This window comes from Onychostoma macrolepis, chromosome 03, assembly GCF_012432095.1.
Source record: "Onychostoma macrolepis isolate SWU-2019 chromosome 03, ASM1243209v1, whole genome shotgun sequence".
Classification (NCBI taxonomy): Eukaryota; Metazoa; Chordata; class Actinopteri; order Cypriniformes; family Cyprinidae; genus Onychostoma; species Onychostoma macrolepis.
Genome location: NC_081157.1, coordinates 10,446,602 through 10,518,690, shown reverse-complemented (window position 1 = coordinate 10,518,690; position 72,089 = coordinate 10,446,602). Strand labels below are relative to the sequence as shown.

The window sequence follows — 72,089 nt, the reverse complement described above, 5'->3', positions numbered from 1 at the left end:
TCGATTGGTGTATCTCTACTTTTATATAATAAAAACCTGCTTTAATCTTGTTCTCAACTTCATTCATTTGTTTACTCCATTGTTCTTGTTTACCCCTGTAAAGGTAAATCCGCCTGCTCCCATGAGATTTCTGTCGAGACCTGCAGGATCCCAGTCCCAAAGCAGTCCCCTATTGGGTTTTTATGTTTTGTTTTGTTTTATAAGGGGCTTTGATGACTGCCAGATTGAAAGAATTTGAGACGTGTTCAAAAGAAAAGGGTTAACAATTTATAATATAAGGTTCTGAGATTACAGGTTACAGTAACTAGGATCTAGCATACACGTGGTTGTGTTTGATGCTTTACATGTGTAAATGTTTTTATGTTTGTTGCTATGCGTCAAACCGGGGTTAAACTACATATGTTTCTTTCCGCTTTAGACCTGATGCCACTGAAAGAGGAGAGTCAAGATCTCAATGAAGTGGAAGAAAATAATCAATATGAGAAACCTCATCAGTTCATGACTGGAGAAAAAGATTTTAGTGACTTAAAGATTGAAAAGACATCCTCACAAAACAAACGAACTAGAAACATTAAAGGCCACATGAAAGTTCAAACTGGAAAAAGCCCTTTCACTTGCCAACAGTGTGAAAGAAGTTTCAGTCACAAAAAAACCCTTAACAGGCACATGAAAATTCACACCGGAGCAAAGCCATTCGCCTGCCAACAGTGTGGAAAGAGATTCTCTGATAGAACAAACCTTAACACACACACGAGTGTTCACACTGGAGAGAAACCTTTCACCTGCTCTCAGTGTGGAAAGAGTTTTACACAGAAAAAACATCTTAATGCCCACATGAGTCTTCACACTGGACAGTGCCTCTACACCTGCAAACTGTGTGGAAAAAGTTTCTCACAAAAAGGAAATCTTAAGACTCACATGAGAACTCACACTGGAGAAAAGCCATTCACATGTGATCAGTGTGAAAAGAGTTTCACACACAAAAAAAACCTTAATGTCCACATGCAATATCATATGATCAGATTAAAAGAAAAACTTAACCATTCCATTCACACAAGAGAGAGGGGTTTCATATGTCATCAGTGTAGAAGGAGCTTCGAAGACAGGATATGCCTTAAGAATCATGTAATAACTCATGCTGGAGAGAAGCCTTTCATGTGCGATCACTGTGGAAAGAATTGCGCAAATCAAGCAAACCTTGAGATTCACATAAGAGTTCACAATGGAGAGAAGCCATTCATCTGCACTCAGTGTGGAAAGAGTTTTCCGTACAAAGGAAACCTTAAGATTCACATAAGAGTTCACACTGGAGAGAGGCCTTACAAGTGTCTTCAGTGTGAGAAGAGTTTCATGTATCACTCAGGCTTGAAACATCACTTACAGACTTACGCACACCGCAAGCGTGAGCTTCACGTCAGCGTCACTGCAGCTGCAGACTCCTGAGAGTATTCACACTGGAAGCGTTTGAACAGCGTCACAGCAGCGGCTCCAAAGCTGCATATGTCTTTACAAAGACAGCTATAAATTTGTTTTTAGAAGTTGATTTACAAATCTAAGCCATATGCATTCATTCTGAAGGACATCAGTTCAGTTGAGATCAGTGCAATATTTTTTCTTTTTCCATCATACTTGAAAAGACATACATGTGAGACCCTGTTTGTGTTCCTTGTGAAAGAGGAAAGTTCTAAACACACTGCACAATTTTCAGCTGTTCTAGACGAAAGATTGGCATCGTGAAACAATTGTGGCCAATGAGAAATCGCCAGTGTGTTTCAGGCTTAAAGCAACACAAAATGTATACGTGTGTGTGAAATTAAGCTTATTTTCGTTACAAAGGACATAAACTTATAATGAACTCTACACTGTGTTATTTGATTTCAATGATTAGGTAAACGTTGTCAGTCTGGACTTAAATATGGCAGATGAACCATGGAATATAGTTGAATAAATAATTGAAGGAAAATTTAAGGATTTGTGAGATTTCATTAACTTGTAGAGCCTCTTACTGCATTGTCAACACAAGGAAGACACAGTTGTAATAAAAGTGGTTTTACTAACAAAAAGATAGATGAGTAAATAAAAGCTACTTAAATGAATGGCTAAAGTGATTGATGAGTGCAAATTAGTTGTATGTTCATATGGCAGTTGCATGTTCTCTTATGGAAAGATAAACCTTAAAGACTCTGTACTCACCAGAGTGAATTTGAACCGGATTCACAAATGTTTCGTAAACATCAGATTTGATACAACCTGAATTCCGGAAACGTTGGGACGTATTTTAAATTTGAATAAAATGAAAACTAATAGAATTTCAAATCACATGAGCCAATATTTTATTCACAATAGAACATGGATAACATAATAAATGTGTAAACTGAGAAATTTTACAATTTTATGCACAAAATGAGCTCATTTCAAATTTGATGCCTGCTACAGGTCTCAGAAAAGTTGGGGGGGCATGTTTACCATGGTGTAGCATCTCTTCTTTTCAAAACAGTTTGAAGACGTCTGGGCATCGAGGTTATGAGTTTCTGGAGTTTCAGTGTTGGAATTTGGTCCCATTCTTGCCTGATATAGGATTCCAGCTGCTGAAGAGTTCGTGATCATCTTTGACGTATTTTTCGTTTAATGATGCACCAAATGTTCTCTACAGGTGAAAGATCTAGACTGCAGACAGGCCAATTCAGCACCCGGACTCTTCTACTACGAAGCCATGCTGTTGTAATAATTGCAGTATGTGGTTTTGCATTGTCCTGCTGAAATACACAAGGCCTTTCCTGAAATAGACGTCGTCTGGAGGGGAGCATATGTTGCTTTAAAACCTTTATACCTTTCAGCATTCATAGTGCCTTCCAAAACATGCAAGTTGCCCATACCATATGCACTTATGCACCCCTATACCATCAGAGATGCTGGCTTTTGAACTGAATGCTGATAACACGCTGGAAGTTCCCCCTCCTCTTTAGCCCGGAGGACACAGCGTCCGTGATTTCCAACAAGAATGTCAAATTTGGACTCGTCTGACCATAGAACACTTTTCCACGTTGAAACAGTCCATTTTAAATGAGCCTTGGCCCACAGGACACGACAGCGCTTCTGGACCATGTTCACATATGGCTTCCTTTTTGCATGATAGAGCTTGGCATCTGCAGATGGCACGGTGGATTGTGTTTACCGACAGTGGTTTCTGGAAGTATTCTTGGGCCCATTTAGTAATGTCAATGACAGAATCATGCCGATGAGTCAGTGTCATCTGAGGGCCCGAAGACCATGGGCATCCAACAAAGGTCTTTGGCCTTGTCTCTTAAGCACAGAGATTTCTCCAGTTTCTCTGAATCTTTTGATTATGTTATACACTCTAGATGATGAGATTTGTAAAGCCTTTGCAATTTGACATCGAGGAACATTGTTTTTAAAGTATTCCACAATTTACGCACTCTTTCACAGATTGGAGAGCCTCTGCCCATCTTTACTTCTGAGAGACTCTGCCTCTCTAAGACATCAAGTACGAATATGTGTACCAAACGAATACAGTATTTATTTTTTCAGGAAATATAAATAATAAATGCCGTTTTGACAGTCTTTGATGTGGCATGACAGATCGCTGTATAAACGCCTTGGAGAGCGGCTTCTGGGACGGTTCAGAAATGTGTTGGTTTAAACCCAACACAAGCATTGACTCGAGCGGCCGTGATCAACTCCACCGTAACGCGCCGCAGACTTGTGCAGAGCGGAGCGCGAGTGAACGTGATCATTCCTTTCTCTTTACTACTAGTTTTAAAGTGAGTAAACATGACTGAACATCTCATGCCTCATATGTAATTGCTCAATCAGTAGGTGCGTTTACATGGAGCATTGTAATCGGTTTAAAAGTCCAATCCGAATGAAAATGCTCCATATAAACACCTCAATCGGAATAAAAATGTCTAAACCGACTGAAAATGTAATCAGTTTGAGAGGGGTGGGATAAAACTTTCTATAAACCGAACAAAATTAAAATCCTGCCATGTAAACGCTTTAAACAGATTACTATGCGTCTACGTCATCACGTCAAGAGGTTGGGTTGTCAGAACGTGAACGTGATGTTGGCAACGCAGTACATTCTGTGATTTGGGGACACCGACACTACAGTAGAGACTGGGTAATAGTGGAGGTATAAAGTTAAAATTTCAATTATACAGTTAAAAACACATTAGAATGGAGAACGCTTGCTGTGTTATGAACTATCTGCTCTCATGGCCGGAATGAAAAACGGATCTGAATTTTTTGCTTTTCAGCTTAGAAACAACACAGTGATGATATTGAAAGTATAGCTCAATGAAAATAAACAACTTGACCAAAATTTGCCTTTGTCATTTGTATTTATTAGAGAGTCATAATTTCCAATCTGCTTGAATTTATAAGTGCTCACGCAATAGTGTACGAAAACACGCTTGGACATGTTATGTGATATGTGATCATTCTCCGTGTTCATAAAGCAACGCTCCTTTGATTAATTGTTCAGCAACTCTTGGTAAGGAATCGTTTATTTGTTCCATTTAAGTACAGTAAAACTTTATAATATCAGAGTACAATTCATTTCAGAGCTGCATTACAGAGGTTCGTAGCCTACTGTTATTTTATCCCTTAATGCTTTAAAATGAACAAATTAGGACTAGCGCTCGAATGAACGCAAGGGATTCAAATATTAGCCGTTTATTCTAAGCAAGTGCAAGCAGCTATTAAAAATATTAATGCAAATACAGGCATTTTTTCCTCTGATGATTTGTATTTATTGTCATGTAGGCTACTTAGCGTGTCCCAAAATTTAAAGCACCGGCACATAAACACCATATAGGATTAAATAACGTATCATGTAAACAGTCCACCGAATCTTTCAATCGGAATTATTTTAATCGGAATGACAAAAAAGTGTACATGTAAACGTGGCTAGTGTTTCAACTGCATAAGCGTTTTATGCATAAGCTGAGGTAGATTTTTATCACTAAGAAAATGTAAACTATGACTGAATGTATTTAAAGAGAGAGCAACTTGTTCAGTAAACCACTGTTTATTTGCTGTTCCAAAATCATACCGAACCGTAATGTTAAAACCGAGGTACGTACCGAACAGTCATATTTATACCCTACCGCCTATGAATTACAACTACGTAAATTACGTGTCCAAGAATCAACTGATTACTTAAAACAGCTGATTCATACAGGAACGAAGCATTTGACTGTGTTAAAGGATAAGTCCACTTCCAGAATAAAAATTTCCTGATAATTTACTCACCCCCATGTCATCCAAGATGTTCATGTCTTTCTTTCTTTAGTTGCAAAGAAATGAGTTTTTTTGAGGAAAACATTCCAGGAATTTTCTCCATATAGTGGACCTCAATGATGGCCAACGATTTCAAGGTAAAAAATGCAGCTTCAAAGGGCTCTACACGATCTCAGCTGAGGAATAAGGGTCTTATCTAGCAAAACAATTGGTCATTTTCTGAAAAAAAACAAAAATTGTTATCCACTTTTTAACCACAAATGCTTGGCAATGTGCGTCTTCACACATTACGTAATCCTGTTGGAAAGGTCACGGCCGGTTAGTTCTTTGTCTTTGTACTTCGGTTAAAAACTCCATCTCATTTTCTCCTCTAACTATAAAATCCTCCAGCATTGTTGTTTTACCTTTTGACTTTTTTCACATGTTTGCTTTGTAAACACTGGGTCGGTACTTCTGTCTGACCTTTCTAATATCACCTAATAAAGATGAGCATGTGCATTGCAGAGCTAATGCTAGCCGAGCATTTGTGGTTTAATATAACTTTTTAAAGAAAATGACAGATTGTTTTGCTATATAAGACCCTTTTACCTTGGCTGAGATCATGTAGAGCCCTTTGAAGCTGCATTGAAACTGCATTTTTACATTGAAATCGTTGGCCACCATTGAAGTGCAATATATAGAGAAAATTCCTGAAATGTTTTCCTCAAAAAACTTAATTACATTTTTTAATTAATTTTTATTCTAGAAGCAAACTTATCCTTTAAGGAATGGGTTCTCAAACTTGTTCTTGTTCTTGTTCAAACTTGTTCTTGCCCTGCACAATTTGTATGTCTCCCTTATCAGACAATCAATTCATGTCTTGCAGTCTCTACTAACGAGCTGGTGAGTTGAATCAGGTGTGTTAGATAAGGGAGACATATGCTGCATTTACGCCATGTCGTAATTACCGTAATTCCGAGATGACAACACGTGACGTTCTCGGTGCTGTTCATGTCCTCGTTTCTATAGTGACAGTCAACAAAATAAACCCGCGTGAAAGAATGTTACTGGCAACTGTAAAACACATAACATTACATTTATAACACGGAAAGCATGTGTGGTAAAAATAATTACTGTTTGTTTGTTGTTGTTATTAATGACGCCGATAAATGTGTTATTGCTAACCTAAACAACAGTATGAACATTTACATAATGTTTTTATATTATAGTATCTATATATGTATCTATTTTCCCCTTTTTAGAGCAGTAATAGCTTTCTTTGAAAGTGCCGCCATTTTTCTCTGGTTTCGCATGAGGTGCAGCTGTCACGTGGTACAAGCCGTAGCTCTCAGAAAACTCCCAGTTTGCAAGTTGTAATTACGAGTTCTACGAGCGCTTTTTACAAGTTGGTATCTTCTAATTATGGTAATTACAATATGGCGTGAGAGCACCTAGAGATAAGGGAGAAATACAAAATGAGCAGGGCTATGGGTTCTCCAGGGCAGGTCTGAGAACCACTGCTTTAAGGTGTGAGCCACTGAATCATTCATTCAACTGATTTGTTCAAAAAGCTGATTCACTCAATAAGGAAACTCTGTCCTGTGTGTTGTTCAAAGACGCAAAACGGTACTTTCGTTGGCAAAATTTAGCAAAAACAGGCAATAATGTGTCTAAAAGTCACTTAATGCTAACTTTATTAAAACTTGTATAAAATGAATATTACATTTATTATGCTGATATTTGGAGAAAGTAATTGCAGTCTTCATGTGAATAACATGCTTGCAGCGGCACCACCTCAATCTCAGTCCAGCGTGGGTAAAATAATAATAAAGCCAATTACACGGTGATGTACAATTCATAGATCTTTATTAAATAACTCTTGATCAATTGGCATCAACAGTAGCAGCTATAACACCAGTACAGTTTTCAAGATTTGGGAGACTGTAAAAGGGAAAATTAGCCTCTCCAAAAAAAAAAAAAAAAACACCATAAAATAAGCAGCTATGGCACCACTGCACCAGAAAAACAAATGCAAAAGATACTAAAATTACCAACATTCAAAACATAAAAAGCGAGAAATATAATTAATTAGAAAATAAAAAGAAACTCATTACATATTTAGATATTATAATAAATTGGTGAATAAAATACAATAAAATGACAATGCATGATAATTACCAACCACGTTTGCTACATATTAATAATTTAACTCGTTGCTAATATTTTATCATATTTAAATTAGTTGTTAGTATGATTTAGTGTTGCTAGCATGTTACTAGCATAATTTATCACATTGTTAGCATGTTGCTAGACAAACTTTGATGTAGGCCTGACAAAGCTTTGTCTGAAAGTTCAAAATACTTTTAAAAGTTTTAATTAGGAGCAGTTTGAAAAGCTTTAAGTTTGAACATTTCAAGGCCATGCAGACCTGGTTTTGGATGGTTTCTATCCATTGCCATGTTAATAGTATGCTGGAAAGTGATTCTAGCTAGGTGTTAGAGATTACTAGTGTCATACCACAGAGTAAAGACCATGAGAGGAACTCACAGGTAAGATAATGCAGGTTTATTGACAGGCTCGAGCAGAGTTCAACACAAGCAGGCAACAGGCAAGTAGGTAAATAGATGTGCAGGTTTCTCAAGACTTAGCTGAGTGTAATAGTTCCTTTTCTTTAAATTTTTTCCACAGGGGATTCGATAAAGCAGATGTAGAAGCGGTGCGCAGAAGATGGCAGGTTGGGTAAGGAGTCGGGTGAGTCTTGTAGGGACTTCTGGTAAGTGCTACAATGTTCTTTATAAAACAGGTGATTAACATGTGAGCAGCAATGAAGGTGAGTATCTTGAGCGGATTTGGAACTTAGCTGTAGACTGAGTGATAGAAACGTCACATTCCTCTCTTGGAAGAATCCACCTAACGGATGGGAAAAAGGCTGTGTAGTCCGCAAACTTGCATAGAGTCCAGGTAAGTGATCTAAGGTGAGAATAAGGGGCAAGTCTAACTTGTCTTGAGCATAGACGAGACCAGACGATGTGTGAGTGCTTGGTGCTGGCTTATAAAGGCCCACTGATGAAGCTAATTGGCAGACAGGTGCAGTGATTGTGGACTGTGAGCAGGTGTGAACCAGGGAGGATTCTGGGAAATTTAGTGTTCTGAGGTGAGTGGTCTTGTGACAGGCATGATGACAGAAGCTGATGAATTTGTGACAGTACTTCCCCCTCCTGGAAGGTGCGACCTCGCGCCAAAAGGAGTCCAACAGGGGAGGGAGGGTGGGTGTTCTGGAGCTGTAGCAGGAAACAGACAAGTGAATAGGGCGGTGCTTGCAGGTTAGGACACCTCCAGGGTGGTGCTGGCAACTCGGGGAGCCAGAGAGGCACTGGTCATTCAGGAGGCCATGGAGGCGAGGAGCGAGCTCTGGAGGAGCGGACACTGGAACTGGTGAAGAGGGCTGGGTGAATCTTTCAGGGACTCAAGATACGCAGGAGAGCTGGGCGGGACCAGTGTAGACGAAGGAGACGATGGACAGCTGAACGGGACCAGCGGAGATGAAGGAGATGATGGAGAGCTGGACGGGACCAGCAGAGACGAAGGAGAGCTAAGCGCCGGATTGAGCAGGCTCCTGGTTGAGCTCTGTGAAGTGAGAGCATTCTTGAGCGGGCTCTGGACTAGGAGCAAACTCTGGAACAGATTCATGAGCTAAAGCAGGATCCTGGCTGAGCTCTGAGGAAAGAGTGGGCACTAGACCGAGCTTGGAGGCTGGAACTTGCACTGGACGTTGCACTGGAAATTCTCTGGGCTAGACTTGGGTTTCATAAACATCAAAATATTTACAGATAGTTTAATTATATTACAGAGAGATGAACTGGTTTACCTCTCAGATAGGTCATTCAGGGTGTCTTGGAGGGGTGAGGTTTCAAAGTCACAAATTCTTGCTACTGGGGTTCCTCAAGGCTCAGTGCTTGGACCACTTCTCTTCTCCATCTACATGTCGTCATTAGGATCGGCCATTCAGAAGCATGGCTTTTCTTATCACTGCTATGCTGATGACACTCAACTCTACTTCTCATTCCAACCAGATGATCCGACGGTTGCTGCTCGCATTGCAGCCTGTTTGAGTTACATTTCTAAATGGATGAAAGACCATCACCTTCAGCTCAACCTTGCCAAGACAGAACTGCTCGTGGTCTCAGCAAATCCATCACTTCACCACAACTTCTCTATACAGCTGGGTTCGTCAACCATAGGAACCTTGGAGTTGTTTTAGATGATCAGTTAAGCTTCACAGACCATATTGCTACAATGGCCCGTTCCTGCAGATTCGCCTTATACAACATTAGGAAGATTAGACCCTTCCTGTCCGAGCATGCCGCACAACTCTTCGTCCAAACTCTTGTTCTCTCCAGACTGGACTATTGTAATGCTCTCTTGGCGGGCCTTCCCACATGTACTATCAAGCCTCTGCAACTGATCCAGAATGCAGCAGCCAGAGTGATCTTTAATGAACCAAAGAAAGCTCACGTTACCCCTCTCTTCATCAGGTTACAACAACTAGCACTGCACCAATATATCTAAATATATCTAAACTCACTAGTTCAAACTTATGCACCCTCCAGAAGCTTGCGTTCTGCAAGTGAACGATGCCTTGTGGTGCCATCACAAAGAGGAACCAAATCTCTCTCACGGACCTTTTCCTGGACTGTGCCCAGCTGGTGGAATGATCTCCCAATCACAATTCGAACAGCTGAATCTTTATCCATTTTCAAAAAACATGTAAAGACTCATCTTTTTCGCCAACACCTGACCAACTAATACTAACACATACCTATTCTATCTATTTAAAAAAAAAAAAAAAAACCTAGCTACGTGTACTGTGCTGGGCTAACTGAAACTCGTCATGGCACTTGTATACTGCTGCACTCTCGATGGTCTCATTGCTTCTATTGTTCTCATATTGTACGTCGCTTTGGATAAAAGTGTCTGCTAAATGATTAAGTGTAAATGGTTTATATGGAGATCTGAAACAACCAGGGCTGCGTTTCCCAAAAGCATTGTAAGCTTAAGTTGATCGTAAAAACGATCGCACAAATCATCTTAGATTTGTGGACCGTTTCCCAAAAACCATTGTAACTTAAGTAGTACTTGAAAATCTTCGTAGATCTACAAGTTCTCTGGAGTAATCATAAATCCCTAAGTGCATCATAAGGAGATAGAGTTATGAGGTCACCTGCTGGCCAACCAGCAAATTGCACCTAAATTTTACTTCTCTTCAATGTGACTTTCATTTTGTTTTTACGTATATTTAGTTTATTTCATTTATTATTATTCATTACACATAATTCAATATAGAAATAATAATGAATAAAGAAATACAATAAAAATGACATAACTGAACACAAATAAATTATAGAATGAAAAAGTATATTAAAGTAAATTATAGAATGCTGTATATGGACATTTCAAGGACAGTACAAATGTTGTATTTAACAGGGAAATGCTTAGTGTGCTTTAAAGATGAGAAAAATAAAGGAGGAACTCAAAAAAATGTGTCAATGACTTGCTGGCGTGCATGAAACCCAGCCATGTATTGAACATGTCTTGGTTGGTCATCATGAGGTCTCATGTCATCTTCATTCTCTTCCTCCACCTCTTCATCTTCCTCCCTGATGTCCAAGGGCACTCTTGCTCGCATTGCAATGATGCTCGAAATTGGATGTGTTCAGCAGCAAGTGGAAGCAATGCATAGGTGACTGCTTGTACAGCTCTTGAGACAGATGCTTTACTTAGTCCAAGTCCATCACCAAGTACCTGAAGGAAACTGCCTGTTGCATAATATCTCAGAGCAGCTAAGAGTTGCACATCAGGGGACAAGGCGGAATTCCTCCTTGTAGCACGCATCAGCTGAGGCCCAATGACATTGAGCAGTTGGACTATTTCCCCTCGTGGCAGACGGTATCTGTCAATGACAGCCATATCATCAAGCATATCCAGAGGATTTTGATGCTGCCGGATGAAGGCATTTATAGTAAATAGTGTACTCCGTGGTCGTCTCTGTCTTTGTCAGACAGAAGTGTGAACTTTATATACTTACAGGAACCATATGATTAAAGAGCAGGCTGTGATAATATTCACATATCACACACTGCCTGTCATCTATTCCACTAATTGCAGAAGGCCCCACTTGAAGAAACTGAATCCCTGATTTTAGAAATTGCATTAATTACCTCTTCCCTGAATTTATTCTCTTGTAAGGTTCATAATGGCCAAAGGTTGTGCTTTAATAAATGTATATGTACAGTGCATTTATATATACAACAGTGCTAATAAAGAATGTGCACAATAAACATTTTTCTGCACCTATAGAAATGGATAGGCTACATAATAGATAGGCCCTAATAATATATAAAGTTAATTGTAAATAGCCACATACACCCTCGAGACTCAAGCTGTGGTAAAACATATACCCCTCTTTTCACAGACAAGGCTTAAACCTATCCCAGACTAAAATGTAATTCTGAGCTGTTTCAACTGAAGGAGACTTGCACTGACTGATCTTAAAATATATCAGTGCCTTTGTTTTGTCTCAAGATGGACACCAGTAATGTTTTTTCTAAGGCACATTTATAAAAATTACTTAAATGCCCTAATTGAACTATGGCCTAATCCTGGCCCTGTCTGTGAAACCAGCCCTTAGGGCTTGCATGCTTATTTTTGAAAAGTACTACAAGTAGCCATTTAAATTTGAACAAACATCAAAACATTGCATTTAAACTGTTTTTATTGATTCAAGTTTGTGGTTTGTTCCCCAGGATCTGCAAAAGACATTGCACAATGTGATGAGTCCTAACTACATATGGAAAAGAATAGTTAGTGTTGCACAACATATTATATTAAAACATATAATTAGTCATGATTAAACAACATTAAACAATTTTATTTTTACCTGACTCATCTGGCAAGATAATTGGCACTGAAATGGAGGGCCTCATCTCCTCCAGTGCCAGTCTCCTCTCTTCCAAAGCCAGCTTGGCTTTCTTGAGTTCAATGATTTGCTTCTGAAAGTTGTTGTCCATCCAATTGGCCTCTTTAAGAGATTGTCTAATGTCTTTTAGAACATCTAGTTTCTCTTGCTCCAGCTGCACTAAGTCCTGACTACAACCACAGACATTCTCAAATCGCTGAGGTGTTGTGGCTGTAGCCTGAACATTTGAAGATGGAGGTTGGGGAATGGATGGACTGTTGGGAGAACTGGGAGATAGGTGTCTGCCAATAGGAGGTGAACCTGATTGCTCTTGCGAGCATGATGGACCTGGCTCAGGTTCAGGTTGACGCAACCCTACTCCTCCATGGAGGTCAATACCACCACAAATCCCATCTGAGGCAGTCAGGATCAAGAGTGTCTTTTCTTTTTCTGCTGTAAGAAGGGGGGCGTCATTAGGCCCACCACCTGTTTTATTAGTTGTTGTCCTCTGCAGTGCCCTTTTTCTTTAAGCAAGGCTTGAATAGTCCTGCCACTTCTTCCTGATCTCCTTCCCTGATCTTTTATTGCCCCTTGTTGCAGTAAGTTTTGTAGCAATATCGTCCCAGATTGTTTGTTTTTCTTTATTTGTATGACTGCCCTTAAACCTGCTGAAAATTATATGTTTTTGTAGCTCCACCTCCTCTACAATAATATTAATTTCCTCTTTTTGAAAAATGTCTTTTCTTTGGTTTTTGGTTTCAGCCATTTTGCTAGTGTCTCCACCCCTAGGTATGTGCTTATATACTGTAGATTTGTCTTCTAGTAGCAAATGATATAAAAGATAATTAGGCTAAACTTTTCAAAAAATAAATGTAAGAGCCATAACTTATTTGTTTATTTATATAGATGTGAAATAAGCAATTGTGTGGATAAAGTAATTAATAAATAATTCTGCTTAAATAATTAAGGTTTCATATAAATATCGGACCGTTAGGATTTGTGTTATGCAAGATTGGAGCTATACAGTGTTTTGACAGTGCAACATTTCCAGTTCATTTTTGTTTTTAAACTTGTTCAAGAAGAAATTACAGGACTTTTTATGTTATTCGAGTTGAATACACGTTCACACAAGTAGAAGAAGAAACGGAAATCAGAAATTGGATGGATTGTTATCACAACAAGCATGTGCAACAATGACGAGCCATTCTATAACGTGACATTTCAGCACTTGACGAATGGATAGCGACTCCTAAGTAGCACTTAAAGCAGGGCTACGTGTGATTGTGTTAAATGCATTTTTGGGAAACGCACGTGAAACAATAACGAGCATTCATAAAATGACTCGTAGAAAACGCTCTTAAGCGCTAAGATCGATCGTTATCGGGAAACCCGGCCCTGATCTACAACATACCTAAGAGCTTCCTCCTTTACAACTCCATAAAGTTTTTATTTCTGAATGTTTCATATTTACATATTTACCATGGTACTCTTGTAAGTGCTTTGGATTACTGTTGTTGACATGATAGATGAATATGGTTTTCATTCAGTACTGTGGTATGTATTATAGTACAGTGGTATTACCATCACTACACCACAGTTTGAGTTTCAGAGTTATGTGGCCAAACCAGTCTGGAGACGTGTTCATCTGGGTACTTCATAAAATATGTGCTGGATTGAACAGTATCTCCTGTCACGTTTGGCGCAATCACAGGCTTATAAGAGTGAGACAATTAACAGGAGACTTTAAACACGACCTTCACCGTCTTCACACATCAGCACTGACTAGAAATGGAAGCTTTCAGCGACACTGATGAAGAAAATGAAGCAGCAACAGACAATTATGAAGAAAGAACTGATGATCTGGAAAATGAAGTAGAAGAGCTGGAAGAAAAAAAAGGAGAGCTGGAAAAAGAAACAGAAGAGCTGGAAGAAAAAAAAAGAAAAGTTGGAAGAAACAGAAGAGAGAGAAAATATAGATAGATGTATATATTTTGTATTCATGCTATGCTTGTGTACATATAAGAGTTATATTTCATCATCTAATAAGAGCTGTTCTATGAGTATTTTTATGAATGTTTGCTCTTTTTTGAGATCATGAATATAACAGCAGTTTATGTTTGTCTCTTGCACACAGAGACCATATTTACAGCTGATGAGAACCACTGAAGATCTCAAGACCTGCATCTTTTGATCAGATTAAAAGCAAACCAAATATGAATTTCTTGTATTTCTTATATTTCTCTTCACTGTCACATTCAAACCAGACAGCTGTGGGAAAATCTGTCACACTTTATACGGGAGTCAATATTTCTCAGGGTGCTTTTCGCTGAAATTCAATTTCTGTGTAAATTCAAAACTTATTAAAGTCCTGACTACAAAAACATCTAATGGACATTTTCACTGTTACTGCACTGTTAACACACATTAACACACATTAACCAGATGCCCCAGTGGCAGGACATGTCACACCGTACAATGGAAACCGACACTATTATACTCAAGGTTTCCTTTAGTTTTTTTTTCCTAGCTGAGAAAGTATTGTCTCTATTGGGAGGGCATTTTGGCCACCTGAGTGAAAACATTCCTTAAAATAAAATGGTAACACTTTACATTAACGTTCCCTTTATAAAGGGTTTATAAAGATGTTCATAAATGACTAATAACTTATTTACAAATGCATTATAAATCATTCATAAGCAGTTATAAATGCATGAATAAAAAGTGACTTTAATGCAATACCTGCCAAATAGTGAGCCACTTTTAACTCACGTGTTATAAATACTTAATATATTTATTCATACTTTTTTTTCACTCAAAAGCAGATTCCTGATTTATTTCATGATGCAGCAAAAATAGACTATTATAGCAAGACTGAAGCGTGTTGTATTTATGGTTTTCTCATTTATATCTCATGACTCACACGTGTAGCTTTTCTTATGATATTTCTTACCAGAATCTACTCTGTATCTTACGACGGCGTTTTAGTGCCTCGTTAAAAAAAAAAGAATTCTAAGATTACGAGATTAAAGTCGTAATATTTCGAGAATAAAGTCGAAATATTACGAGAATGAAGTCGAAACACTACGAGAATAAAGTCGAAATATTACGAGAATAAAGTCGAAATATTACGAGAATAAAGTCGAAATGTTTCGAGAATAAAGTCAAAATATTACGAGAATAAAGTCGAAATACTTCGAGAATAAAGTTGTAGTAATACGAGAATAAAGTCGTAGCAATACGAGATAGTAATATTTTGAGAAAAATCACAGAATTGTGAGAAACAATGGATGTGGAGGATTTGGTTAAGGCCTACTTTAGCTTAGGATTTAGCAATAAGGAAATTCTTTGTCTTTTGGCGCATCAGCACGGAGTTATAATTAGTAAAAGGACACTGCAGCGGTTATGCAGGAAACTTAATTTATTCAGAAGAAAAAATCAGACAGACATTATGGAAATTGCCTCTTTTGTGCAGTCTGAAATGGCGAGCAGTGGTCAACTCCAAGGATATCGATGTTTACATCTGCGTGCTATTCGAAGAGGATATGTTGTTTCTCAAGAAACTATGAGGCTGATGATCAAAGAAATTGACCCTGAAGGAGTTGAACACCGGCGCGCACGACGTCTCCGACGCCAGCCGGGGTCCCAACGCGTTGTGGCATATGGATTCATATGATAAGCTGAAGCCGTACGGCATTGCAATTAATGGTTGCATTGACGGCTTCAGTAGGTTTGTGTTGTGGATGGAAGCGTACAATACAAACAGTGACCCCAAAGTAATTGCAGACTACTACATTTCCACTGTAACCAGCATTGGTGGTTGTCCCGAGCGACTGCGCACCGACCCAGGAACGGAAAACGGACACGTCAAAGGCATGCAGGTTTTTCTGCGCAGAAACCACACGGACAGTTACGCAGGAGAGAAAAGTTTTATGTATGGATGCAGAACGGCAAATCAACGCATAGAGGCATGGTGGGGCATCCTGCGTAAACAAAGTGGACAACGTTGGATGGACATCTTTCAGACCCTCAAAGACGATGGGCATTTCTCTGGTGATTTCTTGGACAAAAATCTTATACAGTTCTGCTTCTTGAACCTTGTCCAGGTATGTAACAATTTATTTGGTATTTATTACGATTACGTCTAAAGGCTAATCATAGGCTACAGTAATATTCACTTTGAACTGAAGTTCAAATAAATAGAAAAACAACTGGATTTAACTATTATGTGAAGTTCAAAGTGTTGTTTATGCTAGAATGTGCATATAAGTTTTGCAGTAGATAGTTATATAGATAAATGGTGAATGTTAACAATGACATTTTTAGTGTCAAAATTCATGAACAATAACATCTTTTTATTTTATTTTTTGGATTTTATATGTATGATGGTAGTTCTGCAGCTCAGTCTACACCCAGTTTTAATAATGAATGTCTTTATTTGTCATGCAGAATGAGCTAGATGAAGTTGTGAGAACATGGAACACCCACCAAATAAGACCACGACCAGGCCAGGGATTGCCCGCAGTTTGCCCAGTTCTGATGTTCTCTTTGCCAGAAATACATGGTGCAACAGAAGACAAACTCAAATCTGTTCTTCCTGAAGAAGTGGCTGCTTGCAAAGAGGAGTGCTCCCCAAAGGGGCAGTACCCCTGTGACAAAACTGTATTTGAGCTCTGTGTACTTCTTATGGAACAAAAAGGATTAACTGCTCCCGTGGACCCATACCATGCAGCTGAACTGTACACTCTGTTAAGAAATGAGATACTAGAGAATATCTAGAAAGAAAAACTATACATGTCTGTATTTTAATGAAAGCATAATTACATTTAAACTCAGATCTATATTAGATTAGATACCCCTGTATTACAATGTGTTATGCTAATATATTTTATTATTTTGAGTTGTGTAAGAGTAATAAACATTTTTAATAAACTGTTGTGGTGTATGCTTATACAAACAAGAAATTACAGTACACCAATAACTAACCATAATCAACGTAATACATGCAAAATATTTTATACATTTTTTAAAACATCAAGAATACATCTATGAGCAACAAGCAATATGCAACCCTCACAGTGACTGCATGAAGCATTTCAAAAACTTGCTAAGAACACTCTGATGTGCCTTTTGAAGTGTTATTTACCTCAACTGTACTTGAACATTTTTATAACATTTAATGAGCATATGAATCAATATGTAAACAAAACATGGAAACTAAACAATGTATTTACACAGAGAATATGTAAAACCTCCAACAGTTGTTTTTGCATTACATGCTGTGACATTCCTTAGCTTGATCTCAAATAACTTTTCAAGTATACCATTTCAAGTATAAACCTGGTTTTCTTCAGAATTCTACATTCCGTGAGTATAGAAATATAAATCAGTATTTAAACATAACGTAAACACAACATAAAAATGTATTTAAACAGAATATATGCAAAACCTCCAGCAGTTCTTGATATAAAATAATTTTTCAAGTATACCTTTTCAAGATATATTTTCAAGTATAAACCTGGTTTTCTTACATTCAGTGAGTATAGAAATATAAATCAGTATTTAAACAAAATGAAAACACAACATAAAATGTATTCACACAGAGAATGTGCAAAACCTCAGGAGCTGTAATGTTCCTATGCGTGACCTTAAATTTGATACCATTTTTTTTTTCTCACAAATTCAATGGGTATATAATTTTTAATCAATATGTAAATCTAAGATGTAAACACAACAGATACAGTGTATTTCCAGTTATCATATGCAAAGCTTCAGTGTAATATGTTTAACGTTGTTATGTTTTTAAGTATGAACTTGCTATTTCTTCAGAATTCTACATATACAGACATTGAAGGTGTGTGTGTGTATGTGTGTGTGTGTGTCTGTGTGATGTGTGTGTTTAGAAAAATGTCCAGCTACACAATGTCCATGACCCAGATGTTGCTTTCAAGAACACAGTTAAATTCAGCACGGAACTGTGGGAAATTATCATAGGAGTCAGAGAGTTCAAGGACCATTCCACAGGTATGTCCAATTGGCCTTCTAGTGAAATCTGTCTGGATGGTGAACTCTACCTGAATAGCCTCTGTAACCACCAAATCGGAACCAGTACAGAATCTCAAAAATCTGCTGAGTTTGTCTTCGTCAATTTCCCTGATGTACCTTTTCAAGTGATTGGCAACCTCTGTTTGATTTTCTAACATTTCTGGTGAGAACTTTAACAGCCCAGTCACCTTTTTTGGTGTAGGCTTCAAGTCTTTGTATAGCTGTTGAATTTCTTCACAGCTTAGAGAGATCAGGCCTTTTGTGACCTCCCTCCAGCAGTCAATAACAAACATTGGTTTCTGAATGAGTTCCTTGTGAGCAATTTCGTCAATTATTCCTGGTAGAGAGGAAGCAGTGACCCTCCTCCTGCACTCTTAAGTGTTCATGATGTCCAGAAGCTCATCCATGTCGACAGAGGAAAAGTCGTTGAGTGCTTGATTGAGAACATCTCGCTCCTGGCAGCTGACAAACTTCATGAATGTTTCCTTTAGGTCTGTATATACAGCCCCAAACAGCATCTCCTCAAGCAATGGTGGAGCAAGCTTGATGGGTATGTATTTGCAGTCTTTAAACCCTTTAAGAAGGACTCGCCCCACAGCTTTCCACTTGTCACTGCTGAAGTCATGCCTGAGGAAGGGCACTTTTACAGATGTTCCGACAGTGCAATGTTCATAGAAATCAGACCAGAAGTTACTGTACACATCACGAAGGACGCCTGGCCCACTACCTGCTTCCTCTGAGTTGTTGGGAAGTATACGTCTTACTGTCAAGGACTGGGTGACAATCTCGTGGTCAGAAAATGCCTCAATCATGTCGTTGAAGCTATGTGAGTAGTGTATGGTCAAATTCCTGTTCGGTAAATCATTAGGAACATTTTGTGGTGAGTCACAAGGGTCATGGATCACTGTGTCACTGAGAGAATCTTCCTCAGTAGGCTGTTGCGGACCAAATGTGATCTCTGGGTCACTGCTGACATTGAGCACCATGCCTGCAAGATGGTCTTGTGAGGAATGTAGGCTAACATCTTCATTGGAAATAAAAAAAACATCAGGAAGGGTGTACTGAGGCTCATATCTCTCTAGTTGTTCATTTTCATTCTGAGAACAGTCATCAACTTTTGTTGAATCTGAATTGGAGGTGTCACTAGCCATGGTCAGATTCATCACTAGACTCCTCAGTCAAGCTCATTTTTGGACGAGTTGCTATATAGAAACGCAAAATGGGGAGTTTGACAGTGTTGTAAATCATTCCAACTGAGACATCCTCGGGGAGTGGATTTTGCTTGAAATCCCAAACTTCAAATTCAAAATCAGACTCTTGGCCTTTGGTGGAGTTTCCATTCTGAAAGAATAATGCCTTTCCTTCTTTTAGTATAATCATCATATCTTGTCTCAGCGTTTATCTGTAGTTTTCTGGTCCCCCCACCTTGCCTTGCTCGAACCTGTTTTATTACACCATTTTCATTGTGAAGCCACCCAATTTCAATATTTCGTTTGCATGATTTTTCTTTGTAGCTTGCTTTTTTGTTTGATGTTTGTGGCTCCTCTTCATCCTCATTTGCCGCCTTTCTAAGCTTCATTTTCTCTCTCAGTTTCTCAAAAAGACCCATCTTTCGCTTTGTAGATGGGGTTTGATGCCTGCAAAAATGTATCAGGGCAATCCTGTCTCCATATGAGGGAAGGTACTTGGCCAGGTCTGCATCTTCCATAAGCAGGATGACTTCTCTGTCAATCTGTGAAAGAAGAGGGACATGCATGTTAAATTTTGGAACAAGAATATCAATCATACTGTTTCATAACAGCTAAAAGGACATTTAAAAAGAAGAACCAAGTGTAAAATCTGATCATTTAGACTGTCAGGACAAATCCAGTCCTGGAGGGCCACTGTTGTGCAGTGTTTAGCTCCATCCCTAATCAAACACATCTGAAGAATCATCAGGATTGCTTGAAAATGTTAAGTGTGCTAGACTTGCAAAATTTATAAAAAATTTAAAAAAAAGTGTTCCCTATTCTAAAGTGTTACTGAAAATTGAATAAAAATTGTATTCTTATTGTTTTTGTTATGTGTTCATATTTTATTTTAGTTGAACCATATTTTATTAGTTAGTTGAACCATATTCAATGTGCCTAATGACTTATCAAATTAACCAAAACACCATACCTTTTGCTGCTTCAGTACTGTAATTTGTTCCTCAGGGAAGCCTCGATTTCTCAGGAAATTGAAAATATCACTATTTTCCTCCATCATGGGGCTGCAAAGTAGTGCACAGAAGTGTTACATTTAAATTGGATAACTTTAATATAATTTATAAGACTAGTGGGAAGAAACTGTGGTAATACTTTATTTTAGGGTCTCTTAACTAGTTGCTAATTAGTATGCATATTAATAGAATATTAGCCATTTATTAGTAGTAATTAAGCACATATTAATGCCTTATTCTACATGACCTCATTCAACATCCCTAATCCTACCCAATATCTAAACGTAACAACTATCTTACTAACTATTAATAAGCAGCAAATTAGGAGTTTATTGAGGGAAAAGTAGTAGTTAATAGTTAATAAGTGTTTCCTATTCTAAAGTGTTTCCTATTCTTTTATTTTTTAAACCTTCAACAAATCCTGAAGATTATATGCAGTACAGTACTGTGTTTGGAACGTTAGACTTTTCTAAAGGATAAAAAACAATCCTTAAAAAAAATCTTTAGCTTTATCATGTGTTTAATATTTCCAAACATTCATTAGGTGTAATATTCCAGGGACATTTTGTATGAAACAGCTGTCCGATAACAGGTCCACACAGAGATCTGATCTAAACTTCATCGAGCAAGTCTGGGATTACATTAAGAGACAGAGGACACTAAATCAAACAACTGTTGCAACATATGACACTCACATATGCTAACAGTTCTGCGCTGTGATGCATTATCAGAGGATAGAAAAAAAATCCATGTTTCGTGAACATAGAGCTCGCAAAAACGTTCACAAATTCAGCCCGCTAACTTACTAAATTTCACTGCCAGTGTTATCTCCTGGTTAATGATTACTGTATTCAGTTAAGATAGTTTAAAAAGCGCGATTGCTAGCATTAAAAATGCAATAGTCTCGGTTTTAACTGCAACGCCTTATAGCCTATCTATCCAATTCCATCAAACTACATTTACAAATGTGTACTAAAGAGTTTTTAATTAAGCTTACCCTTTAAATGACTGCTGGTCTTTGCAATGCCTTCCGTAGAACTAAGAACAACTCACTGGCTCAGATGACGTGCTTAAACATAATTGAAACTACAACATTCACGTAAAAAAAAAAAAATTACGACTTTATTTTCGTTATTTTGACTTTAATTCTCGTAACATTTCGACTTTATTCTCGTAGTGTTTCGACTTTATTTTCGTAACATTTCGACTTTATTCTCGTAGTTTCGACTTTATTCTCGTAACATTTCGACTTTATTCTTGTAGTTTCGACTTTATTCTCGTAACATTTCGACTTTAATCTCATAATCTTGGATTTTTTTTTTTTTTTTAACGAGGCACTAAAACGCCGTCGTAGTATCTTACCCATGATACGCTGCAAAAGTTTATGATGCCTATCCACAGTAATGATTAGAAACAGTTTTTGTTTATTTTGTTTATCAAGGTGAAATCATCAACTTTATTTTGGGGGTAAAAAATCCTAAATGCACAACTATGACTCGATGAGATATTAATAATGAAAAATTAAATTCCAATATCAGTTACCTGTGAACCTTAATGTAAAGAATCATTTATTAATGAGTTATGAAATGTTAATAACCTGTGAAATTGAAGCTTAATGTAAAGTGAATTAATAAGCAATCAGTAATTATTTTTGATATCATGATAAAGCTCACTGTAACCCACAAGTTACAAGCTCACGAGTATTTGACCATCCACACTTGCAGTACCTGTGTGCGAGCGAAACGTCCGCAGCAGCGCTGGCAAGGTTATTTATTTGTATGGTAACTAATTCATTGAACTAACAAAACGCTTACACATAAACACTTGAAAAACAAGCTTTGCAATGTCACTCAGTAAGTTAGTTTAAAGTTGTGTTTACTGATATAGTGCTTCAACAATAAAGTACATTTTACCAGAAAAAGGCCAACTTTTACTGTGTGTGCAATAATAAAAGAGACACTTCCTGTTGCCAGTTGGTGGCTTTATAACTTTTATTTATAGTAGTCACATCTATGCAAATGGCATCATACAACAAACAAACTTCTGAAGTTTGATCAAAATCAGACGATGTATGCAAAAGTTATTAGACGCTTCCTGTTTCTCATTTCTCGCCATAATTTCAATGCCTCGCTGTGGCCAAACCGTTCCGAGATATCAAAAATCCCTTCGTAATTTTGCATCCCCAATGTCTTTAGATCATGTTGATTGAGTTTGGTGGCAATCGGGTAAAGAACCTCAGAGGACTATATCAAATTCCAGAGCATGTGTTTTTCACAAAACCCTGAATAGCTGACTTCCTGTTGGGTGGAGCTAATGACATGCAGTGCGGAAGTTGTTTGGCTCTATGAGTTCTATATGTGTATCGAGTTTCATGTGTGTACGTGCATGTATGATATATGGCCCTGTGCATTCCAGGGGCGCTGTAGAGCCCCTCTGCCGTGCACATGTACTAGTCTCTGCCCGCCCCTAATGGCCGCAGATTCCAAGGTAAGTGCCAATTTTCAAGAGGTTTTGAGTATGTGCCTTAGGGGCTTGGGCCCTAATAATCCTTAGGGGATCAATAGGACCCCACGCCTAAAGGCGGGGACACACCAAGCCGACTTCAAACAACTAGTGGTGACGAAAGCCGACAGTGTTGTCACCTTGTGTCGGCAGCGTCTGGACCAAAAAGCTTCACTTGAACACACCACACAGACTACAGCCGACTGCAAACTAACATGTGCGGTCTGCGTAAGAGGAATTAGCTATCTATATCATCAGCAGCAATCAATAGTAAATATTCGTCATTCAAAGCGAAACAAGGATATACACAGATATACAAAATGTAAACAAAGCAGCGCTTGCTTACTATTTTGAATATCAGTAACGTTGATAAATTTCATAATTTTAAGCGGCTCATGTTGTTATGAAAACATTTGCACATTATAAAGCTTGGGAAAGGTCATGAAACATTAAAACAGCCTTCTGTCTGTGCCTTCATTTACTTACTAGTTTTCATAGCTTTCGTATTAATTCTCCTGCACGGACTCGTTCGCTAAACTGAACATCCAATCACAGTTCTCACTCGCACTGACGGCCCCAATGTGCTGAATCGGGCAAACTACCGCCGACGTGAATCGACAAGTAGAACACACTAACAAATAAACAAACTAGCCTGACAGACGTTTGCTGATGGCCAAACTTGGTGTGTCCCGGGCTTTAGTGGCTTGGGCACTAAAAATCCTGACAGTATGACAGCAGAAATTAAGCGCCATGTTAGAGTTTAAAAGAAATCACCTTTTGGTTTTTATCCTAAAGTGTTCATATTTGATTTGAGGTAAAGAAGCAAAATGTATGATATCTTAATTGTGAGATTTTAGTGCTGATTTGAAAGGGCGCATAACACACAATTTCACCCAATCTCAATCAATTTCACCCAATCAATGTTAGTCTTGAGAACCTATAAAGCAGTTGGCGGGCCGTGCATTTCACACCTAGGCCTTCAGTGGCATCCAACATGAAGTAATCCACCCCTTAATACCATCATCATGATGCCACGGCTATAGAAACCATAAATATTACACAGAAATGCAGTGTAACAGGGCATTCATCACAGACAGGTATCTCATGTAATGAGAATGAATGCTATTACTAAAGCTAGAAACCCAATTAACACAGTTTAACAAGTTTCCACACCTGCGCAACGCATCTCATCTCTAGCTGAAGCATTAACTTAAACATGACACAAGTATAGTCCACCCAATGTTCTTACAGACATTTATTAATGCAAACATATTTACACCTTACAGATAACATTGGTATAAAACAAATAAGGTGATTAGATGTGTTTTAAGTTGACCTAACAATTTAACGAACTCTTATGGCTTTTCGTCTTCACGAGTCTCTCTGCCACTCTGCCCGCGCGCTGGGGGAGGAAAATACTGGTTGGCACAGCTTTACTGGGAAAGTAAGCAAGTAACATTAAAATAATTAATACAAGACAATGAAGAAAAGTGTATACATGTGTTTAACTTACCGCTATAACTCGAATCTCCCGCCGGTCTGTCTGCCAGCCGGAGGAAAAGACCAGTTAATACAGCTCGACTCGGAAACTGAGATATTCTTACGGAAACTTAAACGTGGCTTTATATCTTGCAAATAACATCAGAATACAACGCATAAAACCATAAAAGAGTGAAAAATGAATTAAAAATGAAATTTAACCTACCATACTCTAGTGGTTTTTCATCTTCACAAGTCTTTCACAGAGCCGGTGCTGAGAAGGTGTGTGGTCGTTTTTTGCTGTCATTTAGTATTTTAGTATTTAGATTTACAGAAGGCGAATATTTTTCAGAATGCACTAAAAATCTACAATAACACACTGTACACAGCATATACGGTAGGGATGTGCCCGAAGCCGAATACCTTATTCGGAAATGCACGGATAATGGCTTCAAAACAAATAACGGATTTATCCGAATAACAGAAAAAATATTCGGCAGACACAATCACATGTTTGTTGGAACAGCACTGCATTAGTGAGGTCTGCGGTTGTTAAGATTTGTGCAATAATAATTGCTTTGATAGCGTTTGACACAGTTTCGTACAGATAATATCATGGTGATCATTGCGTTTGTCTAACGAATGTGGTCTCCTTAGCAATAAACTATCTGCGCGCTCCTTTTTTGATTGCTGCCTGTCAGTGCCGGCGAAGCAGTGTTGCCAGATATTGCTACAAAAAACAAACACAACCATCTCCTGAAAAATGCACCAAAATAAGTTTAAATCTAAGATACAGAATATCTAACCTCAACCTTCATCTTCCCACTTTATTAATGCCCTAATTACTTTATTAACTCTGTTACATTAAGTATTAAAACAAGTCCAGCGACGCTTATAATAAGTAGATCTGGCAACATGGCGGAGCGGAGGCTGCACTTGCGCCAAGCTCCTTCGTTTGCTGCGAGTCAGCCACATGAATTTATTCAGCGACATGAATTAAAAAAAAAAAAAGTTTTCAAATTTTATTTTTGAACATGAAACATTTACGGAGGTCTGGACCTCAGCTGGCTATGGGCCTGGATGTGTAAAGTGAATTAGTGTAAACTATAGCCTATATGAATGAAATGAGCGCAAATCGCGTTGGGCATGCGGGTCTCTCAGAAATCAGAGCTTTGTTTGGAGTTATATTAACTCGACAAAAATATCCTAAAAATGGTCCTAACTTCAAACCTTTTCGAAATCCAACTGTAAAAAACTTAATACATTAGCACTTTTCGTGAATTACATTACATTTAATTATACAAGATGAAGAAAAGTGATATTCGATCAAGGCTTTTGAAGGGTCCAAATTATTTGTTGCGCTATGTTGATAAAAAAAAAGAAAAAAAACTTGTTAATGATCATATACTCACGCAACACATGATCTAAGTAACTTAAAGTTAATTGAGCTTTATTGTCATTCTGCTATGAGTAGGCTACTGAACACTTTCTTTCCATTTCTATTTTTTTTCTTATTTCAGCTCCTTTTTTTCTACTAGTGCTCTTATTTAAGTTTGTGGATGCTTGTCTCTTGTCAAATTTGTACACAAAGTTTCACTGGAAAATAAGAAGAATAAAGCTGTTTTTATTTTTTGATAAAGTTTTAAATAGAAGATATTTACAAAGTTATAATTTTAATAAAAATAAAAATTAGGCATATTTGTTAAATGAAAACTACGAATCGAACAGATTCGCATTTAAAATAGTATTTTCATGTAATTTGACGCACTTCCGGTTTAAGCCACGCCCACTTCCGGATCTATCCGAATACAGATACAAATAATTTTGAGATTGTCACAGATACAGATACAAATAATGGCTCCGCTGCACACCCCTAATATACGGTAAGAAACCTGAGAAACAGTAATAATACTGTGAAAACAAAAATTATTTACAGTGATGCTGTTTGCTAGCTTTGAGTAGTACGCTCTCTGAGTATCCAATCAAAGGGCGAGAAAATTCTGACGTTATCATAAGCCTGCTAGATGGCCCTGGTTGGTTAAAGCAGCGGTTTCATCGCCATTGATTTTAAGCTACAGACGCCTGCACTGTTGATTCTGAAGGCCTTAGGCAGATTTCTTTGACCCTGGTGTAGGATCTCATTTGAACGGACACACATAATAACTGCAGAACAGCACATTCCTTAGCAGAAGTTAAGGAGTCTCCTCTCCACCATCTGCAAGTCGTAAAACTAGCTAATGATCAACATAAAGCGGATGGTCTGGACCAGTTTTCTGTCAAGGCCTGGTCCCTTAGCCCTTAAACCTAATTCAACCAACACAAAACAAAGAAACGTTTGTCTGGAAATGTTCCAGAAACAGATGGCTTGTGATACCCGCGACCCCTTTTATGACATAAACTAATAATCTGATAAGCACAAACGATTGACTTATACTGCCGTGCAAAGGCAAAACACCGTAACTTCAATTTTTGTCGAAAATGAGTTATTGATATTTTTGAGACATTGAAGACATCCTTTATCATGTACATAAGTATCTTGAGTCAATTTTGTTGTTTTTCCGAGAAAATAATGGGTCGTCTCAACTGTAACTTCGAAAAGCCCCAGAGAAACCAAGGTTGAACACCGTATAACACCAGTAACGGCTCTTTCACTTTGTTTGGAACGTTCAAAATGAGTTACGTGTTCTGCCTTTGTTTAGCCGCGCGTCAAAATGAAGTTACGATGCAGGCTTGGAGTTATACGGTGTTCTGCCTTTTTTTACTGTCCATTAAAGTCTGCTGCATTTAAATTACGGTGTAGACAAACTAATTAGATCTACCAAACAAAGTATACTCCATATAACAAAGCACTGTAAAGACTAGACACCTTGGCAGCAATACAGATACAGATACAAATCAGGAAGGGGGCCAACACTTTTCACACCACTGTACTTTCTCACTCAAAACCAGATTCCTGATTTATTACATGATGCAGGAAAAAATTCTATTATAGCAAGACTGAAGCGTGTTGTATTTATGATTTTCTCATTTATATCTCGTGACTGGTGTCATTTTTCTTACAATTTTTCTTACCAGAATCTGCTCTGTATCTTACCCATGATTCTCTGCAAAAGTGCATGATGCCTATCCACAGCAATAATTAACAACTGATAGGGGATATAAAAGAACCACCATTCCAATATTAGTTAGAACCTTAATGTAAAGTTAACACCTGTGAACCATTTATTAATGAGATATAAACCTTAATAACCTGTTAAAGTGCACCTTAATGTAGTGAACACCTTTGAACCATTTATTAATGAGTTATAACCGTTAGTAACATGTCAAACTGAACCTTGATGTAAAGTGGACACACTAATCAATTATTTATTGATTATTATTGCACACACAGAAAAAGTTGGCCTTTTTCTGGTGAAATGTATTTTATTGTTGAAGCACTATATCAGTAAACACAACTTTAAACTAACTAACTGTGAGTGACATTGCAAAGTTTGTTTTTCAAGTGTTTATGTGTAAGCGTTTTGTTAGTTCAATGAATTAGTTACTATACAAATAAATAAGCTCGCCAGCGCTGCTGCAGATGGTTCGCTTGCACACAGGTACTGCAAGTGTGGATGGTCAAATACTCAAGTTACAGTGAGCTTTATCATGATATCAAAAATAATTACTGATTGCTTATTAATTCACTTTACATTAAATTTCACTTTCACAGGTTATTAACGTTTATAACTCATTAATAAATGGTTCACAAGTGTTCACTTTACATTAAGGTGCACTTTCATAGGTTATTAGAATTTATAACTCATTAATAAATGGTTCTTTACATTAAGGTTCACAGGTAACTGATATTAGAATTAAAATTTTCATTATTAATATCTCATCAAGTCATATGGCGATTTTTCCACTGCGTGGTTCGGCTCGGTTTGCATTTCCACTGCAGTTTAGTACCGCTTTAGAGTGGGTGGGATTATTCACGTGTTGTTATAGTTGCGCCGCCTCTACTGCCGTGACTCCTGAAAAACATTTTAATTCCGCGTTGCTCCATCAAGCTCTCGCTGGATCCGCTTCCTCAACAGACAACGAAACAGCCATGTTTTGGTTGTTAAAAGAAAGGTGCGCTCAATCAAAACAGTTGCGTTCGATCCTTCACTGGCTGCTGATTTAAATCTAGGGGGTCTGTTGTGTCTCGTGCAGTTCAAGTTCAAGTTCAGTAACGATTCTCTCTGGCCAATCAGTGATCAGCAGAGTTTACACGTCATGTTTTAGTAACGGTACGGTTCGCTTGGAACCTTGGCTGAGGTGGTACTAAAAAAAGTACCAGGTACCAGGTACTGTACCCAGTGGAAAACCCCCCAAAAGTGAGCCGTACTGAACCGTACCACGCCGTACCATGCAGTGGAAAAGCGCCAATAGTTGTGCATTTTTTACCCCCAAAATAAAGTTGATGATTTCACCTTGATAAACAAAAACAGTTTCTAATCATTACTGTGGATAGGCATCATAAACTTTTGCAGCATATCATGGGTAAGATCCAGAGTAGATTCTGGTAAGAAATATCGTAAGAAAAGCTACACGTGTGAGTTATGACATATAAATGATAAAACCATAAATATAACACGCTTCAGTCTTGCTATAATAGTCTATTTTTGCAGCATCATGAAATAAATTGGAAATCTGCTTTTGAGTGAAAAAAAAAGTATGAATAAATATATTTATTAAGTATTTATAACACGTGAGTTCACTATTTGGCAGGTATTGCATTAAAGTCACTCTTTTTATTTGTGCATTTATAACTGCTTATCAATGAGTTATAATGCATTTGTAAATGAGTTATTAGTCATTTATGAACATCTTTATAAACCCTTTATAAAGGGTTAATGTAAAGTTACCATTTTATTTTAAGGAATGTTTTCACTCAGGTGTCCAAAATGCCCTCCCAATAGAGAAAATACTTTCTCAGCAAGGAAAAAAAAAACTAAAGGAAACCTCGAGTATAATAGTGTCGGTTTCCATTGTACAGTGTGACATGTCCTGCCACTGGGGCATCTGGTTAATGTGTGTTAATGTGTGTTAACAGTGCAGTAACAGTGAAAATGTCCATTAGATGTTTTTGTAGTCAGGACTTTAATAAGTTTTGAATTTACACAGAAATTGAATTTCAGCAAAAGCACCCTGAGAAATATTGACTCCCGTATAAAGTGTGACAGATTTTCCCACAGCTGTCTGGTTTGAATGTGACAGTGAAGAGAAATATAAGAAATACAAGAAATTCATATTTGGTCTGCTTTTAATCTGATCAAAAGATGCAGGTCTTGAGATCTTCAGTGGTTCTCATCAGCTGTAAATATGGTCTCTGTGTGCAAGAGACAAACATAAACTGCTGTTATATTCATGATCTCAAAAAACAGCAAACATTCATAAAAAAAAATTTTATTAGATGATGAAATATAACTCTTATATGTACACAAACATAGCATGAATACAAAATGTATACATTTTGTTAATGTTAAGGTTAGTTAGCACAGTTACAATTCAACTACATTTTTAAAATTATGATACATTTAGGACATTTTGACCCAGTTCTACAATATTTGCTACTTTGAAAAAAATATTGTATTGAATGTTATACCTCATGTTTTAGGCAGCCCTTCTTTAGTCACTGCTGTTCTTTTGTTAGTTCCAGAGCTGCAATTTCTTCTTCCAGCTCTTCTTTTTTTCTTTCCAGCTCTTCTGTTTCTTCTTCCAGCTCTCCTTTTTTTCCCTTCCAGCTCTTCTGTTTCTTCTTCCATCTCTTCTGTTTCTTCTTCCAGCTCTTCTTTTGTTAGTTCCAGAGCTGCAATTTCTTCTTCCAGCTCTTCTTTTTTTCTTTCCAGCTCCTCTGTTTCTTCTTCCAGCTCTCCTTTTTTCCTTCCAGCTCTTCTGTTTCTTCTTCCAGCTCTTCTTTTGTTAGTTCCAGAGCTGCAATTTCTTCTTCAGCTCTTCTTTTCTTCTTCCAGCTCTTCTGTTTCTTCTTCCGGCTCTTCTTTTGTTAGTTCCAGAGCTGCAATTTCTTCTTCCAGCTCTTCTTTTTTTCTTTCCAGCTCTCCTTTTTTTCCTTCCAGCTCTTCTGTTTCTTCTTCCAGCTCTTCTTTTGTTAGTTCCAGAGCTGCAATTTCTTCTTCCAGCTCTTCTTTTTTTCTTTCCAGCTCTTCTGTTTCTTCTTCCAGCTCTTCTGTTTCTTCTTCCGGCTCTTCTACTTCATTTTCCAGATCATCAGTTCTTTCTTCATAATTGTCTGTTGCTGCTTCATTTTCTTCATCAGTGTCGCTGAAAGTTTCCATTTCTAGTCAGTGCTGATGTGTGAAGACGGTGAAGGTCGTGTTTAAAGTCTCCTGTTAATTGTCTCACTCTTATAAGCCTGTGATTGCGCCAAACGTGACAGGAGATACTGTTCAATCCAGCACATATTTTATGAAGTACCCAGATGAACACGTCTCCAGACTGGTTTGGCCACATAACTCTGAAACTCAAACTGTGGTGTAGTGATGGTAATACCACTGTACTATAATACATACCACAGTACTGAATGAAAACCATATTCATCTATCATGTCAACAACAGTAATCCAAAGCACTTACAAGAGTACCATGGTAATATGGTAAATATGAATCATTCAGAAATAAAAAAAAATCATATGGAGTTTAACATCTGACATATCCAGACCTACAACACACCTAAGAGTGTCCACCCTTACATGAAAATGAATCTTCATTAGAAGCATTTCCGAGAAGAGCTGAAGTTTCATGAGAAGAGCAGAATCACATCTGAACTGCTGGAAACAAGCTAACATTTTACCATTTACATTTTACATTTAACAATTTTAATGTTTTTAAAAGAAGTCTCTTCTGCTCAACCAGGCTTCATTTATTTGATCAAAAATACAGCAAAAACAGTAATATTGTGAAATATTTTTATAGTTTAAAATAACTGTTTTCTATTTAAATACATTTTAAAATGCAATTTATTTCTGTGTTGGCAAATCTGAATTTTCAGCATCTTTACTAGTCTTCAGTGTCACATGATCCTTCAGAAATCATTCTAAGGGTGTTTTCACACCTGTAGATCGATCCAAAACAGGGATTAAAATTATTACAATGTTGCTTTTTATTCTTGGTGCGGTTTGCTGTCACATGGTAAAGTCTCTAAACAGACCAAAATTGTTAATACAAGTCACGAGCGAGTAAACTGTCCTCTCATTGGTCAAAGTTCCATGGAGCTGGAATGACAATTAATGATTCATTTGGAAAGAGAGGCAAAGAAACTCACACACACACATCAGGATGGAACGACAACAGCTTTGAGGGCTTATTGTTTTTTTTTGTTTGTTTGTTTTTTTGTTTTTTGTAGCTGTCAAAATTTATCATTTTGAGCAGGAATCCAGGATTCGTCGGCAAAACATTGTTAAAATGCACCTATATGAAGAGCATTAAGACAGCATTATAAAATGAAAAGGCGCACTTTGATTTTGAATGGCGAAGACGTGCACACCCACTGCTTTTCACGGAACTTATGTAATTACAATTATTCAGTGTGATATAGCCTGGTTCATGGTCCGTTGGACCGGATTACTTTCTGGCTACAACCGAACCACTCCAGAGTTCGCTTTCAATCGAGCCGAGACCACCTCGTTCAGGCGTTCTCGGACCGATTGTTTTGGCGTGGATCCGAGCGCGATTGCCGTGTTCACATATGCCCAAACGAACCGAGCTAAGGGGGGAAACCTGCCAGGTTCCGAAACAACGGGCCAGGTGTTAAAGTACCCTAATATGCTGATTTGTTGATATCAATGTTAAAAACAGTTGTGTACAATTTTTTTTTTTTTTTCAGGATTATTTGATGAATAGAAAGAAATAGAAAGCTTTTGGGTAACACTTTATAATAACTGCACGCTATGAATCATTTGTTAAGCATCAGTAAATAGTTAATTCATCATTTATAAAGCATTGGCCCCACATTAATAGACATTAGTAAGCAGTTTATAAATACAGCTATAAATGCTTTATTCTTGATTTATAAGCATATATATAATATGCTTAATAATCATATTTTAATACTTTATTAAGGATAAATTCATCATTTCTAAATTAAGGATTACATTACTTACAAACCAGTTAGTTAGGAGTTGTCAGTGGCTCATGAGATCGTTTAGAAAGTGTTAGTAAATGATTAATAAACTCTTTGAATGCACATTTATACATCTTATTATTCAGACATATAGTAACAGTTACTCAGTGTTTTAATAAATGATTTATTAACACACATTCCTGCTGTAATTCATGATTAATTCAGGTAGTTATAAAACATTTACTAGTTGTCAGTTAACTATTTTTTGTGAGCTCATCTAAAGTGAGGACTATTTATGCCTTGTAAAGCATTTACAAATGAGAGTTAAAGGCTCAGTTATCTTCTAAACAGAAAAAGGAAAAACAACACAGAGGGATACAGGACAGAAATATTTATTTCAAGATGCCAAAGAAATGAAACTGTACAACTGTACATATTGAATACAAAAAAAATAAATAAAATAAACCTCTGCAAAAATAAAATTGTACAACTGAAGACATAAATTAACATAAAATGAATTGATATAAAACGAAAAATAAACCTATGCAATGTCATAGAAAAATAAAAATTCCTGCACACCTGTGCAGTAAAATGCAAGTAGGACTCTGCAATCAGATATAAAAATACATTTCTGTAAAGTGCAAACATTGCTGAATGTAAATTTACCAGTGCCAACACTGGATTATAAAATACAACAAAAAACATTTTTTATAAAACAATAATATTATAAAATATTTCAAAACTACCTCAGTACTAACTTTCAAACATTACAGAACAGCAGTGCAGATTGCGGATGGATTTCAGTTCACTGTACAACTTTAATTTGATTTTGGTCAGTTCACTTTCGTTTTAGGGGCAGCAGCTTACCGGAAGCCTTAAAGGCTTTGATAGTATCTTGTACAGCTGGATCCTCCTGAATTACAGCAGCACACTGTGTGGCAAATGCACTAAGTTTAACCTGACTGCTGTGGTTTTTAAGGAGTTCCTTATACTTGTCAGGTGCAGCTATGTAAAGCTCTGCGATTGGAGCATTGACCACTACCGTGTTCCGGTCCACGCCAACATGTTTGAAAGCAGCTGACATGGTCCCTCCTCTACTGAAGTGCCGGAGAATATTTTTGTATCGGGCCACCACTTGCTGTGGTGTTTGGGCTATAATTCAGAAAAAACAGAATTAGTGTTAATATTTGTTTTTATTATTTTCACACACCCTTTGACACACACAACACACACCTGATTCATAAATTGTTTCAATCTGCAGTATGACACAGAGTTGTTTAGTTGTGTGCTAATTTTTTATTTTTTTTTTATTTGGTATGATATTTTGCTATGTGGATCTGATTTATTGGTTTGTTTGTTTTTTTACACAGTGCTTTAGCTAACCAAATAATACTTCTCTTAAGGGTAGTTTCTGTAGTTTACTGTATGTTCTTCCATAGTAAAGTAACTGGTACTTATGAAGTTATGATTTAATGTAGTAAAAGCTGCTCAAGTCACCCTCTTATTTAGTTAAGTCTACCAGGTTATTCCTCTAAATCCCCAATGCAATTTTTATGGCTCGCACACAATGTGACATCATACAGGAAGAACCAGCCAAGAGAGAAACAACTAGGTCTATACAGCAGACATACTCTACCGTTCAAAAGTTTGGGATCAGTAAGATTTTTAATGTTTTTTTTTAAAAAGTCTCTTATGCTCATATAGACTGCATTTATTTGATCAAAAATAAAGAAAAACAGTAATATTGTGAAATATTATTACGATTTAAAATAATGGTTTTAAATTTTAATATATTTTTTTTTAAATATTATTTGTTCCTTTAACGCAAAGCTGAATTTTCAGCATCATTAGTCTTCAGTGTCACATGATCCTTCAGAATCAGAATCCTTCAGGATTCTTTGATGAATAATAAGTTAAAAAGAATGGCGTTTATTCAAAAAAAGCAATCTTTTCTAACAATATAAGTCTTTACTATCACTTCTTATCAATTTAACACATCCTTGCCAAAAAAAAAAAAAAGTATTATTTTTTTAAGAAAATGTATTGATTCTAAACTTTTGAATGGTCATAGAGCTGTGCAAAGAATCAAAATGTTCATGAATATTATTACAAAGGATTTCTATTTTGAATAAATTATGTTCTTTTAAACTTTTTATTCAAAGAATTCAGGAAAAAAAAAACAAAAAAAACAAACACAGGTTACAAAAGAAAAAGCAGCAAAAACTGATAATTAATCAATGTATTAAGACTGATGAAGGGTCATGTGACACTGAAGACTAGAGTAATGACTGATGAAAATTTTGCTTTGATGAGAGGAATAAATTATATTGTAAAGAATATTAAAATAGAACACCATTATTTTAAATTGTAATAATATTTCACAATATTACTGTTTTTGTCTTTATTTTCAATTGAATGAATGCAGCCTTGAAGAGCAGAAACTTCTTTAAAAAAAAACATTAAAAATCGAACTGATCCCAAACTTCTGAACGCAGTGTAAGCAGTGGCAAACCATAACCCAGTGAGTGGTTCGAGTGTAAAAAGCATTCTAACCTCTCTGACGTGTCTTCTTTTCCATTTTCTTTGACTTCTTCCCATACTTTTTCCTTTCCCTTTTTTCGTCCTCTTTTTCTTCCTGTCCTCCTCTGAGGACGTAGAGGAGTCAGACACAGTATCAGAGGAAGATTCATCTGAGCTGTCATGAGAGGAATCTGAAGACAAGGGAATCGCCTGGCTGGAACCTGTGTCCTCTCTTTTAAGAGCTGTTAAAATGGATACATACATAAGGCTCATCACATGGTAGTACACAGGAACACAAAGCTGAACTCACATAATAAGACTCAACTGTACTGTAATTTGAACACGTGTGTTGTGAAACTTACCTGACACCAGTTGCTCTTTTAAATAGTCCCTCTCCTTGGTCAGTTCATCAATCTTCTCTTTTTGCCACTCTACTCTCAGCTTACACATCTCCAACTCATGGGATTTTCTTTTGTCTGCCAGATGTGCAGTGGGGGCCACAGAGACACCTAATGGAAAATAAATGTACATTATTGAATTAACTGAGAACGTTCCATTTACTTTCTTTTTATCTAACAAACTCTCATCCCGCGCTGCCCCTGTACATTACACAACGTGAGTCAAAATGTCATTACAAAAGTGAACTGTTGACAGCCAACCTGCCTGAGAGTGCATGCAATGCGGCACATCCCACTCGCAGCGCTCGCGCTCGCGCCCGCGCCCCCGCCCCCCAGTGTGTTTAGCGATTAGCTTGCTAGCCATCATCAATAATGTGTGCCATTAAACAGAGTAACATACTCACCACTAGTGCCACTGACGCACGTCTTCTCCAATGCATCCATTTCCACGCTGTCATTCCTTTTGGCCCGGGTCCGCAGGCCTTTTCGACTTTTGACGGAGTTCTCCATGTTAAGCTAACACACTGCCGCACAATTCCTTTGTCTCCCGTTGATGACGTTTGAAAGCGCGCGTTTTCCTTTGTCCCATACTGATTACGTATGAAAGCGGGAGCTTAATTTCTCACGCCCATCACAAACTAGCTGTCACTCTACAACATAGACTGTATAAAAACAGCTCTACAATCACCGCTATCTAAAGTAATTGTTTAATAAAAAAAAATTAAAAAATGAAATTTACCCAGCTAAAGAAGATCATTAATGAGCCAAGCTCTATAAAGAAAACCCTGAAGCTTATTAAGTGGCTTCAGAGAAGGAAACTGCTAAAAACAAAAATTAAATGCAGAATATGCCATCGGAAGATGAAAATGAAGAAAAGGACGAACAGTGGAGATCAATATGCTTGGTAAGAAATAAACACACACACACACACACACACACGTGTATGTATGTGTGTATATATATATATATATATATATTTGTAAAATAAATCGATGTTTTTTTGTTTGTTTGTTTGTTTTTTTTACAATAGGATTTGTCGACAAATTGCACATGGGGGAAGGGCAAGACAAATTTCTCTCAGGCACAAATCAATCTTCAGTGGATCAAAGGTCTCCTTCAGCAAGTGGATGCAGTTCATGTACAGGTAGGCAAGTAATAACAGTTGTAATATAAATAATATAAACACTAGTATTTTCAGCAGCTAAAAAATGGTTTGAAGTCAGTTATTTCTATCTTGTGCTGTAGTATGTCAGTAGGAAATATCAGTTTACATTTCCAAACATTCATTTAGCCATTAACTGTAATAATCCAGTGAGATTTTAGTGCTCCACACAGAGATGTGATCTGATCATCATCAGTCTGTCTGGAGTGACATGAAAAAACTGAGACAGATGAAATCCAGAAGAACTGTGTCTCAAGACGCTTCAAGAGACCTACCTGCAAAGCTACAGTACTGTTACAAGTTTTAGGCACTTGTGTAAAAATTCTGTAAAATGAGGATGCTGTCAAAAATAATGTCATAAATAGATTTTCTTTATCAATTAACTTCTGTTAACTAAATTAAATCAACATTTGGTGTGAGCATCCTTTGTGTTTAAAGCAGCTTTTGTCCTCGCTGCACTTGAGCAGAGTTTCTCAGGAGCTTCGCAGGAGGTTTCTTGAAGACGTTGTTCTCCACAGTTCTTCTGGATTTTGTCTCATTTTGTTCTTTTTCTTCATGTCATTATTACAGTTAATGGCAAAATGAATGTTTGGAAATGTAAACTGATATTTCCTACTGACACACTCCAGCAAAAGATAGAAATAACTGACTTCAAACCATTTTTTAGCTGCTGAAAATACTAGTGTTCTAATCATTTTGCACACCACTGTATATCATAAACTCACTTTGTTGCTGTTCTCTATGTAATTTGCATAAAATGTGCAATATTTAAAATAATTCATACAATGTCAGTAATTTCCCATAAACAGAATTACATGTTCTATTTGCCCTTAAAGGTTTTCTCAGGGTCTACGCTTACGCCAGATAGACATGATGGATGAATATGGTTTTCATTCAGTACTGTGGTACAGTATTGTTCAAAATAATAGCAGTACAATGTGACTAACCAGAATAATCAAGGTTTTAGTATATTTTTATTGCTACGTGGCAAACAAGTTACCAGTAGGTGCAGTAGATTCTCAGAAAACAAACAAGACCCAGCATTCATGATATGCACGCTCTTAAGGCTGTGCAATTGGGCAATTAGTTGAAAGGGTGTGTTCAAAAAATAGCAGTGTCTGCCTTTGACTGTACAAACTCAAAACTATTTTGTACAAACGTTTTTGTTTCTAGGATTTAGCAATCCTGTGAATCACTAAACTAATATTTAGTTGTATGACCACAGTTTTTAAAACTGCTTCACATCTGTGTGGCATGGAGTCAACCAACTTGTGGCACCTCTCAGCTGTTATTCCACTCCATGATTCTTTAACAACATTCCACAATTCATTCACATTTCTTGGTTTTGCTTCAGAAACAGCATTTTGATATCACCCACAAGTTCTCGATTGGATTAAGGTCCGGAGATTGGGCTGGCCACTCCATAACATTAATTTTGTTGGTTTGGAACCAAGACTTTGCTCGTTTACTAGTGTGTTTGGGGTCATTGTCTTGTTGAAACAACCATTTCAAGGGCATGTCCTCTTCAGCATAGGGCAACATGACCTCTTCAAGTATTTTAACATATGCAAACTGATCCATGATCCCTGGTATGCGATAAATAGGCCCAACACCATAGTAGGAGAAACATGCCCATATCATGATGCTTGCACCACCATGCTTCACTGTCTTCACTGTGTACTGTGGCTTGAATTCAGAGTTTGGGGTCGTCTCACAAACTGCCTGTGGCCCTTGGACCCAAAAGAACAATTTTACTCTCATCAGTCCACAAAATGTTCCTCCATTTCTCTTTAGGCCAGTTGATGTGTTCTTTGGCAAATTGTAACCTCTTCTGCACATGCCTTTTTAACAGAGGGACTTTGCGGGATTCTTGAAAATAGATTAGCACACACAGACGTCTTCTAACTGTCACAGTACTTACAGGTAACTCCAGACTGTCTTTGATCATCCTGGAGGTGATCATTGGCTGAGCCTTTGCCATTCTGGTTATTCTTGATCCATTTTGATGGTTGTCTTCCGTTTTCTTCCACGTTTCTCTGGTTTTGCTCTCCATTTTAAGGCATTGGAGATCATTTTAGCTGAACAGCCTATAAGTTTTGCACCTCTTTATAGGTTTTCCCTCTCCAATCAACTTTTTGTGTGGAATTTTTGGCACTTAGAGAAAATCAAATTTAAAATTTCATGGCTCAGTTTCATGGCTGTGTTAAAATTATGTGCCAAAAAGTATATATATATTAGTGCTGGGCATAAATTAATCTAGATTAATCTCATCCAAAATAAAAGTTTTTGTGTACATAATATATGTGTGTGTATTGTGTATATTTATTATGTATATATGAATACACACCCATGTATGTATATATTTAAGAAAAATGTGTTATGTTTATATATTAAATATATTTATATATCATATAAATTATATTAATATAAATATATACATGTAAATACATGTAAATATTTTCAAAATATATACTGTATGTGTGTGTCTTTATATACACATAATAAATATTCACAGTACACACAGATATATTATATAAACGAAAACTTTTATTTTGGATGAGATTAATCTAGATTAATCTATGCTCAGCACTAATATATATATATATATATATATTTTTTTTTTGCACAAAATTTTTACACAGCCATGAAACTGAGCCATGAAATTAAAAATTGTATTGCATTTTATATTAAGTATATTTTTGTAATTCATTTTTGCAGAGGTTTATTTTTCATTTTATATTAAATCGTTTTATATTCATTAATATGTACAGTTGTACAGTTTCATTTCTTTTGCATCTTGAAATAAATATTTCTGTCCTGTATCCCTCTGTGTTGTTTTTCCTTTTTCTGTTTAGAAGATAACTGAGCCTTTAACTCTCATTTGTAAATGCTTTACAAGGCATAAATAGTCCTCACTTTAGATGAGCTCACAAAAAATAGTTAACTGACAACTAGTAAATGTTTTATAACTACCTGAATTAATCATGAATTACAGCAGGAATGTGTGTTAATAAATCATTTATTAAAACACTGAGTAACTGTTACTATATGTCTGAATAATAAGATGTATAAATGTGCATTCAAAGAGTTTATTAATCATTTACTAACACTTTCTAAACGATCTCATGAGCCACTGACAACTCCTAACTAACTGGTTTGTAAGTAATGTAATCCTTAATTTAGAAATGATGAATTTATCCTTAATAAAGTATTAAAATATGATTATTAAGCATATTATATATATGCTTATAAATCAAGAATAAAGCATTTATAGCTGTATTTATAAACTGCTTACTAATGTCTATTAATGTGGGGCCAATGCTTTATAAATGATGAATTAACTATTTACTGATGCTTAACAAATGATTCATAGCGTGCAGTTATTATAAAGTGTTACCAGCTTTTGCAACATTATAAATGTCTATACTGTCACTTTTGATCATTTTAATGCATCCTTGCTGAATAAAATTATTAATTTCTTTCCAAAATAAAAAGAAAGAAAGAAAGAAATTCTTACTGACCCCAAAACTTTTGAACGGTAGTGATAATGTTACAAAAGCTTTCTATTTCAGATAAATGCTGGTCTTTTGAACTTTATATTCATCAAATAATCCCGAAAAACAATTAGATAATAATAATAATAATAATAATAAATGTTTCTTGACCAGTAAATCAGCATATTAGAATGATTTCTGAAGGATCATGTGACACTGAAGACTGGAGTAAAGATGCTGAAAATTCAGATTTGCCAACAGAAATAAATTGATTTAGAAGAGATTTCTTTTAAAAACATAAAAAATCACAATGGCATCAATAAATTCTTCTGGCCGGGCCCAAGAAAAGACATCAGCTGGTATGCTGACAATCAGATAGTGTGCCTGCTCAAAGAACCGCAGGCCCTCAATAAAAGGTCTTTACAGGTAGACCAGGCAACATGGAGATACAAAGAAGAACAAATGTAACAAATATGTTCCTTCTTGTGATGGTTTTTGTGTTTTTGTTTGTTAATCTAGTTAATCGAAATGAATTACAGCATCTTTATTTTTATCAATTATACATTTAAAAAAAAAATCATTTCTTATGTCTGTCCTCTCTAATTTGTTTTTACTTCTCTAGCCACCTAAACAGAGATTTGTTTTGCCACTTGGTATCATGATTGATTGTGATAAGGAACCACATAGCTATTTTTTGTGTCCCTCCCCCATAGGAAATCTGGATTTCATTTTTTTTATTGTTTTGAAACAATATTATGTAGGTGCAGTTCCACACATTACAGATGACAAACCATGCAGGACAATGACGGAAAGCTCATTTGCTGTTAGAACCTGTAACACTGGTGTTCCACCCTGTTATGCTCCATTCCATACTGTTAGACAAGTCATTTTAAATAAAAATTTGAAAGCAACATTAAATGTTTGACATACCTTTGTCTTGTTTTGTGAGGTGAGGAGCATTACCAGCATATATATGTTTTTGAGCAAAATTTTTATATTATTTACCATCCTGTTGGCAAAAATGGGCACAAAAAAGTACCTGTTCTTAATAATCAAGACATATTCTATTCATTAATATTTGTTTTGTTTTGTTTAAAGAATAAAAATACCATTATGTCATAAGGGACATATACTATCTTATTATTTCTCATTATTGTTTAACATTTACATTATTAAAATTTTGTGATAACTATGTATATGTCCCTAACAGGGTGGAATACATTCACAGTGAGTGTCTGAACAATATACCCATAATTATTAAGTCACTGAGCTTGACCAGTATGTGTTCCATATAGTTAAACGTCACTATTTTGGTAGAATGTTAAAAACATGAAAAACATGTAACTTTTTTTCCAAACATTATGAAGCCAAAATGTTACCGGATACCAGGAATGACCCAAATAACATATTACATGCACGCACAGTTTTATGGCAGCTTTAATCACGTTTTTGGTAACGTCATGCCTTAACTGACAACGACATTGCATGCACATAGTTTCTTTCACGCTTTGATATGAATTGATACAGACTACAGCGCGTGCCGGTTACCACGCTGTTTGACTCACGCCTGCTGCTGAAGTGAAGTGGAGCGCGCGACTGAACCGTCTCCGGATTGATGTGAGAGTAAAGACGTTCTGCGACTGAATAAATGCACTTCTTGTCAAGAAAAAAACAGACAGAAATAGCATTTATGAGTGGGGTGGCCAACCCTAAGCTCCGCCCCTGCGTTAATTTTAACGCATTAAACTGAAAAAAATTAATCGATTGTGTTAACGTGCTAATTTTGACACCACTAAATTTAACCCTCTGGTGCTCCTCATATCGGAGTCACACTTGTGCTCTTCATGGTCAAAAGTGACCGGACACCTGTAACGTAACCTCTTATTTTTTCAGTAAAATCATTCTTATTCATTTTTGTTTAATAATATTTTTTAATTTTTTTTATTTCGCATTTTGAGAGGGTTTTGTGGTATTAATTAATATCCTTTTTTTGCCATTGAAAAAAAAATATATATATTTTTTTTCAATTGTCTTTTAATTAATGCAGTATTTCAGGTTAAAATAGAGACACAGCCATTCAAAACCAATTTTGGAAGGCAGATTAGCACCATCTGGTTGTAAAAAAGAAAAGGAAAAAGAAAAACATCTGTAATGGCAGGTGTAACTTGATGCCTGTATAGCTTTCTATAGAGCAGCTTGTGAATTGCCTAGTTGTTTTCAGACAATTGATTCAACATTTTTATTAGGTGGAAGAGTTGAACATATATTTAAACAAATTTAGACTATTTCTTATCATGTTTTGGATATTTTTTTGTTATAAATATGATTTGAAGTGTTAGTTTTTGTATTATGATTACAGTCAAACCTAAACATTGTGTTAGAAAGAAAACACAAGGAAGTATTTTGTTAACCATTTTTTAATTCAGAATTTGTAGGAAAAAAACAATTAATTCAATTCTAACACTTTATGTAAACAATTTTTAATGAACATGTCTATTTTGTGTAAAAGTCAAACAGTAAAGTAGGAAACAGAAATAATGAACAAGCTATAGTAAACTTTTATATATATATATATTTACTATATTTATAATTATATACTATATATAATAACTACTATAATAACTATATATGTTAACTACATACTCTACTAACTGAACCGTAGATAACTACTCTATGGATTGTAGCAGAGGTTACAGATTAGAATGCAGTGTCTTTTGCAAATGAAATTTTCACATTTCTTGCAAACAAAAGTGGTCTTAACATCCCTTGGGAGGCATCTTCAGCATATTTAACTCTTGGCTGAGGAACTAGCCAAGGAAGGACCAGCCGTGGAGGGACCTGCAGTGGAAGGGCGAAACAGGGGGTCCAGGGTGTCACATGAGAAGTGGCCCCTGATAAGAGAAAAAGTTGCCAAGAACACTTAAATCTCCCTCTTTGCCTCCCCAAGCACTGGCATATGTCCCAGTTCCTCTGTGCACCAAGTACTTATTTATCAGTTCTTAACAGAAATATAGGAGGTAGTTCTGCCATGCATATAAAACTGTGATTATATGTCACACAATATGAGAAAAATAAAGACAGAAAATATTAAAAACATATATGTTCCCATGTGTTAACAGTGTAACAGTCAAAGTGTCCATTAGATTTGTTAGAATTTAGAAAGGTTTGTACTTATACAGAAATAGTCTTTTCAGCAATAAACACTCCATGAGAAAAATTCACTGGAGTATAAAGTGTGACATCTGTGTGTCAGATTTAATCACAGTTGTCTGGCATGAATATAACAGAGAAGTACAGGAAATTCATATTTGGTCAGCTTTAATTCTGGTCAAAAGCTGCGGATCTTAAAGGGTTACTCCACCCCAACATGAAAATTTTGTCATTAAACACTTATAATCATGTCGTTTCAAACCCGTAAAAGCTTTGAACACAATTTAAGATATTTTTGATGCATTCTGACAGCTCTCTGACCCTCTCATAGACAGCAATGTAATAAACACGATCAACATCCAGAAACGTAGCAAGGAGATCGGTAAAATAATCCATGTAACATCAGGGGTTCAACCGTAATTTTATGAAGCTACGAGAATACTTTTTGTATGCAAAGAAAACAAAAATAATTAATTTATTCAACAGTTCGTCTCCTTTACCAATCTCCTTGCTACGTTTCTGGATGTGGATCATGTTAATTACATTGCTGTCTATTGGAGGGTCAAAGACCTGACAGAATGCATCAAAAATATCTTAAATTGTGTTCCGAAGACGAACAAAGCTTTTACAGGTTTGGAACAACATGAGGGTAAGTGATTAATGACAAAATTTTCATTTTGGGGTGGAGTAACCATGTGAAAACATGGTGATGATAAAAAAATAATGATACATTTTTTTTTTTTCAAATCCCCAAAAATACATAACCCCTTTCTCAGATCAAGCCATTCACAGATTCTGGCCTGATGTACGTCACACAGGCCAAAGCCCCTCCCAAGACTATTTACGAACACTGCCGTTTTACCTTAGACCACAAAATGAGCAAATTTCATAAACATCAAAATATTTACAGATAGACTAATTAAATTACAGATAGATGAACTGGGGGCTGTTACATAAACCTAGTTTACCAAACAAGCCAGGCTTATTTCACTTATTCTGACTTATTTTGAACCAAATCAACTGACAATAAGTCAGACTAACTGAAATAAACCTGGCTTGTTTGGTGGTTTATATGGATATCTGATACAACCAGATCTACAACATACCTAAGAGGTTCCTCCCTTACATTAAACTTCATTAGAAACATTTCAGAGAAGAGCTTAAGTTTCAGGAACAAACCAAAGAAACAAAACAACCAGGGGTGCACATAAGCGGTGCGCAGGTGCGCATGCACGACCAAAATAGAAAATACGTTCAGACCGATCATTTACATAGCGACATGACTACACAGCTGTTACTGCACAATCACTATTTTAGATCTACAAAATCTACAATTATATATTGTTTTTTTTTTTTTACAATAATTTGTTTTGTCCAACTTTTTGCACACCCAGTGTTGAGCCTTGTGCACACACTTACAAAAAATTACCATGCTAAATATACAATTATATTTACTGCAATGAAACTTTGTATACAACACCATAAACTGGTAGCACTACTGTCAATAAAATAAAATTTAAGTAAGCAACTGAATAAATACAATTATTTGTATAAAAAATAAAACAACATAAATAAAGTTAGCAGGGAGAAAATGATTATCAAGAGGATCGATGTGGACTGAGGGTTTACTGTAACTGCAATCATTTGGCTGTGATTTGGGTGGATTGAAACCTTTATGTCTTGTCTCACTGTACACATTTCATTATTTTGTTTCCGGCAGTTCAGATGTGATTCTGCTCTTCTCATGAAACTTCAGCTCTTCTCGGAAATGCTTCTAATGAAGATTCATTTTCATGTAAGGGTGGACACTCTTAGGTGTGTTGTAGGTCTGGATATGTCAGATGTTAAACACCATATGATTTTTATTTCTGAATGATTCATATTTACCATATTACCATGGTACTCTTTTAAGTGCTTTGGATTACTGTTGTTGACATGATAGATGAATATGGTTTTCATTCAGTACTGTCTTCTATTATAGATGAATATTATAGTACAGTGGTATTACCATCACTATACCACAGTTTGAGTTTCAGAGTTATGTGGCCAAACCAGTCTGGAGACGTGTTCATCTGGGTACTTCATAAAATATGTGCTGGATTGAACAATATCTCTTGTCACGTTTGGCTTGCACAATCACAGGCTTATAAGAGTGAGACAATCAACAGGAGACTTTAAACACGACCATCTTCACACATCAGCACTGACTAGAAATGAGAATTCTCAACGACACTGATGACGAAATTGTTGATCTGGAAAATGAAATAGATGAGCTGGAAGATGACAAAAAAGACCTGGAAGAAGAAACAGAGAAGCTGGAAAGAAAAAGAAAAGAGCTTGAGAAAGAAACAGAGGAGCTGGAAGAAAAAACACTAAATCTGGAAATTGAAATTGCAGATCTGGAACGAAAAAAAGAAGAGCTGGAAAAAGAAACAGAAGAGCTGAGAGAAGCAGCAACAGAAAATTATGAAGAAAGAAATGATGATCTGGAAAATGAAACAGAAGAGCTAGAAGAAGAAACAGAAGAGCTGGAAAGAAAAAAAGAAGAGCTGGAAGAAGAAACAGAGGAGCTGGAAAGAAAAAAAGAAGAGCTGGAAGAAGAAATTGCAGCTCTGGAACTAACAAAAGAAGAGCTGGAAGAAGAAACAGAAGAGCTAGAAGAAGAAACAGAAGAGATGGAAGAAGAAACAGAAGAGCTGGAAGGGAAAAAAAGGAGAGCTGGAAGAAGAAACAGAAGAGCTGGAAAGAAAAAAAGAAGAGCTGGAAGAAGAAACAGAGGCGCTGGAAAGAAAAAAAGAAGAGCTGGAAGAAGAAATTGCAGCTCTGGAACTAACAAAAGAAGAGCTGGAAGAAGAAACAGAAGAGCTAGAAGAAGAAACAGAAGAGCTGGAAGAAGAAACAGAAGAGCTAGAAGAAGAAACAGAAGAGATGGAAGAAGAAACAGAAGAGCCGGAAGAAGAAACAGAAGAGCTGGTAGAAGAAACAGAAGAGCTGGAAGAAGAAACAGAAGAGCTGGAAGAAGAAACAGAAGAGCTGGAAGAAGAAACAGAAGAGCCGGAAGAAGAAACAGAAGAGCTGGTAGAAGAAACAGAAGAGCTGGTAGAAGAAACAGAAGAGCTGGAAGAAGAAAAAGAAGAGCTGGAAGAAGAAACAGAAGAGCTGGAAAGAAAAAAGAAGAGCTGGAAGAAGAAATTGCAGCTCTGGAACTAACAAATGAAGAGCTGGAAGAAGAAACAGAAGAGCTAGAAGAAGAAACAGAAGAGCTGGAAGAAGAAACAGAAGAGCTGGTAGAAGAAACAGAAGAGCTGGAAGAAGAAACAGAAGAGCTGGAAGAAGAAACAGAAGAGCTAGAAGAAGAAACAGAAGAGCCGGAAGAAGAAACAGAAGAGCTAGAAGAAGAAACAGAAGAGCCGGAAGAAGAAACAGAAGAGCTGGAAGAAGAAACAGAAGAGCCGGAAGAAGAAACAGAAGAGCTGGTAGAAGAAACAGAAGAGCTGGAAGGAAAAAAAGGAGAGCTGGAAGAAGAAACAGAAGAGCTGGAAGGAAAAAAAGGAGAGCTGGAAGAAGAAACAGAAGAGCTGGAAGAAGAAACAGAGGAGCTGGAAAGAAAAAAAGAAGAGCTGGAAGAAGAAATTGCAGCTCTGGAACTAACAAAAGAAGAGCTGGAAGAAGAAACAGAAGAGCTGGAAGAAGAAACAGAAAATTACGAAGAAAGAAATGATGATCTGGAAAATGAAATAGAAGAGCAGGGAGAAGGGAAAGAAAAAAAGAAGAGCTGGAAAAAGAAACAGAAGAGCTGGAAAGAAACAAAGAAAATCTGGAAAATGAAATGGAAAAACTGAAGAAAAAAAAGAAAAGCTGGAAAAAGAAACAGAAGAGCTGAGATCAAATATAGAATATATGCTATTATGTTTAAGCTCGAACAGCAGTGACTAAAGAAGGGCTGCCTAAAACATGAGGTATAACATTCAATACAATCACATTTTTACAAATTGAAAATATTGTAGAACTGGGTCAAAATGACCTAAATGTATCATAATTTAAAAAATTAGAGTTTAATTTTAACTGCTAACTAACCTCAACATAACTTTACATAACTCATTAATTAACAAAATGTATACATTTTGTATTCATGCTATGCTTGTGTATATATAAGAGATATATTTCATCATCTAATAAGAGCTGTTCTATGAGTTTTTTTTTTTTTTTATGAATGTTTGCTGTTTTTTGAGATCATGAATATAACAGCAGTTTATGTTTGTCTCTTGCACACAGAGACCATATTTACAGCTGATGAGAACCACTGAAGATCTCAAGACCTGCATCTTTTGATCAGATTAAAAGCAGACCAAATATGAATTTCTTGTATTTCTTATATTTCTCTTCACTGTCACATTCAAACCAGACAGCTGTGGGAAAATCTGTCACACTTTATACGGGAGTCAATATTTCTCAGGGTGCTTATTGCTGAAATTCAATTTCTGTGTAAACTCAAAACTTATTAAAGTCCTGACTACAAAAACATCTAATGGACATTTTCACTGTTAACACACATGAACCTTTTGTGGCAGATGCCCCAGTGGCAGGACATGACACACTGTACAATGGAAACATTACATATTAGTATAGGTTTATTTCAAAACTTACTAATACATAAAATCAAAAGTTCAATCTGTTAAAATGATTTAATTCACAATGAACAAACATGAATGATCAAGTGTTTGTATTAAATAACATTCACAAACATTAATTAATGTTGTAAAAAATATATTGTTCCCTCACTGTAAGTTGATGTTAGATAATAACGTGAAGTCATATTAATGAATGGTATCTTATTGTAAAATCTATACAGGAAATAAAATTTGACTGTACTTTCATTTAATCCAAACTGTGTACATATTTAATTTTAAAGGGCTTTTAAAACCTGCTAGTTATCAGCCAAGAATAACAACTAACTAGCTAAAATAAATAAATAAAAATAGCCCAGAACTGCTTTTCTGACGGACTGATATGACATAAACACATATAAACATATATATCCATACACAAATAATCACACAATAATAATAATCAGAAAAGTCATGTTTTCATGAATATTATTTTTACGATGAAAATATGTTCAATAAACACTATTTACTGGTATTTACAATGTCTAGCTCTGTTCATAGCCATGTTCAATTCCCGTAGTCTCATAGGCTGCGTTTACACTGCAAGTCTTAATGCACAAATCCGTTCTTTTGACCATTTATGATTTTTTGGCCCGTCTGTTTACATTAACTTTAGACACGACTGTTATCCGATATCTGTGTTTACTTTAATTCCCGCCCAAAAGGATTGTCTGCAGTGATCGCTTTACTATGCACATGATAGACCCTCAGGTTTTAAATGACCTGCTATTAAAATTAAAATGATTTATATAATTCACATCGAATGGCCATTATTATTTCCCAGCATGGACAACGGATGGATGTTTTGCAGCACAAAATCTGACTAAACGGATAAAAACGGACAATAACGATAATTTTAATTTTATCTACAGCTGTGGTAGAATTCCTTAGTGAAATAAAGATGGTATTTATTGAAATGAATTCGAATGAATTAATGAGAGAGAGAACAAACAAACGAACGCATGCACCCACGTGCGAGGGAGCGAGTGATTGTGAAGCTTTGCGAACAAGCTTATCGGTTTAATTACAAGAACTGCTAAGTTATCACCTCATTGCTGAGAAATATAATGTAGCTTTTAGCAGCTCTGTATTTTCAAAATTCACGGGCAGGGGTTGAAAACCAGCTCCTGAATGTGCAATTTCTTACCAGTTTCCATCTCAATAAAATGTGAGCGCATACAGCACATAAAACGCCATTACAGGTCTTTATGGACAAACGTGTCGCCCTCGCAGTGGGAGTTCTGTGGAGAATCAGATATGTGTGTTTAGATATCGAATGTGTATCCGATTAAAATCCACATTTGGAAGTGGCCCAGATCAAATGCGAAAAAATCGGATTTTGTGTTTACACGTGCAACAAATTTTGATCTGTGTCAGATATGAGCAAAAAATCTTTTTTTTTGTGCCAGTGTAAACACAGCCATAATGATTTTATAAATGCTCCTTTCTTTTGAAAACTGTACTCATTGGTGTTAGATGTCAGAGCCTTGATCATATCTTCTGACACAAACCTTCAGAAGTTCTCCAGTGGTGTCTGCTGGGAGACTGCATCATTAGCGATATCCTCATCAGAGAAATTAATGTTGAGTTATAAAATCCTTTTTCAGACAGCTATACCTGTTACGGTGCATGGTCTGTGTTCTTGAATGGCCTGGTTTTTTTGGCATGATGTTCACATAACAACAAAAATAACCAACAAAAATGGGTGGTCATTTTTCTTTTCCACTTCACAGGCATCTTTATATAACTTTTTGTCATTTGTATCAGAGTCCATCTCAAAGTCTCTATTCCCATTTTGGATGGCATCAATGACATCATATTCATTATAAAATTATGACCTTACCTGTCTAGTAGCTTTCTGAAATTAAAAAAGAAAAACAATTATTTTCAAGGCTAAATAATCTCAATTCAAGTCAAACCCAGTCATACTTAAACATTTTAAAGAATTCACCAATTTTGCAGAAATCACACATTCCACAGATTTCAAACAATACAGTCTGATAGTGTCACGCCCCTGGACTGTTTTGTTGTGTTTTTGCTCCCCATGTGTTCCATGACCCAGTTTCTCCCCGGTCTGATTAGTTTGATTATTAGTTGATTCCCCGCACCTGTCTATCCCTCGTTAGGTTTAGTATTTAATGTGTAGTCTGCCTCATGTTTCCTTGTCAGGTCTTATATGTCAAATCCTTGTCCTACGTATGCTCCTGCCTGTCCGTCCAGTGCTCCAGTGGTAATTAAATTAGTAATTAAAGACTGTTTATTGTGAGTATCCCTTGTCTCCTCGTTCCTCGCTCCTCCACAGTAGGCAGTCGTGACAGAAGACCCGACCTACACAGTTGATTTACGTGTCTACCCTCCGTTTTGTTTTCCATTTTTCACCCAGTGTTTTTTGTTTCCGTTGTGTGTTCCATTGGTTCCCTTGCCATCAAGTTCACCGCCCTAGCCCACAAGGACCTCTCCCTGTTGGAATATGCGGTGGAGTTCAGCCAGCTCGCCATGGTAACGGCATTCGACGACGCTACACTGAACTCCCTGTTCTGGATAGGGGTAAATTACTACCGCCCCGTCGATCTCCCAGACACCACCGGACTATGCTGGAGGGAAGCAATTATCCGGTGTCTGGAGAGCGTTTATCCCCGATCCGGAACACAGCCAGACACAGTGCCCAGGCCACCATCTCCCCGCTGCGCGGAGTGCAAGCCCGAGCCCACCGCTGACAGAGAGCCTGACCACATCGCGACTGACGAGCCATTGCCCAGGAGTGCGACAGAGCTGAGGATCGCCACGGAGCCAGAGCTTCACGGATCATCAGACCAGGTGTGAGAGCTCCACACAATGCCCGCCACAAGGGAGAAAGCTGTGGACGTGTGAGCGCGGCGAGGAGCTCTGCCCCCTGCACCACGGCTGAGGGTGAGCAGAGAGTATGGCCCTGCGACTGTGCCACACCGAAGAAGAGAGGGCTCTCGTTCCCGTTCCAGAGTTAAGCCCAGAAAGGGCTCCCGTTCCTGAGTTCAGGCCTGAAAGCCTGGAGGCTCACAAATGCCTGCCCTCCCACCCGCTCCTTCCTCCTCCTCCGCCGTCGTCTGGCAGCCCCTCTGCTTGCCCTCAGCCCACCATCTATTCGGTGCGAGCTCCGCCATCCTCCAGCATCGCCGTGGTCGGAGTATCCCTTGACTCCACCTCCAGCCTCTGGACTCCGCCTCCTGTCGGCTCCACCATGGCTCCTAGCTCCCTCCTCTCCACTGTGGCCCATCTGTCCACTGGCTCCGCCGGGCTCCCTCGTCCCTCCGGCTCCGCCTTGGTCTGTCATTGACCATCCTGCACCTTGGGACTCCACTCCTCCGGCTGCGCTGGCAGAAGATCAGCCACCTTACTTCTGTATGGTACGGCATGTCTCCATGCTTTGAGCCCACCTCGAAAAACACCTGGAACTGGCGGTGCTTTAGTGTGTGGCAGTTACTTTTTTTTTCATTTTGTCCTTCATTAGTCCAACCAAGCCTGTTTTTTTTTCTCCACATATTGAAGGTGCACCATCGGTATAAATTGCCTTCCTTCTGCATCAGTTTTTCTCTTCTTGGACATTTTGTTGTTGTTATTTGTAGATGTTTAATTCTCAATACTGCTTTGTTAAACACTAATGTGGAAACACTGCATTCTAGTGGCGGAATGCCACCTTTACTTGGAAGGTCGCAAAATTGACATGCACTGTGGGAGATGTAGTTTATGGTCAATTTACAATATAAAGCAGCATAGACGTTTATTGATTGCTCTCACAGGCCACATAAAATGATGTGGTGGGCCAGTTTGACACACGTGTTGTAGATAGTTTACCCCCAAAAAGCGTTGTTGTTAGATTATTAGACATGTTATTAGAGAAACATTCAAGGGCCGTGTTCAGAGGGACTTTTCATCAGAGTAACAGCGGAAACATTCAATTCAGGGACACAACATGTTTTAAAGACTTTAAGCATTAAAAATTTATAAATAAAAATATTTTGAGGAATATTATAAATAAGAATATACAACAATATTGTACACTTTGGAATTTGTTTGATTTTTATTACTTATATTTGTGGCTGAAGTTATGAAAGCTTAGTTGGGGACATGGCAGTTTAGCCTTCTTGCACTAAAATAGGAGCAATTATTTTTTTATTAATTAATTTTGGGTACATATTTGTGTTCTATGGTAGTGGAGCAGTAACTTTGTAAACTGAGCATTTAGAAACAAGTATTAGCCCATTTTTACAGAAAATACACCACATTATATCATGGGGACTCAAATGGCACCGAATGCTAGGAACGACCCACATCCTAATGGAATATGTCCCAAAACACACTACAGACAAACATTTTTTAATGGTTAAAGTTGATGGTTTGTAATGGTATTTGTAGTGGAAACCATAAGAATTCTATTGTTTTTTTGTTTGTTTTTTTCAGCAGGGAGAGCATTTGTCTTTTTCAGTTTAGATATCTGTTTTTTTCTTTTTTTTCAGTAGAACAGATGTTTCATTAATCTGTTCATTAAACAATGCTGAATTAGTGCAAAATAATCGAATGTAAGATTTAAACATATTTCAGCAGTGTAACTCACAGTTCACCACAGGAGGGCATTCAAGTATCATTTTAAATGCATATTGAAATATAAGAATACATTTCAACTTGACAGAATGTTGATAGACAGCAATCTTTAAGTTTTAAGTTATTCTGTACACAGTAAATGATAACATTGATACTTAATGATTGTTGCATGTTTGTTTTTGTCTGTCTGTTGCTGTAAAAAAAGGTTTCATTTGGTTGACAAACATTTTATATTTAGTAATAAACTAATAATTTTCTATGGTTCATTCTAAAAATGCATCAAACTACTATATTTTTCTTTATTTCTGACCCCTGGTATAAATAGTTTCTGCACTAATGGCTGTTTTGCCTTTCAGACAGAATCTCACACAGGATAATTTCATTGTAGCTATTTTCAGAACATCACTGGACAACATATTTGAATATATACTTTTACCACATATAATTTTTTTAGGACTTTTATTTTGTTCTAGTGGTATGACGTCATAAAACCGCGCCGCGCTGTGGTTCGACTGAAGAAAGGTTTGTGTTTTTAGCCATTTTAAAGCAAAGTGTTTAAATCGATACAACCCGTTGGAGCAATTTTATATTTTTTAATAAGCCATGTAAAATTAATTACTGTTTAATGTAATATTACAGTGCTTCATCTAACATTTACGAGCGCTGCTTTGTGCGAGTAAAGCACATCCACACATCTGTAACAGAAAAGATGAGTCTCGGTTTGCTTTCTTCATCGTGAATCAGTTTACCAATTGATTAGCAAGCGATGGAGAAACGAAACGGAGCTTTTAGAAACTCGGAGTCAATTGAATCGAATGCTTCGCAAAACGATTCAGTGATTCGAATCGCTTGAATCACAGTGTAAAAACAAAGAGAACATAAACATGACAACTCTTACAAACCTGTATTTAACAAGTGCATTAATAAAAAAAAAAAAGTAGTATAATAAATGTGACTTACAAAACAACCAATATAAATACCTAAATATGAACTTTCTAGATCATTTGTGATGGTTTAATTGCTTGTTCTGTTTTTTTTTTAAATAATAAATAAATCAGGCTAATCAGGTCATTTAAGGTCATTAACTATCACTCTGACTGACTCCCTTACCAGTGTGCTGACTACTGAACTAGGGAGCTGATTTTTTAGCCATTTAGTTATTTTTCTTTTTGTTAATTATTCTCATATTGTCCAAACACAGAAAAAAAGAAAAACTCCTGGTGAAGCAACTGAGATCCAGGTGAGACACTATTGTAAAGATGGAGTTTATTAAAGAGGAGAGTGAAGACATGATGACTGAAGAAACATTCAGAGTCAAACAAGAAGATACGGAGGAACAAACAAAGATAGCGTTCATTAAAGAGGAAAGCGAAGACTTCAGGATTGAAGAAACATTCAGAGTCAAACTAGAAGATACTGAGGAACAAGCAAAGATGGCGTTTATTAAGGAGGAGATTGAAGACGTCAAGATTGAAGAAGTATTCAGTCTGAAACAAGAAGATACTGAGGAACAAACAGGTTGGTTTTCATTCTCAAAGATGAACTCACTCATTTGATTCTTAATAAAATGTCCAGCTCATTATAATACAGAAATAGCCTAAACAAAACAAAAGCCTAAAATTTAGTTTAACATAGAACAAAATTTTACTTCTGAAATGAAAACAATGAGAAACGCCTTTATTTATTGAAATAAAGCAATCTTTTAAAGAATACTAGATTGAAAAACGTTTTCCTTTTGAGAAAGAAATGCATGAATGAAACAGCTTCACAGTCTTTTCAACCACACACACAGTATAATTATTTCTGTGTTACTAATATTCATATCACAGAAGTACTGGGATAAAAGTTTATAGTTTGAATATAAACTAAATGTGTATGGTAGTGATTAAAATAAGAGTAAATCACCTTTTGAAAGTAATTTGATACTTCAAATGAAGATTTATCGATTACATTGTTATGCCAGTAGATAGCGAAAAGGGGCTGTTAAAATGTATTTGTCTTTGAATCATACAAGAGATTTTTTTTTTCAAGAACGTTGATTCATCCAGTAATGAAACAAGTACATCTTGAGTGAGTCATCGAGTCATTCATTAATGACATGTGATTTCGTTTAGTTGTCTAATGTTTTTTCTTCAGAATCGTGAGAGAACCACATCTTCCATTGAAAAAAAACAAGCCAAAACAAAACAAAAAAACCCCCCTCAATTTATCCAGAATCATGCAGCTCTATTTTGCATACAAACAGCTCTTAAAGAATCCAGTTTTTATGTAGCCTGTTGATTTTTGTTCATGGTATTCAGCAGAAATTAAATGGTTTGAAAAAAAGAGATGCAAGATAAATGTTTGATATCATTTTTGAAATCACATTGGAATCGAAACTGGCAATCGAAAAGAATCGCAAATCAATCAGAATTGATCAAATTCAAACGATACCCAACCCTAGCAACGAATGCTGTTTTTATCACCTTTGATCATACGATGCACATGGAAGCTAACAATATTCCACATTCAAGGTTCTTCATGAAAACAGTTATTCTGCAAAACTGAATTAGTTGAGAAGACACTATTTTTCTAATATTTTAGATATGAATAACAGATTTGTTTGTAATTTAACCAGCTCTCTTGAGCTAAACATTAAACTTAAAAGGATAGTTAAATGAAAACTACCCCATGATTCACTTACCCTCAAGCCATCCTAGTTGTATATGACTTTCTTATTTTAGACGAAAGTTAAATTTAAAAAAAGTTCTGGCTCTTCCAAGCTTTATAAGGACATTGAATGGGTGATATTCAATAGTCTAAAAGAAGTCAAGTAAAGTGCATCCATCCATAATAAAAAAAGTGCCTCCCACGGCTGCAGGGGGTGAATAAAGGACTCCTGTAGCGAATCAGTATGTTGTTGTAAGAAAAGTATCCGTATTTAAAACGTTAAACACTTTTCTCTCACTTCCAACTGTCGTACACACAATCACAATTGAACGCAGTTCCGGCGGATGACGTAGGACGTAAGCACAAAGGAGAATGGAAAAAAAAACCACCAGTCATGAACTAGAAGTACAAAACAAGGATTTGTAAAGAAAAATGTCAGAGGATTTCGATATAAGCCAAGAAGAGACTGGTTTACCATTGCTGTAAACAAAACTTGGTTCTCGCAAGCCTAGCATATTCTCACAGGAGCTTGTGCTACACCTACAACCTACGTCATCCGCTGGAACGCCACTCTACCGTGAACACTTGGATGACAGTTAGCGGAAGCTAGAGATTACGGTTTGTAAAGTTTTATATATGGATAGTTTTATTACAAAACCACGTCAATTCGCCTCATCGCTTTATTAACCCCCCGGATCCGTGTGAGGCACTTATTATGATAGATGGATGCGCTTTATTGGACTTCTATTGGACTATTGAATCTGACCAGCCATTCACTGCCATTATAAAGCTTGGAAGAGCCAGGACATTTTTAATATAACTCCAATTGTATTTATCAGAAAGAAGGAAGTCATAGGATGCCTTGAGGGAGAGTAAATCATGGGCTGTATATATATATATATATATATAATGTATGTGTGTATGTATATACAGTACTGCTTGAAAGTTTGTGAACCCTTTAGAATTTTCTATATTTCTGCATAAATATGACCCAAAACATCATCAGATTTTCACACAAGTCCTGAAAGTAGACATAGAGAACTCAGTCAAACAAATGAGACAAAAATATATACTTTATAATTTATTTATTGAGAGAAATTAACCAGTGTTACACATCTGTGAATTGCAAAAGTATGTCTTGGCTTTCAGTATCTGGTGTGACCCCCTTTTGCAGCAATAACTGCAGGTAAACATTTCTTGTATCTGCTGATCAGTCCTGCACAACAGCTTGTAGGAATTTTAGCCCATTCCTCAATACAGAACCGCTTCAACTCTGTGGTGTTGGTGGGTTTCCTCCTATGAACCGCTTGCTTCAAGTCCTTCCACAACATTTCAACTGGATTAAGGTCCGGCCTTTGACTTGGCCAAAACGTTAACTTTGTTCTTCTTTAACTATTCTTTGGTAGAATTACTTGTGTGCTTGGGGTCGTTGTCTTGCTGCATGACCCACTTTTCTTGAGACTCAGTCATAGACAGATGTCCTGACACTTTCCTTTAGAAATTGCTGGTATAATTCAGAATTCATTGTTCCATCAATGATGGCAAGCTGCCCTGGCCCAGATGCAGCAAAACAGGCCCAAACCATGATACTACCACCACCATGTTTCATAGATGGGATAAGGTTCTCATGCTGGAATGCAGTGTGTTCTTTTCTCCAAACATAACGCTTCTCATTTAAACTAAGAAGTTCTATTTTGGTCTCTTAAACGTCCACAGAACATTTCTTCAGTAGCCCTCTGGCTTGTCCACATGATCTTTAGCGCAGTGGCTTTCTCCTTGCAACTGTGCCATGCACACCATGGCTGTTCAGTGTTCTCCTGATGATGGACTATTAATATTAGCCAATGTGAGAAAGGCCTTTAGTTACTTAGAAGTTACCCTGGGGTCCTTTGCAACCTCGTGGACTATTACAAGTCTTGCTTTTAGAGTGATCTTTGTTGGTCGACCATTCCTGGGGAGGGTAACAGTGGTCTTGAATTTCCTCCATTTGTCCACAATCTGTCTGACTGTGGATTTGTGGAGTCCAAACTCTTTAGAGATGGTTTTGCAACCTTGTCCATCCTGATGAGCAACAGCAACTCTTTTTCTGAGGTACTCCGTGATCTCCTTTGTTCGTGCCATGGTACACTTCCACAAACATGATCAGACTTTGATAGATCCCTGTTCTTTGAATAAAACAGGGTACACACTGACACCTGATAGTCATCTCAGTGATTGAAAACACCTCTGAACAAATGGACTTTAATTTCACCTTCAAATTAACTGTTAATCCTAGAGATTCACATACTTTTGCCACTCACAGATATGTAATATTGGGTCATTTTCCTGAATAAATAAATGACAAAGAAAATATTTTTGTCTCATTTGTTTGATTGGGTTCTCTTTGTCTACTTTTAAGACCTGTGTGAAAATCTGATTATGTTTTGGGTCAAACTTATGCACAAATATAGAAAATTCTAAAGGGTTCACAAACTTTCAAGCAGCACTGTATATATGCGCTACTCATGTCTCGCCCCGAGGGGCCTCCTGAGATTTGAGTCTTTCCTTTAACCTTCATGCACGTTCTCTGAGCTGGAGCTCCTCCCGTTGAGCTCGCTGGTCCTGGGCAGACTGTGTGGGTCCTCCTCTCTACTTAGCTAGGTACACTGCCACTGGGCTATTGATCGCTTCAGTCAAGCTGGGTTCCTCTGTCTCCTCGCTAGGGGTTGAACCCTCCACTATTTGAGCTCCATGGCAGTGATACCAGGTAGTTGGGCTGCTTGCTGCCTCCCTGATAAGCTGCCACTATTTGGGTCAAGCCTGGCAGTGCTCCCCTCACCTCGGAGGCTTGTCTTTGAGCTTGCCGCTCCCAATTGAGCGTCTTAGGCCTCCTCTCATCAAGTCATCCACTCTTTTGAGCTCCACTGAGCAGCAGCCTCAGGTTGTTAGGCCTCTCTCTGCCTCCCTGTTAAACTGCTCAACTTGTTGGTTGAGTCTAGCATTGCTCCCCTCATCCTAGGGGTTTCTTTTGAGCATGCCACTCCCAGATTGAGCGTCTTGAGTCCCCATTCTATTGTTGAAGTTGGGCCTTCGCTCTTTTGAGCTCTGGATAGCTGTCATGCCAGGTTGCTGGGCCATCTTCTGCCTCCCTGGCGGGTTGCTTGCTGAGTGAATTAGCTGTGCTCCCCTCACCATGAAGGGTTTCTTGCGAGCACTCTGCTCCCTTCTGGGCATCTGTGAGCAGATGCTCCGGAGTCTGTTCTGTGACTGCTATGGTTGACTTGGCGATACTTCCCTCACATGGAGGGTTTTTCTGTGAGATATGCGTTTTCAGTCCACATGCGCTCTGAGCACACGGTCTCCTGCTGAATTACTTGTCGCTCCCTCAGCGTGCCTCAGTCACGTAGGGTTCCTAGGCTTGTCTAATGACAGCTTCGGTTACCCCTTAAGTAACGGTGTTTTTAAAAACCATGAGCTTCTGTGCACTTTCTAAAAATCCACATTGTGGTAAGTGTGCATGCTAAGCATTCTGCGCACTTTCTAAAATCCTGTATGGTAAGGGTTACGCACTGTCAACTTTGTTCCCTTTCTCTGAGCTGGTTCAGGCCCCGGTTTTCACCTTGGGCTCCACTCAAATTATGTATCCCTGCTGAGAAATGTATCAGCAGGGTGTTGCTACCAAAGATCTGTCGAGCCAGTTCTTTGGGCAAGCTCATTCAGATCTGGTGGTAGCCCCCTGGGTGATAGGCCAGGGTCTGCTTCAGACGAAGAAGTGGATGTGGACGTGTTCTACCAGCGCCTTTTTATACTGTGGTCGCTCCAGGTAATGATGTCGTAGGCTGTCGCCAGCCAATGTTATTGTCAAGTTTAGATGTATGCTTCAGACACTGGTCAAGCTGAAGACGTTCCCCAAAGCGACCTCTAGAGGACACAGTGTCTCGTTCCCTTCTCAGGGAACCATGGTTACATACGTAACCTGAAACGCAGGATCCCAGTCCCAAAGCAGTTACTATGTTTTGTTTTATGAGGGGCTTGATGACTGCCAGCTTGAAAGAATTTGGGACGTGTCCTAAAGAAAACAAAGAGTTAACAATATTGACATGAGGTTCTGAGATTACAGGTTTCAGTAACTTTGTGGGTATAGGATCTAGCATACACGTGGTTGTTTGATGCTTTAAATGTGTAAATGTTTTTTTTTGTTGTTGCTATGTGACATTAATCCGGTTTCTTTCCACTTTAGATATGATTCCACTGAAAGAGGAGAGTCAAGAACTCAATGATATGGAAGAAAAGGATCAATATGAGAAACCTCATCAGTTCATGACTGGAGAAAAAGATTTTAACGACTCAAAGATTGAAAAGACGTCCTCACAAAACAAAGGAACTAGAAACATTAAAGGCCACATGAACGTTCAAACTGGAAAAAGCCCTTTCACTTGCCAACAGTGTGGAAGAGGTTTCAGTCACAAAAAAACCCTTAACAGGCACATGAAAATTCATGCCGGAGTGACGCCTTTCGCCTGCCAACCGTGTGGAAGAAGTTTCAATGACAAACAAACCTTTAACAGGCACATGAATATTCACACCGAAGTGAAGCCTTTCACCTGCCAACAGTGTGGAAGAAGTTTCAGTAAAAAAAAAACCCTGAACAGGCACATGAAAATTCACACCGGAGTGAAGCCTTTCGCCTGCCAAGAGTGTGGAAAGAGTTTCTCTGACAGAAGAAACCTTGATGCCCACACGAGTGCTCACACTGGAGAGAGACCTTTCACCTGCTCTCAGTGTGGAAAGAGTTTTACACAGAAAAAACACCTTAATGCCCACATGAGTATCCACACTGGACAGTGCCTGTAACCTACACCTGCAAACTGTAGAAGGATTTTCTCACAAAAAGGTCATCTTAAGACTCACACTGGAGAAAAGCTGTTCACATGCGATCAGTGTGGAAAGAGTTTTACACAAAAAACTTTACTGTCCACATGCCATATCATACTATCAGATTTAAAAACCTTAAATATTACATTAGGGTTCACACCAGAGTGAACGGTTTCAAAGACAGCAAATGCCTTAAGAATCATGTAAACCTGTTTGTGTTCCTTGTGAAATAGTAAAGCAACAGAAAATGTATACGTGTGTTTGAAATGAAGGGTCTGTTCACACTACAGCTGAATGTAGGCTACATCTAATTGTCCACTTTCACGACCATTTCTTTTATTTGCATCCTTCACTTCTTTATACCTCAGCTAATTTTTGTTACAAATAAAAGGACATAAACTTATAATGAACTCTGCACTGTGTTGTTTGATATCAATGATTAGGTAAATATATGGTGTCATTCTGGACTTGAATATGGCAGATGAACCATGGAATATTGTTGAATAAATAATTATATAAATTGAAGGAAGTTTGTTATTAACCAATATGAAGGATTTGTGAGATTTCATTAACTTTTAGAGCCGCTTACTGTATTGTCAACACAAGGAAGACACAGTTGTAATAAAAGTGGTTTTACTAACAAAAAGATAGATGAGTAAATAAAAGCTACTAAATGAATGGCTAAAGTGATTGATGAGTGCAAATTAGTTGGATGTTCATATGGCAGTTACATGTTCTCTTATGGAAAGATAAACCTTAAAGACTCTGGATTAACAAACATAAGGATAAATCCAGAATAAAAATTTCCTGATAATTTACTCACCCCCATGTCATCCAAGATGTTCATGACTTTCTTTCATTCTTTCGTCGCAAAGAAATTAGGTTTTTTGAGGAAAACATTCCAGGAAGTTTTTCCATATCCTCCTGAGACCCGAGGGAGAAAAAAGTGTCATCAATTTATTTTTGTTTTGTGTGATTTCCTACTTCTTTTGGGTTAAAAAAAACATTCTACAATTTAGAGTTTTTAAAAAATATTATTTTAAATTTTACAGCATGTCCACTGTAGTGGACCACTGGACCATTTTAGTTCGAAAAGACAGCCAAACTCAGAAAACAAAAATGAACGGAATATGGCTGTAGAATGATGTTAATCCAACATTAATATAACATAAAAACAAAACAAAAGAACATTTTTCATTCTGTATTGCTTGCTTAGCAGTGAAAGTCCTGGAACAGTTTAGGTTGAAAAGCGAGCCGAACTCAGAAAACAAAAAAATGAACGGAATACGGCTGTAGAGTGACATTAATCCAAAAACAAATTAAAACTAATTGTCATTCTGGATTGTTTCACTTGCTTAGTGGTGATACTCCTGGAAGCATTTTCTCTTTTTGGTAATGCAGAGAAACATCTTGCATTTGGTACACCTCAGGTACGTCTTGCTTTTGCAGCCCTTATTTCTGCACCTTTCTGCATGGCTGATATCTACCATCTCTGGCAAGTGGGTGGCTCCTAGTCTGCGCACAGAAGGTTCGGATTGCGGGATCCTCATTTTAGTTGGTGGCTCATACTCTTCTTCACTTTTTTCGCTGCTGTCATCAAGTTCTGGACAATACACCAACTCTTCAGCGAGATGCAATTTGAAGTCCAGGTACTGTTTGGTGTTCTTTGCTGGTTTGTTGAGTGCTTTGCTGTCAGACTTGTATTGGATCCATGAGTTTGTGATGGCAACATCAAAGAAGCGAGTAATTAGACGCAATGTCCATTTCTTGGACCTATTTAACATGCGATAAATGCTCCACGCCACCCATGTTGTCATTATACTCCTTGATCACTGCTGGTACATGGACTTTTTATTTTTTGGACCATCTGTTGCAGACATCTTCAGGATCTTTCCCATGAACTGTGGAAGCCATTAGCACTGATTTGTTGTCATACCATTTCGTGACTGCCAGCTCAGGACTCTTTCTGACCAGAAACACTGATGCTCCTCTCCCCTCTTTTTGTATCACATTGTTGCTTGGCAGTTTGCTCTGCTTTGGGACTCGGTTCTTCGTTATGGTTCCTGTTACTGGAAGGCCTTTTGCCAGCAATGCATCCATGAGATTGATTGTTGTGAAGTATTGGTCGAAGAATAGATGACTTCCGGTGGGCACAGACTCAACCATGCATAGGACTGCTGCTGGTCCGACTCCCAGTCTTTGGTCAGTGAATGTATTCTTCCCTTGATACACTTCAAAATCCAGCATCAGACCATTTGGAGAAGCAAGGACAAAGACCTTTAGGCCAGTAGGGTTTGGCTTGCCTGGAACATATTGCCTGACTGGACAGCTGCCTGTGAAAGGGATTATTTGCTCATCAATGCAGACCTTCTGTGTCTTTGGGAGGTTGAGGCAGCCTTGCCTCACACAGTCAAGTAATGGCCTGACTTTCCAAAGAATGTCTGCCTTCTTAGTTTCCTCTGTTATAGCCAGGCCATCCACAATCTCGAGTGAGTTTCTCAGCTTGAAAAACCTATCCCTTGTCATTTTGCTGCTTATAACTGGCACTTTTGTTTTTTTGGCCCAAAACTTTTTAATTCTGGGGTATCCTAGGCAGGCCATATGGATCGAAATGCCAAAGAAAATCCTCATTTCTTGTGGAGTAGTATTTAGAGGTACTCCTCTAGTTTGTAGCTCTCTTTGATTTGTAAATTCAGCCAAATTCTTGAAAATGTTGTTGTCAATATACTGGGAAAAGTACTGAGTTGGACTCCAGTTTGCACGGGTAGTAGGGTCATCTTTACAGTCAGGAAGCTCAGGTAGCACAGGTGTGAATCTATTATGATGGGGGAAAACACCAAGAAATGGAAGTTAATAGGAATAATAATTAAACCTCAAACAAATCTATTTAAATCTCTGTGTTATGGATGTGATAATGTCTCCTACTGAATACTTGTCAGTACAAATTTTGCATTTTTTGCATATTTCATGATCCCACATGGATAATCTTCGAGCCTCACTGATAAATTTTATTTATCACCAATGATTTATTACTGGTTGTAGTGAATAGTGTGTGTGTGTGTGTGTGTGTGTGTGTGTGCGTTTTTGTAACAAATGAGGACATACATTTGTATAATGTCAACGGTATGACAGGTATTACAAGGAGAAGGCGACTTTTCAGGACATTACTCCATGTCCCCACTTTTCAAAATGCTTATAAATCACACAGAATGGAGTGTATTGAAAATTTGAAATAGCACAAAGTTTCCTGTAAGAGGTAGGGTTAGGTGTATGGCAATAGAACATACAGTTTGTACAGTATAAAAACCATTACGCATATGGGATGTCCCCACTTTTCACAGAAACAAACGTGTGTGTGCGCGTGTGCATGGACACTTCAGTTATAACAGTGGCTAACTGCTAGAACTGAATAACTTATCTAAATAAGTTATTACTAAATACATTTAAAAATGTATTATTACTAAATAAATCAGAATTAATTCATACGTGTTACTCCTGGTCCGTCTTTCCTGCTCATCCCTTTCTGTCTCTGTGTCTGTATCAGTCTGCTCATCTGAATCTCCTGCATTTTCTTCCTCTTTTTCACCATCTTCTTGTAGATGCACCTAGGGGTTGTAAAAATAGACTCTAAACAGGGCATAATAAAACTGGGTTGTGGTGATGGAATCCCAGATATCCAAATCACTCCGGTCGATAATCAAACAAGTACACAGTATTAGTCAGAGAAGGTGATTAGGTTTATTAAAAAAACAACAACAGCAAGTGAAAATAGAGAGCATCTCTTCGGGGGGTCCAAAGGCCAAAATAACAAACAAAACCAATCTAGAAAGAAAAGGAGGGAAACATTAAATAACCTAATTGAACAACGAAATAAAAATACATTTTACTTCCCTAACTACCTAACGAAAAACAAAACCCAAACGAGCCAGCCAAAATAAATGGGCAGGACACCCCTACGCTCCACGTTCTTAAAACATAATGTTTAGAGCAAATTAATGTGATCAACAGGTTTTACACTTCACTTGAGTTTAACAAATTTGATCATCGGCCGGAGGAGGGATCCAGGAGCTCTCGACCCAAACGCGACCGAACCAACTATGAGCTCCCTGTTGAATGCCGGCGACATTCATATAAAGATCATGCCTCGCCTGAACTGCCAATGGTGATCATACACTCCATCATTGGACAACCTATCAGAGACCAGAAAGAAAGAGGAGGAGGAGAAAGAACACACAACACAGCAAATACCAAAGACACATCTCCTCTAACTTTAAAATCCTCCGGCATTGTTATTTTACCTTTTTTGTAAAGGGCATTTGACTTGTTTCGCATGTTCGCTTTGTAAACACTGGGTCGGTACTTCTACCTGACCTTTATAATATCACCTAATAAAGACAAGCATGTGCATTGCAGAGCTAATGCTAGCTGAGCATTTGTGGTTTAAAAGTTAATTAGTAAATTTTTTAAAGAAAATGACAGATTGTTTCGTTAGATATAGTAAGTCCCTTATTCCTCGGCTGAGATCGTGTAGAGCCCTTTGAAGCTGCATTGAAACTGCATTTTTGACACTGAAATCGTTGGCCACCATTGAAGTTTTCATTCTAATTTAATTTCTTAATTATCAGGAAATTTTTATTCTGGAAGTGAACTTAACCTTTAAGGTCTGAGTCACTGAATCATTCAACTGATTTGTTCAAAAAGCTGATTCATTCAATAAGGAAATGCTGTCCTGTGTGTTGTTCAAAGACGCAAAACGGTACTGTGATCTTTGGAACTATTTTCGTTGGCAAAATTGAGCAAAAACAGGCAATATCGCGCCAGCAGATGACATTGCACCCCAAATCATCACAGACTGTGGAAACTTCACACTGGACTTCAAGCAACTTGGGCTATGAGCTTCTCCACCCTTCCTCCAGACTCTAGGACCTTGGTTTCCAAATGAAACACAAAACTTGCTCTCATCTGAGAAGAGGACTTTGGACCACTGGGCAACAGTCCAGTTCTTCTTCTCCTTAGCCCAGGTAAGACGCCTCTGACGTTGTCTGTGGTTCAGGAGTGGCTTAACAAGAGGAATACGACAACTGTAGCCAAATTCCTCGACACGTCTGTGTGTGGTGGCTCTTGATGCCTTGACCCCAGCCTCGTGAAGTTCACCCAAATTCTTGAATGGATTTTGCTTGACAATCCTCATAAGGCTGCGATTCTCTCGGTTGGTTGTGCATCTTTTTCTTCCACACTTTTTCCTTCCACTCAACTTTCTGTTAACATGCTTGGATACAGCACTCTGTGAACAGCCAGCTTCTTTGGCAATGAATGTTTGTGGCTTACCCTCCTTGTGTAGGGTGTCAATGATTGTCTTCTGGACAACTGTCAGATCAGCAGTCTTCCCCATGATTGTGTAGACTAGTGAACCAAACTGAGACCATTTTGAAGGCTCAGGAAACCTTTGCAGGTGTTTTGAGTTGATTAGCTGATTGGCATGTCACCATATTCTAATTTGTTGAGATAGTGAATTCGTGGGTTTTTGTTAAATGTGAGCCAAAATCATCACAATTAAAAGAACCAAAGACTTAAACTACTTCAGTCTGTGTGCATTGAATTTATTTAATACATGAGTTTCACAATTTGAGTTGAATTACTGAAATAAATAAACTTTTCCACAACATTCTAATTTGAGATGCACCTGTAATATATTTATATAATAAAAAATATAATAATTTTGTTGTCTATGAAACACTCACAGCAACATAATATAACACAAAGTATAGTAATATAATATATTCTTCACAATCACCTCAAACAGACTGTAAAGGTTGCCTTCGACAGACTGAAGGAAACAGCATCTCCCCAAAGTTATGCTGACCTTGCAAAAGCCACTCTTGCTCAGGCAATAGTTTTTAATCGAAGGCGTGCTGGGGAAGTGTCCAAAATGCGTTTGAAGAACTTCACTGAAAGAGACACAAGCCCACTTCATGATGATGTGTCCTTGGGATTGACCAAATTTGAAAAGAAGCTCTGCGACATTTCAGCCGAGTGGAAATCAGAGGCAAGCGTGGACGGAAAGTGGCAGTTCTCCTCACACCAGGCATGGTGGAATCCTTGAATCTACTAGTCAACAACAGAATGGAATGTGGTGTACAAGATACCAATATCTTTCTCTTCGCCAGACCAAAATGTTCCAGTTACTACAGGGGTCAAGACTGCTTGAGACTCTATGCAGAAAAGTGTGGAGCCAAAAAAACAGAATATCTTCGCTCAACCCAACTTAGGAAACATGTCGCAACCCTTTCACAAATATTAAACCTCAAAGATAATGAACTGGATCAAGTGGCTGACTTTCTAGGACATGATATACGTGTCCACCGTGATCACTACAGACTCCCAGAGGCAACAATTCAGCTTGCAAAAATCTCCAAATTACTTTTGGTGATGGACAAAGGTTGTCTTGGAAGCATCCAGGGAAAAACACTTGATGACATTCAAATCGAAGGTCTGCAAAAAAATACCAGGCCCAAAATTTTTATACAAAACTATTACATTCTAGCTGAAAAGGAATCTGCTCTCTATAGTTAGGTGGAATGCTAGTCCACTACGGAACTCCCGTAAGAAGTGTGACTGGAGACAGATGATTGTTTGTCCGTTTAATCTCTTCAGTGTCTTTTAGTGTCTAAAATGTAAGTCACTTAATTAATTGGGAGTTTCTGCCCAGGTAGAAAGTGAAAAAAAGGCTAAGAAAGAGATCATCCGAGGCCCGAGGAGTTGAATGGAAAGTCAAGGCCGCAAGGCCTGGTGCAAAACTTAAGGGTCCAGAAGAGTTCTAGCTCACATCCTCATCTTCTCAGTATCTGAAAAGAACCGCAGACTGAGATATGTTGGAGCCCACTGGGCACGCCGGTACCGGCTCAGGCTCTCCACACAGGCAGCAATCCGGAGATCGATTTGGTACAGTAGGTATCAACATATAATATATACTCTCAATTAGATAATCCGAAGACGAATTGATAGAGACCAAACATGGTATAAGTGAGGTAATATTAACTAGTGATCTATCATAAGCATGCATAAAATAGTATACCATACACAAAACCATATACAAGGAAGTAGTAATCATACAAAAAGTCATGGGAATATGCATGATAGGAAAGGATTGTCTATGAATTAATGAAAGAAGTCATTTCCTATAGCAGTATGTGTTGGTTTTAGAGAGAACTGAGTAGGAAGGAAAATTCTCTCTACATACTTTTAGGTTGTAAACTTTATCTGGTCTGGCTGAAATGTTCTGGTTGCCATGGAACCGGGGGCCTGGAGTCATTCACAGACATACTGGCACCCAGTATGTGTATTGGGTGAGGGGTCTGTGTCTATTTGTTAATCTAATGACTAATTTGATTTGTTAAATCAAAATGAAAAATCGTGTGTCTGATTGGTCCAAATGCTACACAATAATTCATAGACCTTTATTAAATAACTCTTGATCAATCGGCATCAACAGTAGCAGCTATTCAGTCTGAAAACATAGGCTGATCACAGGCCAGATTTCATTAGAAAAGTACACGTTTTCATGATTTGGGAGACTGTAAAAGGGAAAATGTGAAAAAAAAAAAAAAAAATCAATAAAATAAGCAGCTATGGCACCACTGCACCAGAAAAACAAATGCAAAATATACTAAAATTACCAACATCCAAAATGTAAAAAGCAAGAAATGTAATTAATTAAAAAGAAAAATAAACTCAACATTACATATTTAGATATTATAATAAATTGGTGAATAATATACAATTAATAAAATGACAATACATAATAATTAACAATCACATTGGCTACATATTAATAATTTAATTTGTTGCTAATGTTTGATCATTTTAATTAGTTGCTAGCAGTGTTGGGCAGTAACTAGTAATTTAGTCACTGTAATAATATTACTTTTTGCAGTAACTAGTAGTGTAACTAATTACTAATAAGATTTCAGTAATAATATTACAGTTGCTTTCGATAAAACAGCTTAGTTACTTTTGATGCCTCAACCCCAGCTGATTTAAAATCTAACAATTAAATAATTCCTAGATTTATTTTCATAATTTTCATGACTCGCACATGCGTGTGATGTCTCCAGTGCAGCAGGCAAGCTTGGAATATGGAAAAGCTTACATTCAGCAGATAGAAATATTGCATTAAATTGATTTTGTCAGGAAAAAAGATCTGTTGTGTAAGTTGTGGCTTTACTTTACTCTGGCATTACATCCCTCTGATCAGCATGTGGTACATTATAATAATATAATTAAAAATATTTTTGGAAAATTAAACAGTTTCTTACAAACTCATGTGATTTGATAAAATACATAATGAAATTTAATCGCATATGGGTAATGACAATTACTACACATGCTACACATGACAATTAATGAGATGAATACAAGACTTCTACTCGAATGCCACTATCAATCACTATTGAGTGTTTGTAATAACTTCTGACTGCGATCCAATGTGGATTTTGGTCAAATGATGAAGCAGAAATATGTTGTTAGTAACATTCTAGAAGAATTTTATCTGGAAGATACACAGTTACAACTTCTGTGGAGCGTGAAGAAAAAGTAATGTAACTAGTAGTGTAACTAATTACTGTTGCCAGAAAGTAATAAGTAAAGTAACAATATTACTTTTGAAAGGAGTAACTAGTAATGAGTAATATATTACAGTATTTGAGTAACTAGCCCAACACTGATTGCTGGTATGATTTAGTGTTGCTAGCATGTTACTAGCATGATTTAACACATTGTTAGCATGTTGCTAGACAAACTTTGATGTAGGCTTGACAAATGGACCAGCTGAGGGCACTAAAAACACATTTCCATGACCATGATAACAAACACATTGTTTGCCTCAGTCACCGCTGCAGTAGAACAGGTTTTAGTTTTGCATAAATAATGTAGCTATGTCAATGTATTGTTTGAATCACTCCACAAGCTGCTTGCTTTTGCATCTTTTTCAAACTGTTTTCAGTTCAACAAATGTTGGTTCTCAAAGACAATTTTCATAATAAACAGAAAGAGTTACATAAGACATTTCTCAAATGCTACAATGGTACACATTTCAAACATGAATACAACAGTTTAAATATTACATACACAAATTATTCATATTGAGTTATATAATCATCACCCTATTGCTAAACATTTTCTAGAATTTACAAAGTGAACTAGTCATTTTTAATTACTTGTCATAATTATTATTGAATACCTTTACCACTATTACAGATACACATCTATTTTTTATTGCTTGTACATTTCCCTTAATTTATTCTGACTTTCTTTCATTTCAAACAGGCTCTGAATACAGCGTCATTTATGATCTATAATGAGCAGATTTTTTATTTTTTTAGAAGAGCAAACATGAAAAAAATCCGACTTGATATCAGCTTCTTTATAAAATTGTTTTATAGAAACAATATCACACTCTCATTCATGCTGATTACCTGAAGCTTCCACTGAATTCCACTGTAAATCAACATCTCTTCGTGAAATAGAAATTAAACAAACATAAAGCTGTATTTCCTTTCTTTCTATAGAAATCAACCTGTGCAAGTCATATCATGTCACTTGTGGAAATGTTGGGCAACAACTTGGAAAGTTTATAATTCGTAGTATGTCAATAACATGTCAAAACTAGCAGCAGCAGCGAGGTACCAGACAGGCTGTAAGAGAGGTTTGGTGACAGCTGAAAGAGACTCACTTCAACACTTTCCCTGAATTCATCCATATGTCAAGCATTTTTCCACACCTCTTCCTCATGCCCCCTGCTTAGCCCTTAAAGCCCCCCAACAGCTGAGATTGGTTCTAGCTTGGCTGCAGCTGTTTCCCGCGCTTACAGCTGTAAGTCGTGGGGCAACTGTTGCCAACTACTTTCAATGGAAAGTAGCTAAGCTTGCCTGAAAAGTTGCTACATGTTGCTAAATTATGTCATATGCTACTCAGCATATTCATGATGTCCATACATTTGCATTGGATCTAGTGTCAGCCCTTTACTTTTGTTTGCTTCTCTCTTACTCTTGTTCTAACATGCAGAACTGTATGTTAAAACAGTTGAATTCTCAGTAAAGCTGTTCTCACTTTTCTGTTGTCAGACGACGGAACAAACATAAACACGTGACTAAACGCAGTCCATTAAGACTACATGTTAACCACAAGTTACTTCAAAGCTACTGCTCTGCACTAAAACCCTGATTCATAATCGAGATGTCATCTGACAAATTCACCATAGAGAAGTGGAGAAGTCAGAAGCAACAGTCTTTCTTATTTTGTCTTTAGAGGAAAAAGAGGGGTCTGAAAAGTCAGCAACAATAGGTGAAGGGAAGTGGAGTAAGATTTTTTGACCATAATTAATCTTCAGTAGAAATTAATGGTTTTAGGGAAGTAAACTAGACACAAATAGAGAGAAGGTCTCTTCATGTGTTTGTGTGCAGGATGAACTGCTGTGAATATGTTTGGGTAACCTTTTGTATGGGTGTGTGTGTGTGTGTGTGTGTGTGTCTGTGTGCAACAGCAACTCGACACTTTTTAGCACTGAAAGTTTGTACATCTGTTTGTACATCTGACAGCTGGGACAAGTTGCGTAAACTTGGCCACTATGTTGCGACTGTGTCCTAAGAACTAGTCTGACCAACTAGCAGTTAACCTAGGGGTAACGAGGCTTATTTTTTCGGATTCAAAAATTAAAACAATCTATGTTTTTATGTAACCAGCTTAAAAAATTGATAACTGGTCTTAAAGAAACAATTAGATGACTAATTATTAAGACTAGTCTAAGCATTTCATGCAACCACCCACAATCAAAGTGTTACCTTCCTACACAAGTGTTAAAATGTACACACCTGAAATGTATAAATATATCACAATTGCTTTATGGTAAAGTCTAATAGCATTAGATGTTACTGTAAAGACCACCCATTGGTCCAAGGACAAAATGCAATGGTGTAGGTGACGTTGAATGTAGGTGTTTTATTTGCGCTTTTTTACAGTTCACTTTATTTGTTGATTTAGTTTCAATTTGATTCTAGCACAGCTAGACCTACATTTACAGAAACTTTTCGCCAAAGCAACTTACAGTTGAGGTCTAACAGTTTAGTTCTGTTTTCATTTGGATATTTGAATATATTTTGAATATATATTGAATTTTATTACTCTTAAATAATCCATGTATCATTCGTTCATTCGTTTTTTGATTTAATATTGAAAGAAGAAAAATGAGAAAACGGCTCCTTTTCCGTTTTTTCCCAAAAATGAAAAACGAGAATTCAGTTTAAATTTTTTTTATTTATTTTTTTCGTTTTTTAGCTTTTTAGCTCGACCTATTCATTAGTCTGTTTGATGAAAACAAAATGAAATGTAGTTGCAATAAATGCATAAAGAGTCCGTACAACTGCAGCAACGGAGGACTGAAAATTATTCTGCTGATGAACTGATGACGGCACAGTTTGATCTTCGGTTGACCAATCAGCAGAAAGGGGCGTTTAGTTCCCACCCACATGTAAAAATCGAATATTCAAGCTGTTTATTAATTTTTCTATCACTGAACGAAAAAACGAAAATTTAAGCTGAATTCTCGTTTTTTAAAATTTTTCTACTTTCAATATTAAATCAAAAAACGAACGAAGGAATGATACACGGATTTTAAATTGTTTGTTCATTAGGGTCCTAATGCCACACAGAGTCTAACCGTGAGTTCTCGCCGCTGGTGAGAGCATCAAAATTCGCTCTGGCCGCCCAACCAATAACGCTGTAACGTTAGAAAGATTCGTGGATGCATTGACGATCGAATGCTTTGTCTTGTATTTAAAGGGCCCGCAAAGCAAACAAGCATGTTGATCTGACCACAAGTAGGGTATAAGTTAACTTTATGAAATATTACGTAACTATAATTAAGTTCTTTCCATCAATCAATTTCTTACTTTCACATGTTTGCTAACGAAATAAACCAATTAAAAGCCATTTGTGCGGCGTGGCTTTTGTGTTCATGGTTAAGTGCTAGCCGTCGGCTCACATTGAAAATGAATGACTTCCGGCCACTTTGATGCTCTCGCCAGCGGCGGTGTGAACGC

General features: G+C 37.2%; 4 protein-coding genes across 6 annotated transcripts in view; 3 read left to right on the top strand and 1 right to left on the bottom strand.

The window, feature by feature from the left end:
* The window catches only part of LOC131536750 (gastrula zinc finger protein XlCGF8.2DB-like), an 8,844-nt gene extending 7,401 nt beyond the window's left edge, over positions 1-1,443 (top strand). Inside the window, exon 3 of the mRNA XM_058769843.1 lies at positions 419-1,443. Coding sequence (XP_058625826.1) covers positions 419-1,443 — 1,025 coding nt within the window. The remainder of the gene's footprint in view (positions 1-418) is intronic.
* Positions 1,444-33,420: 31,977 nt separating this feature from the next.
* Positions 33,421-35,974, bottom strand: LOC131537302 (uncharacterized protein DDB_G0280579-like). Of its 2 annotated transcripts, XM_058770611.1 has the most exons (4): positions 35,845-35,974; positions 35,405-35,551; positions 35,076-35,284; positions 33,421-33,674 (listed from the first exon to the last, which is right to left on the bottom strand). In XM_058770611.1, exons 1-4 carry the CDS (start codon positions 35,948-35,950, stop codon positions 33,561-33,563), a joined length of 576 nt encoding a protein of 191 aa, XP_058626594.1. In that variant the 5' UTR covers positions 35,951-35,974; the 3' UTR covers positions 33,421-33,560. The 2 variants fall into 2 exon arrangements, with proteins under 2 accessions (XP_058626594.1, XP_058626593.1); XM_058770610.1 differs by having other exon boundaries at positions 33,587-35,284.
* A 7,898-nt stretch (positions 35,975-43,872) lies between these two features.
* LOC131537965 (trichohyalin-like) lies at positions 43,873-47,595 on the top strand. Its single transcript, XM_058771707.1, has 2 exons — positions 43,873-47,205; positions 47,522-47,595. Exon 1 carries the CDS (start codon positions 45,460-45,462, stop codon positions 47,086-47,088), a length of 1,629 nt encoding a protein of 542 aa, XP_058627690.1. The 5' UTR covers positions 43,873-45,459; the 3' UTR covers positions 47,089-47,205; positions 47,522-47,595.
* Positions 47,596-52,955: 5,360 nt separating this feature from the next.
* LOC131537966 (gastrula zinc finger protein XlCGF7.1-like) lies at positions 52,956-60,750 on the top strand. 2 transcript variants are annotated; one of them, XM_058771708.1, is made up of 3 exons: positions 52,956-53,013; positions 53,693-54,009; positions 59,360-60,750. In XM_058771708.1, exons 2-3 carry the CDS (start codon positions 53,751-53,753, stop codon positions 59,971-59,973), a joined length of 873 nt encoding a protein of 290 aa, XP_058627691.1. In that variant the 5' UTR covers positions 52,956-53,013; positions 53,693-53,750; the 3' UTR covers positions 59,974-60,750. The 2 variants fall into 2 exon arrangements, with proteins under 2 accessions (XP_058627691.1, XP_058627692.1); XM_058771709.1 differs by lacking the exon at positions 52,956-53,013 and having other exon boundaries at positions 53,041-54,009.
* Positions 60,751-72,089: the final 11,339 nt, after the last annotated feature.

Bases quoted from the DNA above. Each gene is read 5' to 3' on its own strand.
- LOC131537965 (XM_058771707.1), top strand. From the start codon at position 45,460: ATGAGAATTCTCAACGACACTGATGACGAAATTGTTGATCTGGAAAAT.
- LOC131537966 (XM_058771708.1), top strand. From the start codon at position 53,751: ATGGAGTTTATTAAAGAGGAGAGTGAAGACATGATGACTGAAGAAACA. The intron at 54,010-59,359 runs GTTGGTTTTCAT...TTTCCACTTTAG, and splicing joins AGATACTGAGGAACAAACAG to ATATGATTCCACTGAAAGAG.
- LOC131537302 (XM_058770610.1), bottom strand. From the start codon at position 35,950: ATGGAGAACTCCGTCAAAAGTCGAAAAGGCCTGCGGACCCGGGCCAAA. The intron at 35,552-35,844 runs GTGAGTATGTTA...ATTTTCCATTAG, and splicing joins GTGCGTCAGTGGCACTAGTG to GTGTCTCTGTGGCCCCCACT. The intron at 35,285-35,404 runs GTAAGTTTCACA...CCATTTTAACAG, and splicing joins AAAAGAGCAACTGGTGTCAG to CTCTTAAAAGAGAGGACACA.